The sequence below is a fragment of the Lycium barbarum genome, chromosome 9 (assembly GCF_019175385.1).
Source record: "Lycium barbarum isolate Lr01 chromosome 9, ASM1917538v2, whole genome shotgun sequence".
Taxonomy (NCBI): Eukaryota; Viridiplantae; Streptophyta; class Magnoliopsida; order Solanales; family Solanaceae; genus Lycium; species Lycium barbarum.
Genome location: NC_083345.1, coordinates 110195562 through 110251807, shown reverse-complemented (window position 1 = coordinate 110251807; position 56246 = coordinate 110195562). Strand labels below are relative to the sequence as shown.

The 56246-nt window shown below is 36.1% G+C and overlaps 1 protein-coding gene, 1 long non-coding RNA gene and 2 pseudogenes across 2 annotated transcripts; 1 reads left to right on the top strand and 3 right to left on the bottom strand.

Moving 5' to 3' along the window:
* Positions 1-8692: 8692 nt before the first annotated feature.
* LOC132609389 (receptor-like protein 9DC3) lies at positions 8693-14302 on the bottom strand. Its single transcript, XM_060323363.1, has one exon. The coding sequence runs from the start codon at positions 14257-14259 to the stop codon at positions 11983-11985; it is 2277 nt and encodes a 758-aa protein (XP_060179346.1). The 5' UTR covers positions 14260-14302; the 3' UTR covers positions 8693-11982.
* A 2708-nt stretch (positions 14303-17010) lies between these two features.
* Positions 17011-19684, bottom strand: LOC132609391 (uncharacterized). Its single transcript, XR_009570826.1, has 3 exons — positions 19423-19684; positions 18596-18649; positions 17011-17833 (listed from the first exon to the last, which is right to left on the bottom strand). It is a non-coding gene; the product is annotated as an uncharacterized LOC132609391 (long non-coding RNA).
* Positions 19685-22874: 3190 nt separating this feature from the next.
* LOC132612153 (uncharacterized) lies at positions 22875-23610 on the top strand (annotated as a pseudogene).
* Positions 23611-48985: 25375 nt separating this feature from the next.
* On the bottom strand, positions 48986-51230 carry LOC132612152 (receptor-like protein 9DC3; annotated as a pseudogene).
* Positions 51231-56246: the final 5016 nt, after the last annotated feature.

Below are 56246 nucleotides of genomic sequence, written 5' to 3'. Positions count from 1 at the left end.
AGCGTTTAAATAGATACTTTTAGTTTAAATACCCTATCAATTGCTTATATATTGTAATCTCTGTCCATGGACTTAAAAAACTCAGTACAATTAATAATTTTGATAACTTAGTTAATATTATCTTTCAAAGATGTCATATTTTCAGTACTATTATGTTCTCCGATAATAATAAATATTAAAATAGACTCATCATTCACCATTTTGATCTTGCTTTTTCCTCCTTCAAATTCAGTATAATTGACATTATTAGAAGGGTAAAATGGTGGTTCAATATTTGATGGGCAAATTGGTCTTTCAATATATATAGTAATTATAGGTACAAAAGTTTACATTGATATAATTTTTTTTTTTGGTAATTACTTAAGTATTTTATTACCAACTGAAAAGATTTACAGCTCAGAAAAAAAAAAAAAAACAGCAGTACACCGGACATAGTCCCAGGATCTGCTTAGGCTTCGAGTCTACATAACTACATCTTATCTAGCTAGGATAATAATTAAGGGATGCTATGGTTCTAGCTAGTTTAGCATCCTACTTGCTTGAAAAAATACTTCCTGCACCACAACTCTCAATATCGTATCAACACTTCTCCTTTTGCCTTGGAATATAACTTGGTTCCTTTCCTTCCATATGTGGTAAATGCAACCTGCAAGTGTCATGCGATTTATGACAAAGCTTGGGTTGTTATTACTGCGATGCATCTCCATCCATTCACATTCTTCTGGCCATTCACAACACTGCCTAGTAATGCCTTGCCACTGTAGCAACTTGCTCCATACTGCTGCAGCAACTGGACAGGTGAAAAACAGATGATTTATAGTCTCAGCAGCCCCTTTACATAGCTGGCAAAGTGGGTCCACATCCATACCCCAGTTGATCAGCCTGTCTTTGCTATAAACTCTACCATTTACCACCAAATATCCCAAGAATAGCCACTTTGGAGGACAAGGGTTGCTACAAATCAGTTTCTCCAATCAACTCTTGGCAGGGTTCCCATTAGTTTTAAGTACATTCATCGTATTGAGAATGGTTGCACTTTAATTTAATTTTCTACATTCAGTCCAGCTGCCTCCATTTATGGTGATGCCTTGAATATCTTCTTAATTATCCAGGAGGCCTGTGTGGTACTTGCTTCGTTAATAGTTCCTTCCTTTATATAATATAAGTGTACCCATTTCACCCACATTTTGTCTTTCTTGTTGCTCAGGTTCCATAGCAGTTTGCATAACACTACTTTGTTCCATAACTCTATGTTCAACAGATTCAGTCCACCAGAGCTCTTGGGAAAACACATCCTATCCCATGCTATCAAGGCCTTTTTTGACAGTTCTACATTTCCAGTCCAAAAAAAGGTTCGACATATCCTTATAATCTGCTCTACAACTTTCTTCGGCAGCAAGAAGACTTGGGACCAATAAGTTTGGATTGAAAAGAGTACACTGTGCAATAACTGCACTCTCCCAGCATAGGAGAGGAGTTTTGCAGTCCAAGACGTAACTCTTCCTAGCATTTTGTCTAGAAGAGGCTGACATTGTACCAAGGACAATCTCTTGGTACTTAGGGGTACACCTAAATACCTGAAGGGCAGAGTTCCTTTTGTCATTCCCAGTACCACAAGTATTTGCTGCTGGACCTCAGCTCTCACATCTCCAAAGTAGATTGAGGACTTCTGCAAATTAGCTTGGAGCCCCGAGGCACTTGAAAATTTGTGAAAAAGGCCATGTAGTTTCTGAACAGAACCCACATCTCCTTTACTTAACAACAAAAGGTCGTCCGTGAAGCCAAGTTGAATGACCTGGAGTTTAGCACACCTAGGATGGAATTTAAAGTATCTATCATGTTTTAACTGTTTGAGTAGCCTGCATAAGTACTCCATGGCAAGGACAAATAAGTAGGGCGATATTGGGTCACCCTGTCTAAGCCCTTTTTTTTGCTTGAACTAGGGCAGATGGCTTCCCATTTATTATTATTGAGTAGGCTACTGATGTTAGACATTTCATGATCCAATTTATGAATACTCCAGGGAAGTCTAAGCTTACCAGAATCTGCTCAATGTAAGCCCACTCTATAGAATCATAAGCCTTCATCATGTCCACCTTCAACATGCATCTTGGAGAGATATTCTTCCTCCCATATCCCTTCACAAGCTCGTGGCTGAGTACTATATTATCATAAATGAGTCTCCCTGGCATAAATGCAGCTTGTGTAGGGTCAATTAGTTCTTTCATCACTGGTTGTAGCCTGGCTGTGAGAATTTTGGATATGATCTTGTAGACCACTATGCAACAGGATATTGGTCGGAACTCTTTTATGGTTGAAGGATGTTTGACCTAAAGTATGACAGTAACAGTGGTATAGTTGATTGGAGGGTGTAATATACCATGGTTGAAAAAATCCATCATTGCTTCTACTATATCTTCTTCAATTATTGGCCAAGTATGCTTAAAGAACTTGGCGTTAAAGCCATTTATTCCTGGGGCCTTGCAATTTTCTATAGACTGCAGTGCCTTTAAAATTTCCTTTCTAGTGATAGGGGTAATAAGTTATAACTGCTGGTTCCTGCTCAGTGTATAGCCTGATCTCATGGCAGCCTCATCAATACATAGTAGAGTCTCAGCTGAAGTGCCAAGCAGTTTGTTGTAGAAATCAAATATTTCCCCCTCCACCTCAGCTTCGGATTCCACTATATTCCCTGTTGCAGTTTCCAGACTTATCATTTCTTCCATACCAGAGTCAATCATGAAGTCACATAAATCCTTTATTTCCGAGTCCTGCACTGGTGCACCATAGGTCCTATCATTTACATGCATGATGGCATTGAAGTCACCCATCACTAACCAGGGTGTTGACATCAACCCAGCTATGTTCGTCAAGTCCTCCTATAATGGTTTCCTATCTTGGATACTATGCAATCCATATATGACAGTTAAGTGAAATGCCATATTGTTAGCATGTATTTTTAGATATCCATGAATGAACTGGGGAGTAGACTGGATGACAGAGAAGTCACATAGCCTAGCATCCCACACCATCCATATTCTTCCTTTCCCACCAACCTGATAGTTGTGCTGCCATTTCCATCTAGGCACCACTTGCTTAACTACCCTAGCTGCATTTTTCTGATGTACCCTATGTTCCACAATTGCTAACAGTCCCACCTTGTTTCTTTGTACAAAAACCTGCAGTTCCTTCTGCTTATAGGCCTGGTTTAGGCCTCTAACATTCCATGTGACCACCCACATGTTTGAGGAATGGTTTTATTAAGGCAACCAACACCTATCAGATTACTACTTGCAGTATCCCTGCTCTGTGCTCGAGTTATCATCTCATGGCTAGCTTCTTCCACCAGTGGGTTAAAGGCATTGTTGGTACATTTTGCTTAATTGGTTGTACCTTGACAGGTGATCCACCCTTTGCTTGTTTCCATTCACTTCCAGTCTGTCCATCAGCAACTTGTGCTCTGTTAGTTCCATCATGAGCCTGAATATTCGGTTGCACCCCTGCAGAGCTTTGTGCCACCTCCTTTGCTCTACCCCCTTTATCCTTGTGCTGTGCTTCCTTGTTCCCCTCAGCCTTATTCCAAGCTTGTTTTCCTGGTTTCCTTATACCAACCTTTTTAGGAGCAGGTTCATCAAGACACACATGCCCAATTTGCAAGCATTCAGTGCAGAATTGCGGCTTCCAATCAAACTCTACAGCTTGCTCAAATATTGAACAATCAGGGTCCTCAACCTTGAGGCAATTCGGTAGTTTGTGGGTGACATCCACCTCTACTAGTAAGCGAGCATACGAAATACGATTTGTGGCAGTGGTGCATTCATCTGCAAAAATTGGCCTTCCAATTGTGCTGCCAATTCGACTCAGTGAGTCCTTACCGCAACAGCTCAAAGGAAGGTTAGGGAGACGGACCCATAGAGGAACGGTGCGCAGCACTTCATCATTAAAATTGAATCCTGGAGTCCACCCTTTCACAATCACCGGTTAGTTGTTCAGCATATATGGCCCAGAATATATAACCAATTCATGGTCCTCTTTGGTAGCAAATTTCACTAGGAAATAGCCATCATTGTGATAGTATATCTCCGGCTTAGCCATATTATTCCACTGCATTGCAATAAAATGCTGGATTGAGCCGATGGTTGGAGATTCACCCATCACATATAGTACTACAAAGGTCATCCACTTGTTAGTTTCGAACTCCACTTCTTCTTTGACAAGTTGAGCTACTTTACCCCCGTTCTTCATAGTTGGAGGCACATAGCATAAGTTCATACCCTTTGCTGCTAATCTATTGGTGTTAAACAATCCAGCCCAGTTCTGCCCTTCACCAGTTATTACTTGTGTCGGGGCTTTTGGCTTCGTGTGTTGCAGCGGAGGCGCCAACACTGGTTCTCTGATCCGCTTCTCCGCCGCAGCTCCATTTCCCTCAGAGTTCACCCCTCTAAGGTCGATGCCCTTTTTGCACCAGCCTCTACTGGGTTCCCACTCTTAGTTCCAACACTAGGGTTACTGGTTGTCGGCGTTCCTGGGTTACTTGTTCTAGGAACCACCAGCGATTTCACCATACCACTAGCAGCTGTCACCTGCAAATCCCCATGATTCAGGTCCTCACTTCCCTTTTGGTTTGCCGAAATGGGAGTAATTTTTCGTATTGCCGTCGCAACGGCTTCTCCCAAGTCCAGTTGTGTTGTCGAGTTCCTCCCCCTCCCTTTTCCACGGGCCATTCTGATAGGCGTATGTTAGTCGTAACATGCGCCGAGAGAAAACCTTAGAGAGAGAAAAAGCTACGGTCATATCCACAAGTTATTTTGCAAAAGTTTAAGTTCTTCACACTGCTACACTTTTTGGATTCATTGAATTTGAGGGTGTGAAGCATTTTATACACTAATATAAAGAAATAATTATTTAATTGCTGAACTTGTAATTCAATCTTTATGTAATTAAGATATTACTATTAATTAGATGATTTATTACATTTTAATTTATTATATGATGATGATATGATGATAGTGAATTTTATATATTATAGCCGCAGACCTCCCAATCTTTAGCTTGTCATCCTTGATCACTAAACGGCTAAAAAGTGTAGCGACAGAGTTTTCTTTAGCCTCAGAACTCCCCGTATGGAGGACATGAATCAGAGGTTCAATTGCATCAGCATTTGCAATCAAACAATTGTTGTTGTCATTAATTGATAAGTTGAGTAGTGCGGTAACTCCGTTTTCTTGTACTTGCATGTCTTCTGAATGAAGTAATTAAGTTAACCAACAAGTTTGCAATTACATATATCGTGTTTCCAATCAAGAGACTCTTCGACTTCAATATAATAAGCTTCAAACGATAATTTATGGAAAGAAATATGGCTTTGGTGGTGTCTAAATTCAGACCATACATAGCATCTTTTATAATCAGATGTTGATAAAAATATTTTTGCAGTTCTATACGAGGATTTTTTTTCCCAATCAATAATGCATAATGCAGTATTAATCATCTGCTGGAATATTAGTCATATATAAAGTTATGATCATCAAATGCATTAACTGGAGAGGGAAAATTATGGTCCAGATCTTACATAAAGACTCTAATCACTTGAAACCAAACTCGTTATTTTTCCTTGTTATTGCTCTTTCCTCTATTGCACGCTAAATATCATCCTCTGCCAATTCAGCTCTTTTCAATGCTATCTGTTAAATTGATGCAAAGCATGAGCATACGTTGAAGCAGCAGCGAGAAATCCAAGGACATCCAACATTGCCTTTAATTCTTTCTCGAGCTTAAATAGGGACAACAGATATCGCACTCTCCAACTTGTTCAAAGATTTATACATAATTAATTCCCTCTTAGATTCTTTGAAGTGAGAATTATTGGTCTATCAAACACTGTATTGATTTGTAAGTTATATATACAGTAAGTAGCTGGGAATCCAAGAAATGCATACACTTCATTCAATACTGAAGTAATATGTGATAACAATCAAAGAACCCTAATTGATACAAGATTAAAGAAGAAGAAGAAGAAGAAGAAGAAGAAGAAGAAGAAGAAGAAGAAGAAGAAGAAGAAGAAGAAGAAGAAGAAGAAGAAAATTGTAGAGAGAAGAAAGAAACATTATGTATATTTTTGTTGAATTGATATGAGTACAACTATGTCCTATTTATAGTTAGTTAGGAACTAGTCTGCTTACATAACTAACTAGTACGTAAAGACTAAAATACCCTTCTCACTTATTTACATTTTCTCCAATACTCCTCCTCAAGATAGGTGTCATAAAGATGTTTAAGAGACCTAGCTTGTATACACGATATTCATGTTGAACCCTTTTGGTGAAGATATCTGCAGGTTGCTCAGAGGTGTGTATATACTCAGTTTTGATCATGCCTTGCTGAATCTTCTCTCTTATGAAGTGGCAGTCAATCTCAATGTGTTTTGTTCTTTCACGAAACACAGGATTGACTGCTATTTGAATAGCTGCTTTGCTATCTGTATGAATGCAAACTGGTAAGTGTAGTTGTATTCCCAAGTCCTTTATCAGTCCAATTGGCCATGTCAGTTCTGCTACTATAATTGTAATGTTCCTATACTTAGTTTCTCCTGAGCTTCTTAAGATGGTGGTTTGCTTTTTTGACTTCCATGACACAAGAGAGTGTCCTAACTTGATTGCAAACCCAGTCACTGATTTCCTTGAGAAGTTACAAACAACCCAATTTGCATCACAAAATGCAGTCACTGTATCCTTTTTGTTGCTAGACAATAATATTCCTTGTCCAGGCCGTGCTTTAACGTATCTAACGATTCTCATTACAGCTTCCATATGTGATCTTTTTGGTTGTTGTAAAAATTGACTTAATTTCTGTACATTGTATGCTATATCTGGTCTTGTGACTGTTAGGTACAAGAGTTTCCCTATCAGTCTCTATTAAGCTGCTTGGTCTGCTATCAACTCATCTTCTGTGGTGGTCGTTTCTTTGACTTGTTGAGTGGTTGTTTCTTTGACATGTTAATCACACTCCTTAGTAGTTAATTTGTTGTTGGCATCCATAGGTGTGTTTGGTGGTGTAGCAGTACTCAATCCAGCTTCTGCAATTAACTCTAATGCATATTCTCTTTGATGTATTAGAATTCCTTTTTCTGATCTTGCAAATTCAATGTCAAGAACGTACTTGAGCTCTCCTAAATCTTTCATCTTGAAGGCTTCTTGTAAGGCATTCTTTGTCTCATTTATGGACTCTAGACTGTCACCAGTGATTAGTAAATCATCAACATACACCAATATTAATGTGATTCCCTTGCATGTCTTCTTTGAGTATGAAGAGTGATCATATTGACTCTGAATAAACTTGAATCTGAGTAAGGCTTCTTGTAGCTTTGCATTCCATTCCCTTGGGGCTTGTTTCAGTCCATACAAGGATTTAGTGAGTCTGCATACTTGCTTAGTGTCTCCCTGACTCTTAAATCCTTGTGGCAAGTCCATATGGATCTCATCATGTAGATCACCTTGAAGAAAGGCATTATACACATCCATTTGATGGATATGCCACTTCTTAGCTGCTGCTATAGCCAAAACAGTTCTAACTGTTACCATTTTCACCACAGGACTGAAAGTTTCCTGATAATCTATTCCTTCTTGTTGACTGTAACCCTTTGCTAATAGCCTTCCTTTGAATTTTTCTATCTCTCCACTGGTTTTGTACTTGATCTTGAAGATCCATTTGCAACCAATTGGTACTTTTCCATCAGGTAAGGACACCACTTGCCTAGTATTGTTTTGGTGCAGTGCATCCACCTCTGCTTGCATAGCTTCAACCCATCTTGGGTCTTTACTGCTTCTGCATAGTTATAAGGTTCAGTGGTACTTGAAACAACTGAAATAAAGGCTTTGTGACTGGAGGATAGATGATCATTAGTAAGGTATTTTGACATAGCATAAGGAATTTCATCATGACTATTTAGAGATACAAACTCTTTCATCCAAACTGGTGGATGTTTGGCTCTGGTGGATTGCCTAGTTGGTTGTGCTTTTTGGACTTGTTGACTTTGATTTTTTACACCATTTTGTACTTCCTCTGTGCAGTTGTGACCAAGGTTATCGGCTGTGTGTTCTTCCACCTCTGGTGTGAGTGTATGTACAGATTCCTCCTCAGCAGTTGTAGTGCTTATTTCACCGGTACTTCCCTTCCTCTTTGTACTGTATTTACATCAAGAAGAGTAGACACAGTTAATATAGGGACATTGCCATATACAAGTATAGGAGGTACACATAAAGTGGATGAGTTTGTTAGTTTTGAGAATGGAAATATTTCTTCTTTAAAGATCACATGTCTGTGCACAAAGAAACTTCTATTTTCCAAATCATATAATATATAACCTTTTTGTGTTTCTGAGTAGCCCATATGAACAACACTATTTTTATCTTGACTGCATTCTATCTGTTTGTTGAAGAGTCCTTGCAAAACATAGGCATCCTAACACTCTTAGGTGTTCCAAAGAAGGTTTTCTATTGTTCAGCTTCTCATATGGAGTACAGTTACCAATAACACTAGATGGTGGTAACCTATTAATGAGATATACTACAGCTTGGACACAATATTCCCAAAATTTAATAGGAGTATGACCCTGAAATCTTACAGCTCTTGTTATTTCAAGAATATGCTTATGTTTCCTTTCAGCTACCCTATTTTGTTGGGGAGTATAAGGACATGATTTTTGATGAATAATGCCTAGACTAGCAAACAAATCATGACATAAAGAATTCACAAACTCAATTCCATTATTAGTTCTAATCACGTTGACACTTATGTCATACTAGTTTTTTATTAGCAATAGAAAGTTTTTGATATGTAGCAATACATCATATTTTTGTCTTAACAAAAATATCCAAGTAAATCTTGTGAAATCATCTACAACAGTTATAAAGGATTTATAACCATCAACAGTAGCATTCTTATAGGGTCCCGAAACATCAATATGTACAATTTCAAATGATTTAGTGCTAACAGTTGCACTTTTAGGAAATGGCAATCTAGTTTGCCTTGCACAAGGGCACACTATTCAGTTATTTAAAAGATGAGTAATACTAGACAGTTTTAAGGGAAACCGTTTTTGTAGGACATTACCAGGAATGTGTCCCATTCTCTTATGCCATAAACCAGTCATAATATCACTAATAGTTTTACTAGTTGAAGACAGTCTACACCCAGTGATTTGTTCTTTTCTAATTCTGAGTTTGGACCTTGTGAGGTAGTACAAACCATCCTCTTCTTTACCAATCTCCTTCACTTTCCTAGTGAAGAGATCATGGAAAACACACAAATTAGGATAAAACTTAACTGAGCAATTAGGTTGTCTAGTTAATTTGGACACAAAAAATAAATTAAACTTAAAACTCTGCTATGTAGAACACATTATGGATACTATTTATACCTGAAAAGGCACTTGTTCCATTATGTTTAACATGTGTGACTTCACCATTTGGTAGAACTACTCTTTTCTCAGTTTCAGGTTTTTCTAAAGTAGTCTTATCTAACAGTTTTAAATCAGAAGTCATGTGATCTGTAGCACCTGAGTCAATGATCCATTCTTGTGAATTATTTGAGACTAGCAGGGAACTAGAGTTACCTATCATATTGGCAGCATAAGTTGCATTAGAAGTGTTGGATGCTTGAGCAGCTGTGTGACTTTGCTCCATCATCTTGTATATTTTTGCATATTGAGTAGGTGTAAGCTTTGGTCCTTCAGTTCTTTGAAATTGTGCTAGCTGTTGTTGAATGCTAGGATTACTAACTGATCCTGTTGTGTGGTAGTTGTGATAGCCAGGAGTGAGGCATCATCATTTCATTCACTTGATTCATGTCAGTTCCTAAACCTGGATGGTTGCCTTGATTCCATTGTTCAGTAATTACACCATGTGCATTATAGCTAGTTGGTCCTCCTCTTCTACCAAATCTTGTTCTGAACCTATTGTTAGACTGCTTATTCTGAAATCTAGTTTCACCTTGCTTAAACCAGTTATCACTTTGATTTGCCCTAGGATGGTCAGGTGGATACCCCACAAGCCTATAGCAATCCACTTTATAGTGTCCTTTAAGTTTACAGTGATCACAGAAGGCATTAGGATTGTAGTTGGAATATTACCTCTTTTTGAATTTCTGGTTTGGATTTCCAGCCCTAGAATACATTGCCAGTGCATCAACTTCACTTATTCCTTGTGATTTACTAGCATTGACCCAAACAACCCATAACTAGTTGAACTGCTCTTTTATTCTCATCACTAACTATCATAGAGTAAGCTTGATTAATACTTGGTAGAGGACTCAACAACATGATATGACTCCTTGCTTGTGAGTAAGATTCATTTAATCCTATTAGAAATTGGTACAACTTTTGTCTTTGAACATACATAACAAATTCCTTAGACTTATCACACTTGCATCTTGAAACTGGGACCATAGACTCAAATTCATTCCACAGTTCCTTCAACTTTGAGTAATACACAGCTACTGATTGAGTTCCTTGCGCAAATGTTGCAATTTTTTGATGAATATTGAATGACCTAGAGTCAACAATCTTTTCAAATCTTTCTTTCAAATCAACTCATAGAGATTGTGTATCAGTAGCATATTGTATATCTGTAGCACATACAATTCTACCTATTAGATTAATGTCTACTGAATTCATAAGCCAAGATAATACAATTGCATTCACATGCTCCCATTGATCCCACAAACTTTCAACATAGTTTTCTATCTTGCATTTTCCACTCATAAATAGTAATTTATTTCTTCCTAACAATGCTAGTTTCATTGATTTATTCCACACAATATAATTCTCGTTGCCTTTCAACTGGAAAGAGATTATAGAGATACCACTTACATCAATTGATTGAAGATATAGTGGATGATTATATTCAATTACTGGTGCTTGCGATTCAATCGATCCTATCAATGTACTTGTGTTTACTGGTTCAATTCCGGTTGTAATCACCATGGAAATTGTTCAGAAATTCTGAAATTTTCCCTAATTTGATCGGAACTTGATTTGAATTGAATTCCTTAATACGATTGAGATTTTTACAATCGAAGGTTATGCGGAATCGAAGCAGTAATTCATCCTACTCTGATAGCATGAAGTAATATGTGATAATAACCAAAGAACCCTAATTGATATAAGATTAAAGAAGGAAAGAAACGTTCTGTATATTTTTCTTGAACTGATATGAGTACAAATATGTCCTATTTATAGTTAGTTAGGAACTAATCTACTAACTTAACTAACTAGTATGTAAAGACTAAAATACCCTTCTCACTTATTTACATTTTCTCCAATAAATACACACAACATTCATGGAATCTTACATAAACTTGATATATCATCAAAATTCATGATATTACATTTTCCCAAGTTAATAAAAGGAAGTAAAAAAAGCTTACATACAAATACTAAAAGAAACTAAAACTCAAATATAGCATTATAAGATGCAACATCTGATATTGCATCTCTAATGTGTATTCCACCAAATGCTCCTCCAAACACCTACATGTTCGAATTTGTTTATTTACAGTCTGATTTTTATCTTTACACATAGAAAGTTAAGTTGTTTTATTTTACACTAAATAATAAAATAATAGTCGGACTTTTATCTTACAGAAAGAAAGTTAAGTCTGACGTTTATTTTACACTAAAATTAAATTATGTGTTGGTTTGCACAAACACTAGTTCCAACTAATTTTGCATATATTTGCATTTTTTTTTACATCATTCCGCCTCAGTCGCATATTATATTTAAACTTTTACTAGCTCAAAACATATTTTGAAAAAGCTAATCCATTGTAATTGCTTCTATTGAAAGGAAAAAAAAAAGGTTTGCAGAGCATTTGATTAGTTGCTAATATAACTAATATGAAAATGAGACACAGATAGTTGCGATAAACTGAAGATCAAACTAGAACTTAACTGTATACCTGAATGTTTTACTCTTCTAGATGCGATTATTTCTTCTTTTTATTTCTTCTTTTGTAGTGCCTTTGACTTTGTTTCTTCTTTCTCCGTCGCCTAATAATTTTGTTTTCCAACTCTTCAATGATTTTTGCAAGCCATTTTAGATTTCCAGTCGAAATCATGAAATATACTATGGATAATCCAATACATAGTCCACTTCCATAACCCATAAGAGCAGCTTTCCAAAATTCATTGAGAAATTCAGAAGTGCTTTCGTCATCATCAACCGCATAATCGGTATAATTTGTCTCTGGTATCAAAATATTTCCACAACCTTTTGAAACAGGGAATCCACGTAATCCATCATTACCATCATATGAATTTTTCTCAAATGTAGCAAATTGACGTCCTTGAGGGATGCATCCTTGGAGATGATTGTGAGAGAGACTTAAGAATGCAAGAGACGTAAGAGCAGCTAGCTGTTCTGGTATCTCTCCCGAAAGTTGGTTAAACGATAGATCCAATGATTCGACTACTGATAAACTTCCAAGTGATGGTGGTATATGACCTTGCAATACATTATGAGACAAATTCAGCACCCGAAGCGCAAAAAGATCTCCCATAATACTTGGAATTTGTCCTTCAAATCTGTTGCTTGAAAGATCAATAGCAGTGTAAATAGTCAAAAAATTTTCAAGTTCACGCTCCAGTCCCTTGGTTGCAACTGTCAAATGATCGTGGTAACGTCCTTCTCCAACATATATAGTAAGATATGTTGGTGCCTTTATTGTTTGATCAATTTTCCTCATGGCTTTGAAATGTTGAAGCAAACTCATTGGTAAGTTTCCTGTGAAGGCATTGTAAGAGAGATCAATGATTCGAAGCTCAGAAAACATGTTTCCATTCCTTGAAGTTCTAATAGGCCCGTGCAATTTATTCAATCTCAAGCTTAAAATTTGCAGCTTCGGAAGAGTATTCAACCACATCGGGAATGTGTCGACGAGGTAATTGTCTCCTAAATTAAGAACTTGCAACTCTTTGCAATTGGCCAAAGATACAGAGATTTTTCCCTCTAGTTCATTCTCTTGCAAGTTGATACTTTTGAGTTTACTTCCAATGCTAAAAGTTGTTGGAAGAGTCCCAGAAAGATTGTTGTGGTGTATACTCAAAACCTCAAGGGCACTCATGTTGCCAAAACATTCCAAAATTGCTCCCTTAAGATTGTTTCTACCCAATTCTAAAATCCGTAGTGATGTTAAATTGCAAAAAGATGAAGGAATATCTCCACTAAGATTATTATGTGACATCGTAAAAAGTTGGAGGCCATTGATATTACCCAAACATTGAGTAATTTTTCCTTTCAAGTTGTTTCCCGCGAGATACAACTGTTCTAGTGATGTCAAATTGCACATAGATGAAGGAATTTCCTCAGTGAGATTGTTATTATGGAGAATCAGACCTTGCATATTTCTCAAATTGCCAAAGGAAGCAGGAATAGAACCATTAAGAGAGTTACTCCACAAATGTAGCTCAGTAAGGGACTTTAGGTAACCTATTTCTTTAGGAATGGAGCCAGAAAGTTGATTCTTATGAAGAAACAAAAAACACAAGCTGGTCAAGTTCCCCAATGAAGTAGGAATAGAACCATTAAGAAAGTTAGTATCTAAAGATAGCTTTGTAAGAGACCTTAGGTTACCTATTTCTTTAGGAATGGAGCTAGAAAGTTGATTCTTATGAAGAAACAAAAAACACAAGCTGGTCAAGTTTCCCAATGAAGTAGGAATAGAACCATTAAGAAAGTTAGTACCTAAAGATAGCTTTGTAAGAGACCTTAGGTTACCTATTTCTCTTGGAATGGTACCACTTAAATGGTTTTCAAATAGGCGGAGGACCTGAAGCTTGGTTTGCAAGTCGATTTGTGGTGGTATTGTACCCGAAATCTGATTGTTGTGCACGGCAAGATAGACAAGATTAGTGAGTTTACCAATTTCAAGTGGGATGGTGCCGGAGAAATTGTTCATGCTAAGATCAAGATACTCAAGAAAAGGGAGAGATGAAAATGGAAAATCATAGAGCGTACCAATGACACTAGCATTTGTAATATTTAACATGTTTATCCTACCATTAAAGCATATAACTCCATACCAATCCTTGCATGCATTAGAACTTGGTCTCCGTGAAGCCATTAAGGAATTATTCTTGTTCTTGAAAGTTGCTTTCCATTTCAGGAGGACAGTTACTTCCTCAGTGGAAGCAAAAGTAACTGTAAAGACTAGATATAAAAGGGTGAAAAACTGAAACAAAAAAATTTTCTGGGGAACAATCATGTTTGTCAAAAGGATATAAAAAGTTTGTATTGGAGAAGATATCAAGAATGCTAAGCGCTCTGTTTTAGTTCCTAATTAAAGTCCTGGCAATTTATATAGGACGATTTTAAATAGGGGACTTCCTAAAGATCCGGCGAAATTTCTTGATGATTTAGAAAGAAAGATAAAGCAAGTTAAAAAGTTTACTTTGAAATATAATATAAAAAGAATAAGTCTATCCATTTTTTTTAATTGAATCAGACCCGATTCACCAAGAAAATAAAAATTATCTTGTGGCTTTAGAAAGATATGTCTACTAAAAAAAATTGGGTAGCCTTCTTTTTTAAAATCACGTGGCTTTTTTTTAAATTAAAAAATAAACTAAATGATTTTAAAAAAAAATCTGTCAGCAAAAAGGATATATTTACAACATTTTATAACGACAGGTGTATAGTTATACCACTTTTATAACGGAAGTATATCTATTCTAAATCGTAAAGTTGAGGGGTATATTTTCACCTTTTTCTCTTTAATAAATGCATCTCCTTTACTAGATTTTGTTTTTTTGATTATTTTCAAATCTTGAAAATCTCTGTTGAAATGTATGACAGCATCTTTTTGCTTAGATAGTTGTCCCACGGCATAATTAAGGCCTCTTTTGTCTATAGAAAGAAAAAAAAATCACTTTTTTTTTAGAATTTCAGAGTTGGAGTTGTGTTTGGCTATAATTTTTGAAATTGTAGTTTTTGGTGAAATGTAGTTGTAAAAGAGTGAAAAAAGTAAATTTTTTTGAAACATAATTTTTTGAATTTTTGATATTTTGGAATACAACTTCAAGTTGTATTCGAAATTCTTATGGTCAAACACTTAAAAGTGAAAAAAGTAAAAAAAAAAAATCGGAATAAGATGAATAATTCTTATGACTAAATGCCTACTAAGAATGTTTTTTTTTTTTTCCAACGAGATAAGATGTTAAAAGCACTCAAATCTTGAATTAAGCACTTAAGCACCATCCACATTTCATGAGTGGGATTTGTGTCACAATCTGTATGCACCACTTGGCAAATAAAAGTACTATTGCTCATCAAAAATATTAAAAGTATAATTTTACTTTTACTTTTTCGCTTTAGTAAATCAAGAAAAGAATGCATTTTCTTTTTTAATTTTACTTTTATCATTAAGTAATTAATGACTTTCAAACTATTTGGAGTACCATAAGGATAATTTGGTAATATTTACATTCAACTAATTTCTTTTAAGTGAAAATGTAACTGACAAGTAAAAGGGAATGAAGGGACTAATATTCTATTTGACCAAGCTTTCAAAACTTATTTATTTTGAAAGATACTTTTTGTTAGAAGTTCTTTTAGGAGATAATATTTTTGGAGAGAATTATAACGATTTAGGAGTCAATAAGTCAATGTTTCACTTTCCATGGAAAAGTAAAGACTAAGAATTCAAATGTGCTCGGTAATTACTAACCGGTCAAGTTTAAAGTTGTGGAAATCCTTCTATCCATGGAAAAGTAAAGTGGAAGGAAAAAGCAAGCACTTTCAGAGACAGTGTAAATAGGGGGCCATTTAGGATGGATTCAAAATAGCTAATAAGTATTTAGTGCTTAAAAATCACTTCTAGGTGCTAAAGCTGATATTTATAAAAGGGAAAAGATCTAAATATGCCACTGAGCTTTGGAAAATGGTCCAAGTATGTCATCCGTCAATAGTTGGGGTAAAACATGCACAATTTCACAAAGTCCAAGGGGCAGAATTTTGCAAAGTTTAAAAATTCTTTTCTCGAGTGAATAACTTAAAAGGCTATTAAACTATAGCGAATATCTCACTAAAGTCACTTATGTTTATTTTGTATCAAAAAGGTCATTCAAGTTAGACTAGTCTACCAATAAAATCATTATATTAAAAAAACTAAAGAAATAATTACATAAACCTCCCGCGAGTTTGATTTTATGTCACTTACTTTCTTTGTAGTTAAATTGCCTCGCTTATTTTATTTTTTAATGATAATTTTTTAACCTAATTATTATCAATAAAAATAATAATTTAACCAATTTGGCCTTTAAGATATTTTCTTTTGTGTTTTATGAATTCCGTAAGTCATAATTTGTTCTTTAATCAATTGTGAATTATAAAGAATCTTAACCCACCCCCACCCCCCACCCCCCACCCCTCCCTTTTTTTTTTTGTTTAAAGTGATGGAACATTATGAATTTGTGAAGAATTTAGGTTGTGGTAATTTTGGAGCACATAAGCTTGTAAGAGAAAATAAGGCAAAAAAGTTCTTTGCTGTGAACGTACATGTTGAACCATATGATAATATCTCTTAGAAATTTTGTTAATAAGCTTCAAAATATTAAATAACCAAAACAAAAGAAAAAAAATATAAGAAGTATTACACCTTTCTTTCCATGATTAATAAATAAATTCTAACAGGTTCCCAAAATTAATATAGTAATTTCTCTAAAGAATCAGTATATCCTCAATTAATTTAATTAACGAAGATTAACTTATAAGTTTCATATACGGAAGTCCTAATATTGCATGCCTTTATCCGTACCTTAAATTTGTATAAAATTCAATTTTTCAAAAAAAAAAAAAAAAGTTTACAAAGTTAATTTAAAAAAAATATCCTAAAGGACATTAAACTAAAATGTTTTTATTAATAATAATTAGGTTAAAAAATTTATCATAAAAAAATAAAATAAGAGAGGCAAGTAAACCACGAAGGAAGTAAGTGTTTCATAATCAATCAGTACATACTTTTTTAATTTGTACATACAATATTAACATATGTGGGTAAGGAGTAACTAAAATCAAAAGGGATAAAGTACAAGCTCAAATCGATGAATAATCAATGAATATCGAATGACTTGATTATTGATCACAAAATTATTAAATATCGTTTGAACCTGCAAAATTAAACAACTAAATTTAGCTATGGATTAGATCCAAATATACTATAGTTATAATGCAAAAGTACCTTTCTACTGTAATCTGAGTGAGATATATTTTGATTTTCTTTTAAAGAAGTGAGTAACTTCAACTGATAATAGGGCATAATTATAGTTCTTAATTGTCATGACCCAGCCCCGTGGGCCATGACTAGTGCCCGAGCTGGACACCCACATGTACCTGACAACTGATACTATAGGTCCTCAATCAATCATATTGAAATAACATCCGCAAACCGACGAGGCTGCCACTGTATATATATCATTATACTACGCAAGCCGACAAGGCTGCCACTACATATCAGTATATTACGCAAACCGACAAGGCTGCCATTACGAAACGATAACATATGCAAGCCGGCAAGGCTGCTACCACGACAGAACATCCGCAATAACCATATAGACACAGCTGATCAAACCTGTACACCACCCACATACATGTCTACAGACCTCTAAGAGTATCAACAGTAACATATGACGGGACAGGGCCCCGTCGTACCCCTGGGCAAAAACATATATATATGCATATCAGTAAGTCTGTACCAAAATCTAGGCTCCGGAACGACGGAGCTCCCAAGACAGCTGAGTGAAAGTCCTATGCTGAAGGATCGCCAAACCGACTATCTGTACCTGCGGGCATGAAACGCAACCCCCCGAAGAAAAGGGGTCAGTACGGAATATGTACTGAGTATATAAAGCATGAAATACAGTAAAGAGGATCATAACTGAAATAGAGATTACCAGAAACAAGTATGACTTTTAAAACATCAATACACTTGCCTTATGAAATGAGAATCATGCATATCAATATCATATATCATATATATAACGTGTCCCGGCCCTCTAGTGAGGGACTCGGTGAATAAGGTCGCCACATACCATCCTTGGCTCCATAATCACATCATCACACCATCACATCATCACACCATCATATCATCACATCATATATATATATATATATATATATATATAACGTGTCCCGGCCCTCTAGTGAGGTACTCAGTGAATAATGTAGTGAAACTGTGCACGAAAACGTGTCCTGGCCCGGGACTCAGTGAAAGATATATTGAGGCACGCACGAGCAGAGTAGTGAGCAACCATATGCAAATTAAATCATATCTGAGACTCAATGGAATAATCAAACGAACCATCATTTGCAAATCAAGACAATAGTCATATCAAATACCTTTCGAATGTCACTGTGAATTATATCAAAATAGAACTCTGGAACCATATGTACGTATCAAAACATAATAAAGTAAGTTCTGGGAATCAAGAACATTAGCCATCCTAGTGGCTCTAAGAATAGGAATTTCTTTGGAACCATATACACATCGTCTGTTCGTCTCATAAAGATCATGCCAAAAAGAAGGAAGGGTTAACTTTACATACCTTAAGTTGCCAATATAAAACCCAAATGAACTCATCGTAATGCTGATGCTAATCCTATGACAAGGAAATACATGTATGACTTTAGATGGCTTTCGTATATCGTGTATATCAATTGATAACTTGATCCTAAAACGAAACAGGTAGCATCTCCCTAATATCGCTAGTATCTCCGAATTTCATATATCACAATAACAGCCAAATGACAAAAATAGATCTCAACAACACATCATATATATCCACAATGACCTCATAATACTTTATAGTGATCGTCAAGCTTGAAGTAGGATCTGTACAACCCATGTCACCTTTTGCATGCTTCTTTCTTAACTTAATAACATTCTCAATAAGATAAAGAAGTCATTTACTACAAATTCTATTCTTATCTCATATGATTATAACAAAAAAGCAGCCCACAAACTCAACTCTTTCCAAGTGACGATTTTATTCTCAAGTTCGGGTTTATTTCATCAATTCCCACAATTTAGCCAAAACATCAATCATAATACCAATAATAATATTAACAAATACATATTCAAAATAGAATCAAATCCATTCCTAAGTCACTTCCAAAACAGCCCAATACAAATTCCTATACTGATGCTCGTATATACTTCTTTATTTCCGCATATACATAGTATAACAACAACAACTACAACCAATCCCACGATATTCCAGCACATCAAATAATTTATAATAACCACCAAACAGCCCACAATGCAATTATATCAACAAACTAGTTAATACATTTGTAGCACCATTTCCGCCATTTTAACTAGGGAATTCTTCCATAGCCAACTTAATTAGAAAGATACGGAGATAAAACATACCTTAATCTCTAGACCACCTTATTAGAATCCCAGCTCTATGCTTTCAAAACCAGCCATACAATAGGGTGACAACACTCCAAAACGTTTATGCCATCACTTAGCTATCAAGGAAGGAGAAGATGATATGAAAATTCAGCAACTACTTTTGTGTTCTTATATTTTTGTGTTGTTGAACACCTGAACGTTTTCTTAGAAATAATATGTAATGAACAACCTGCTTTCCTTGTTTCCAATTGCAAATGAAATGAAATAAGGTCTTAAGGACCATTTTCCACCTTTATACGTGTCATTTGGTACATAAATGTGCTAATGACTCGTGATATTTTAGCACCAATATGATGCCACCTATTGGCCTAGTTAGTGCCATGTATCAGCCACCATTTTAATTATCTAATGCCATGTGGCAACTTGCTAATAGTACTTATTTATTTAATCCCATTTAATACCATAATTAATTTCTTGATCTCAATTCATTTTAATATCAATTATTTTTAATACACTTCATATACCCATTTCCATGATTATGTGACGTAGCACTAGTCCATAGTCCCTTTTGGTACATACAAAATATTATTTTCAATCATCGTCGTCATGTTTTTTTTTTTTTTTTTTTTTTTTTTTGTCTTAAATCATTTTGGGACTTCATTCCTTGTATACACCGAGCTCTTGATTTTTATCCTTGGATATGATCGAATTCTCCGGGCTCGGGTAAATTTGCTCCTGTTGGACGATTCAATTTTCTAGTCCGAAAATACGAGATATTATAGCTTGGACCGTATTTCATCAAATTAATTTCGAACCTCGACAAAATTTATTTTCTTAGAATGGTTTAACTTTAAATTCTTACGATACATGTGTACCATCACTTTTACCACCAATACGCTTGGGGGAATAACTTCGTGTCCATTACTAATATCATTTAACTCGCACACTTTCCAATACATAAGAACACGGGATGTAACATTAATAATGTGAAATACTATAATTATAAGACGTAAGAACTGTTAATTTTTTATGATAGAGTAATCAGAGTAATATGTTAGAAGGCTAATACCACCAAATTTAGCCTCAATAGCAATGGTCAAACTAACCCATTCCAAAACATAAAGTGCAAAAAAGCAAATGAAGTTGATTTGAGGAAGAATGCCCTTTAGGATTCGTGTACGTTACTGTCTATGTACCCTTCGTTTTTTAATCATTTCAAAACGACTTGGATGCTTTTGATAAATTGGATACTTTTCTGCAGTTTGAACTATTCTTGATGTTATAGATATTCACTTATATTTATTCTAAGCCTAGAATTGTCTCAAGATACCTTATAGTATTTAATGTTATCTTCACCATTTAACTTAAGCATCCAAAAATCATAGAAACCCAAAACCAATAGGGATAGATTTGAAATCAAACCCACAAACATATAGTATGTGTTTCTGGATTTGATTTGAAAATTAATTTCAACAAAAGCATAATAAGGCATAAAAAAGATGTGTTAAAATTTATATGAAGCTCCTCTGTGATTGTATTTTGAGAAACAAAGTTGCTGCAAACTGTATCTTCAATTCTACTATCCCTTAGAAGGGAAAACCAAAAAAGAATTTTGTAACAAAAGGCAAAGGGTGGCCAGTAAAAGAAGCAAAACAATGTTTGATTAAAGGAAAACGAATTATTAATAATCTTGAATAAACAGGTATCTAGCGGAGTTAGTCGAGGTGAACGCAAGTTAGCCCGGACACCACAGTTAATTAAAAAAAAAATCTTGACTCAAATTTGTAGCAAAATTGAGAAGTCTCAACTAAAACGTGAGACTTGCAAGATGTGTCCCATATTTATTGTGTATGATAAAAATAACAAACAAGCTAGCATGTGATGAATAATTATTGTTAAATTGTAAGTATTACATTTACATGTTATTCCGGAATATACAAGCAACTATATATAATAGTTGGCAGTAAGCAAAAATTGAATTTGTATAACACGAAACAAAATAATTTAATTACATGTACATGACTGCATGCTAAGAGAGAAGATCAATAGAAGGTATTCATGGAAAGGAATTTTTTTAGCAGAAAGAATAAAAGGATAACAATGATGCAATGACTTGAGTCTACTTTTATGAAGTATAAAAAAGAATATAAAAAGACTATACATGAATATAGAATTTTAATGGTAGAAGCTCAGAAGATCAAATAAATGAAAGAAGTGTGAAACGGAGATATTTTAAAATTTTAAAACGTTTTGCACAACAACCGCCTACCATAATGAATGAAAGATGAAACAATTGTTTCCACTTACCCGGTTTTTCATTGGAGCTTTAATTATTCATTAGTAGAAGAAAATTTTATGAAGGGTAAAATGGTCCATTAATTTTTAATGGCCATTTTCGTAATCTGACTTTAGACTTAGAATCTTCCCACTTTTAATATAATATAATTTCTTTAGTTTTTGGTATAATTGGTATAATTTATAGGTACACTTGAATGACCTTTATGATACAAAACAAATATAAGTGACTTTAGTGAAACATTTACTATAGTTCAATGACCTTTTAAGTTATTCACTCTCTTTTCTCTTGTAAAAAAAGGTCACGTGTTGGAAAGTTTCCGTTATTAGTGTCAGGTAAAAAAAGTATTGAAAACTGATAAGCATTTTGTACCCTTCGTAAAAGTTCGTTAACTATAGGTGCATCTTAAGGTTTGAACAGCTCCGCTTAATTTTCATAAGTTGTGTGGAATGAACTTTTGAGTTATTTCTCAGTTGTGGATTTCTTATTTTAAGTATTTATACGTGTATATATAAGGTAATCGTGTTGTTGCTGGTGCTGGTGTGTTGGCTGGATATGAAAAGCTTCAGCTGATGGTTTTCAGAAAAAAGAATATGTTTCTGGTACAGTGGTGCCTAAATTCAGACCGTATATATCAGCCTTTAGCAGTGGCAGACCTAAAATTTAGAGGTTCCGGGTGCCGCGCTGTCCAAATAGAATAAACGGGTCGGTTTCTTCAATTTTGGGCTACGGTTCGGGTTATTTATCTTTATCGATTTGTATAGATAAATCGACCGAATATGTAGATTTGTTTAGTAATCTTCTCTTTTAGATATTCTGAGATTTAAGCTTCCTAACCAGTCCAAAAAAAAAAAAATTAGGAATAACAGGCCCTATTCTCTAAACTTTGAGAAAGAAAAAAGTTTTTGTTAGAATATTATGTAAATATTTAGTTACCATCTTTAATGACGTAAATATATTAGAAGAATATTTAGTTACCATTATGGTTAGGTGTATATTTAGTTACCTTCATTATAGCCTAGGATCTTTGTATATATACACATGTTGACAAAGATTAATGCAAGCAGATTATTACCTTCTTACATGGTATCAGACTAGGGCACGATTCTTCTCCTCTCTCTTCCTCCATCTCTGCGTCAACATCATCATCTTTCTCCTACAATCAGCCACCATGACTGATTCCTCCTCATCTGACTCCACCAAGTCCTTCTTCCACCCAGCTTTGGCTGTCTCCAACATCAAAAATCACATCTCCATTACTCTTGAGATGGAAAACGTCCAATATGGGACATGGGCGGAACTCTTCAAAATCCACGCCAAATCCCATAGAGTCCTCCACCATATCATTCCACCGGAGTCCGGGAAAGAAAAGGTGCCCAAAACCGATGCTGAAAAAGAGTTATGGTCAACTCTTGATGCCACGGTTCTTCAATGGATTTATGCTATCATCTCTACTGACCTATTGCATACTATCCTTGAACCCGACTCCACGGCCATGGAAGCTTGGAATAGGCTGCGTGACATATTCCAAGACAACAAAAATTCTCAAGCCGTCACTCTTGAGCATGAATTTTCTCACACTAATATGGAGGACTTCCCTAATGCTTCCGCGTATTGTCAACGACTCCAGATTCTATCCGATCAACTTAAGAACGTCGGTGCTCCAGTCTCCAATAACCGCCTCATCCTTCGAATGGTATCCGGACTCACTGACGCCTATAAGGGGGGTGGGTACACTCATCCGTCAAAGCAATCTTCTTCCTCTCTTCTATCAAGCCCGTTCCATGATCATTCTCGAAGAAACATGCTTCACCAAACAGCTTTCCACGGGATCCGCTAATGCCATGATTGCTCGGGATTACGGCGATAATCCCTCTTCTGGAAATAACTGTCATACCCTATTTTAACCGGGATTAAATTAGAAGTACGACATATTGGAGATTCCTGTTTTTGTTTACGTTAAGGAGTCGCCACCTAATTATTTATGGTGAATTAGGACACCTAAAGTTTATTAAAGTTATATTTAAAGTTTAACTCTGTTTAAGGTCTGCTGTAACACCTCGTAACTTCGGACGAAAAGTTTGACTCATAAGATGATAATATAATGGAACCAATATGAGGGTTATAGGAAGTGTTTTGAAAACCAATTAAGTCATAAGAAATGTCTTTGAGCAAAGAAAAGTTGGAAGCCACTCTACGGGGCATGTTTGCAAGTGAGTTTATGGAAGGTCTTACTTCCAACGACCATAACCCCTCTATTAATTTGGATTTTGGGAAAACTTCCTTGATGAAAGTTGTATCCCCTTGAAATATCTTTCCAACGGTATATTATGGGCCTCAAACGGACATCCGTGCAAAGAGTTATGCCCATTATACGACAGACTGTCCGAGCAGAGATTTTTGACGGACCATTTGACGGTCCGTATAACATTTTGACGGTCCGTAAAACATTTATATGGTCCGTCAAATGGTCACAGAGAATGATATTTTGAGGGTCAGTTTTACGGTTCAATTTTAAGGTCCGTAAAACAATTATACGGTCCGTAAAATTGACTCAAGCCAGCGTAAAATGGTCATAGAAAACCATATTTTGCTGGGCAATTTTACGGTCCGTAAAACAATTATACAGTCCGTAAAATTGACTCAGACCACCGTAAAATGAGCACAGAATGTCCAAATCACTGGAATGGTTTTACGGTAAGTTATACGGACCGTAAAACCATTATACGGGACGTAAAACCCACCGTAAAATGAGCACAGAATGTCCAAATCACTGAAATGGTTTTACGGTGAGTTATACGGTCCGTAAAACCATTATACGGAACGTAAAAATGGGCGTAGAATTGCCCGATGGGTCAGATTTTAAGATGTTAATAAGAGACCCAAACCCATTTTTTTCATTCCCATTTCTCCTACACGACTCAAGGGTTCTCTAGAGCCATCCAAACACTCCATATGCAAGAATCCAAGTGAAACAAAAGATCCACTTCATCAATCCACAAAACTAAGTGTGAGAAACACATCAAATCCATTCAAGTCAAGAAACTCCATAGAAGGTGGAACTAGGGTTTTGTTCAAGTGAAGTATTTCAACTCAAGGCTTATTCCTACAATAACCAAGGTATGTTTTATGATGTTTCATGATGATTAAAGTGTTGATAAGTTCTTGGGAGAATAGTAAATGGGTTTGATAAAGAGAATTATATAAACTATGCTAGGGTTTTTGGATTGTTGACTTGGGATTGTTGTATTCATATGGGTGATGAAGAATGATGTCAATTACATCTAATTGAGATTGTAGAATCAGCTAGAAGTAATAGAATGGGGATTGGGGGAAGAAAACACCATTAATGAAGGTTGTGGAGCTTCATGCCCACCAAGTGTTTGATAAAATGCTTAGATGAACAAAACATGGATATTGTTGCTAATATAGAGTCCCTATGACCTGTATTGCTATAGATTAAAGTTGAAGGGATTGAAGGACATTGTGATACACTCAAAAGCAGGAAGTCAAGGTATGTAGAACTTCCATCCACATGTGGGAATCTCTACGTTCTTCCCCATGATCCGTTTTCGTAAAATCTATGAAGTTCAAATCCTAGGGCATTAAACCCAACATATTGGTAGCCCGTAATTATGTATGTATGTACATGAATTTTGTATCTATGTTCGTCATTGTATTCCTAATCTTCCATTACGGATATTAGGAATCCTAGCTAAATCCATGAATCATGAATTTTTCCTCATGTGTTCTCATTATGTTTATATGAAACTTTATGATTTCATCCAGCAAGTTACAAGCATGTTTTCAAGACAAGTATATATATATGATTTCGAACTATTGTTATTACTCATGAACCAAAAACATGTTTTGCAAGACTATGACAAGTTATCTTATGAAACTATACACACAAGTTATGATTCATGAAAACCATGTACAAGCAAGTTATGATTCATGAACACTATGTACAAGCAAGTTATGATTCATGAACACTATGTACAAGCAAGTTATGATTCATGATATACCATGGGCAGAAAGTGCCACTATTTTACATGTTCATGTTTTGGGAGTTGCATTAATTACCGAGGAGGGCTTCAGATAGCCTGAAACTACGTAGCCACCGTAGGATGAGGATCGCTCCACCCATGTCCCGGACGATCTCTCATAATGACTGGATCCTTTCATATTTTAGCAAATCTCATGTTCCCTGGCAAGGACTGAGTGTCCTGCTGGCGGGACGCAAGCACCAGACCATGGATCGGTTATAAGTTATTGCTCTCCCTACTTATCATGTTTTTACTAATGTTATATATATACATATGTACTCATGCTCATGTTCATGTCCAAGTTTTTCAGTTTCAGCTCTTATCATGTTATTCCATGTCCCATGTTGTTTCTTTCGGTTGCTTTACATACCAGTACATTCAATGTGCTGACGTCCCATTTTATTGCTCGGGGGCCTGCATTTCACGATGCAGGTACTGATATACAGGACGACACATCTGCTCAGTAGGACAACATTCGTATCAACTTATTGGTGAGCCCCATCTCATTCGGGGTTTAGTCAACTTTTGTTTTATGATTAATTATGCATCTAAAGGTATGCTGGGGGCCTTGTCCCAGTAAGTATGTTTTTCAGTCAGACTCATGATAGAGGTTTCATAGACTAGACAAGTCAGTTATGTCATGTCAGACATTTGGAGTCGTATAGCCATTTTGGCTCACTCATGCTTAAACAAGTATTTTATTAAGTATTATGACTTACCATGTTTTATAAAGGCTCATTATGAATTCACGTTATATTCCGCATATGTTATGTATCATGATGATTCAGCAAGCCATGTGGTTCGCTCGGTCACATGCAGTCAGGCACCGAGTGCCGTGTTACGTCCAGGCCATGGTTCGGGGCGTGACAAAGCTTGGTATCAGAGCCTAGGTTCAAGGATCTTTAGGGAGTCTATGAAACCGTGTCCAGTGGGGTCTCTTTTATATGTGTGAGGGCCCCACACATATAAACAGTTGACCACCAAGACATTCAGGATTGTCTCATTTCTTTCATATTCTAGATCGTGCAGTTAGAGTAGTATTTTTAGGATGGCTTCCTAATTCGTGCGTGTACGTGTTTTCAGAAAATGCCTTACAAAAGAACTTACAAGAATAAAAAGACAGCCACCAGCCAAAGAGCTGCCGCTGGAGTAGCTCACGAAGAGACTGTTCCGACTCAAACAACAGTCCCCACTGCTCCTACGGCTACACCTCCTAACACTTCTGACATGGATATGAGAGGAGCCATCCAGCTGCTTACTCAGATTGTTGCCAACCAGGCGCAGCGACAAGAATCAACCCCTAGCTTAAGTGCTAGTAGTGGATCAAATAGTTCAAGAACTCAGGAATTCTTGCGAATGAAACCTCCAACTTTCACAGGGACTAAGGCTGAGGAGGATCCGCAAAATTTTATTGATGGCCTACAGAAAGTGTTTCGTGTTATGCATGTCACTGAGACTGAGGCAGCAGAGTTTGGTGCTTTTCAATTACAGGATGTTGCTCAAATTTGGTATGAGACATGGGAACAATCTCGAGGGGAGGAAGCATCTTCTGCTACTTGGGATGAGTTCGTTGACGCTTTCCTTGGCCATTTCATGCCTATCGAGGTCCGGGAAGCAAAGGCTATGGAATTTGAGAGGTTGAGGCAGGGTAGCTTAACCGTTCAAGAGTACTATCTCAAATTTATTTCGCTGTCCAGATATGCTCCTCATATGGTTCCCGACATGAGGGCAACGGTTTGGAGATTTGTACTGGGGTTGAAACCCGAATTGCATAGAGATGCCAAGACTGCTGCTCAGAATGATAAGATGACTATCTCTAAGATCTTGGCATTTGTGCAAGGTAATGAAGCTGAACTGAAGGAGGAGGAAGCTCTGCAGAAACAAAAGGATAGAGAATTCAACAAGAGGGCTAAATCTTCAAGTAACTTTAGTCAGGGAGGAGGTAGGCGGTTCTTTAAGAACAGGTCAGCAGGACCCGCTTCATCTGCAGCCAGTGCCCCAGTCCCTAATTTCAGAAATGACAAGAAGCAGAACTTTAGACCATCGAGTTCTCGTTCTCAGGCTAGTGTGGGTCAGTCAGTCTATACTATTCTAGCTTGTACCAAATGTACCAAGAGACACTTAGGTGAGTGTCGTATCGGTACAAATGTGTGCTATGGTTGCGGACAGAAGGGCCACATTCAGAGGAACTGTCCATCAGCCAGACAGGGAACCGGAGGTAATATGACGCAGTCCATAAATTCAGCGGCTCCTCGTCACAATCAGGCCCAGCAGGGGCGTGGAACGGCAAGGTCCGGCAATACAGGCGGAGGTCAGAACCGTTTGTATGCTTTGACAGGTCGTCAGGATACAGAGGCTAGAGCAGATGTTGTCACAGGTACCCTCACAGTTTTCACCTTTGAAGTATATGCCCTTATTGATCCAGGATCTACCCTATCTTATGTAACCCCTTTTGTTGCTAAGAAATTTGGTATTGAACCTGTAAAATTGTATGAACCCTTCGAGGTGTCCACCCCAGTTGGGGAGTCAATTATAGCTAGGCGTATTTACAGGGGTTGCCCGGTTTTAGTCTATCACCGCAGAACCATAGCTGATTTAGCGGAATTAGAAATGGTAGACTTCGATGTGATCATGGGTATGGATTGGTTAGCTTCATGTTATGCCACAGTATGTTGTAGAACTAAGGTGGTAAGATTCGAGTTTCCTAATGAGCCAGTCATAGAATGGAAGGGTAATTCAGTAGTACCCAGGGGTAGATTCATTTCTTACCTAAAAGCTAGAAAAATGATTTCCAAAGGCTATATCTACCACCTAGTTCGAGTCAAGGATTCAGATGCTCAGACTCCAACTCTTCAATCTGTACCAGTTGTAAATGAATTTCCAGAGGTCTTTCCCGAAGATCTTCCAGGAGTCCCTCCTGACAGGGAGATTGAGTTTGGAATTGATTTACTTCCCGATACTCAGCCGATATCTATTCCGCCATACAGAATGGCTCCAGCAGAGTTAAAAGAGTTAAAAGCCCAGTTGAAGGATCTTCTTGACAAGGGGTTTATTAGGCCCAGTGTTTCGCCTTGGGGCGCGCCAGTCTTATTTGTCCGAAAGAAGGATGGTTCTTTACGCATGTGTATAGACTACCGTCAGCTGAACAAGGTCACCATTAAGAACAGGTACCCTCTTCCTAGAATAGATGACTTATTTGACCAACTGCAGGGCGCCCAATGTTATTCCAAGATTGATCTCAGAACAGGCTATCATCAGTTAAGGGTTAAGGAAGTTGATATTCCGAAGACCGCTTTCAGAACCCGTTATGGCCATTTTGAATTTCTTGTTATGTCATTTGGGTTGACAAATGCGCCAGCTGCTTTCATGGATCTTATGAACAGGGTCTTCAAGCCTTATCTCGATTTATTCGTCATTGTCTTCATTGATGATATTTTGGTGTATTCCCGTAATGAGGCCGATCATGCAGAACACCTCAGAATAGTGTTGCAGACTCTTAAAGATCGCGAGCTTTTTGCAAAATTCTCAAAGTGTGAGTTTTGGCTTAAATCAGTGGCATTCTTAGGCCATGTGATCTCGGGTGAAGGTGTTAAAGTTGATTCTCAAAAGATTGACGCCGTAAAGAGTTGGCCCAGACCCACCTCAGTTTTTGATATAAGAAGTTTCTTGGGTCTGGCAGGCTATTATCGACGCTTCGTAGAAGGATTTTCTTCTATCTCTGCTCCGTTGACTAAGTTGACACAGAAGAAAGTTAAGTTCCAATGGTCAGATGCTTGTGAGCGAAGCTTTGAGGAGTTGAAGAAAAGATTGACTTCTGCTCCAGTTTTGAATTTGCCAGAGGGAACTGAAGGGTTCGTGGTTTATTGTGATGCTTCGGGAGTTGGTATCGGATGTGTCTTAATGCAGCATGATAAGGTTGTAGCTTATGCATCTCGTCAGCTCAAGGTTCACGAAAAGAATTATCCGACTCATGACTTAGAGTTGGCAGCTGTAATTTTTGCACTTAAGAAATGGCATCATTATTTGTATGGAGTGCATGTTGATATTTTCACAGATCATAAAAGCCTGCAGTATATCTTCAAGCAAAGGGAGCTAAATCTTAGACAGAGGAGATGGCTCGAATTGCTTAAGGATTATGATGTGGATATTCTCTATCATCCGGGGAAAGCGAATGTTGTAGCTGATGCTCTTAGTCGGCATTCCATGGGAAGTTTAGCCCATGTGGACGTGAATAAGAGAGTTATGACAAAAGAAGTTCACCGTTTGGCCAATCTTGGAGTTCGACTTTTGGACTCCGAGGATGGCGGTGTGGTTGTTCAGAATAGTGCTCTTTCCTCTTTAGTCGTTGAAGTCAAGGAGAAACAGTTTAATGATCCCTACTTGTTGCAGCTGAAAGAGGGGATTCACAAGCATAAGACGACGGCTTTTGAACAAGGGGGAGATGATGGTACCTTGAGGTACCAAGGCAGATTATGTGTCCCAGATGTAGATGGACTCAGAGAGCGAATCTTGTCAGAAGCTCACAATTCCAGGTATTCCATTCACCCAGGTTCCACTAAGATGTATCATGATCTCAAGGAGATTTACTGGTGGAACGATATGAAGAAGAATGTGGCAGATTTTGTAGCTAAGTGCCCGAATTGTCAGCAGGTGAAAGCCGAACACCAGAGGCCTGGTGGCTTGGCTCAGAATATTGATATTCCGGTTTGGAAATGGGAAATGATCAATATGGATTTTGTATCAGGTTTACCTCGTTCAGCTAGGAGACATGACTCTATTTGGGTGATCGTTGACCGGCTTACTAAGTCAGCACACTTTTTGCCAGTCAAGACCACATATTCGGCAGAAGATTATGCCAAGTTGTACGTTAATGAGATTGTCAGATTGCATGGGACACCAGTGTCCATTATTTCAGATCGTGGTGCTCAATTTACAGCAAACTTCTGGAAATCCTTTCAGAAAGGATTGGGTACCAAGGTGAACCTCAGCACAACTTTTCATCCTACAAACAGATGGCCAGGCAGAGCGTACTATTCAGACTCTGGAGGATATGTTGAGAGCATGCGTCTTGGATTTCAAAGGTAATTGGGATGATCACTTGCCTCTCATCGAGTTTTCTTATAATAACAGTTATCATGCTAGTATTGGGATGGCACCATTTGAAGCTCTGTATGGGCGAAAGTGTAGATCACCAATTGGTTGGTTTGAAGTTGGTGAAGCAGGGTTGTTAGGACCAGATTTGGTTTATCAGGCTATGGAGAAAGTCAAGTTAATACAGGAGCGTTTGAAAATAGCTCAGAGTCGCCAGAAGTCTTATACAGATGTGAGACGAAGGGATTTAGAATTTTCAGTTGATGATTGAGTGTTCCTTAAAGTCTCACCCATGAAAGGTGTTATGAGATTTGGCAAGAAAGGGAAGCTTAGTCCCAGATATATTGGACCTTATAGAATTCTACGAAAGGTTGGTCTGGTAGCTTATGAACTTGAGTTGCCACAAGAGTTAGCTGCTGTTCATCCAGTTTTTCATGTATCCATGTTGAAGAAGTGTGTGGGAGACCCTTCGTTGGTTGTTCCTGCTGATGCTATAACAGTTAAGGATGGCCTCACCTATGAGGAGATCCCTGTAGCCATTCTTGATCGTCAAGTTCGCAAGTTGAGAACTAAGGAAGTAGCCTCAGTGAAAGTCCTGTGGAGGAGTCAGAAAGTTGAGGAAGCTACATGGGAAGCCGAGGAGGATACGAAATCCAGGTACCAGCACTTGTTTCAGCCTGCAGAAGAGATTTATGATGAAGCACCAAGATTTTGAGGTATGTAAGCTTTCTTTTCATGCTATTGGTCGTGTGTGGCCAATTTATAATGCTATTGTGATGTAGCCCTGTGAGGCAATGATATTATGGGTTGTTGTGACAGGTTGGTAGTGCCTTATTACAGGGGAAACTCTGGCGAAATTTTTGTAGAATCCCGAATGGTTATCATTCGAGGATGAATGATCCCAAGGGGGAGATATTGTAACACCTCGTAACTTCGGACGAAAAGTTTGACTCATAAGATGATAATATAATGGAACCAATATGAGGGTTATAGGAAGTGTTTTGAAAACCAATTAAGTCATAAGAAATGTCTTTGAGCAAGGAAAAGTTGGAAGCCACTCTACGGGGCATGTTTGCAAGTGAGTTTATGGAAGGTCTTACTTCCAACGACCATAACCCCTCTATTAATTTGGATTTTGGGAAAACTTCCTTGATAATTGTTGTAGCCCCTTGAAATATATTTCCAACGGTATATTATGGGCCTCAAACGGACATCCGTGCAAAGAGTTATGCCCATTATACGACAGACTGTCCGAGCAGAGAATTTTGACGGACCATTTGACGGTCCGTATAACATTTTGACGGTCCGTAAAACATTTATACGGTCCGTCAAATGGTCACAGAGAATGATATTTTGAGGGTCAGTTTTACGGTTCAATTTTACGATCCGTAAAACAATTATACGGTCCGTAAAATTGACTCAAGCCAGCGTAAAATGGTCACAAAAAACCATATTTTGCTGGGCAATTTTACGGTTCAATTATACGGTCCGTAAAACAATTATACGGTCCGTAAAATTTACTCAGACCACCGTAAAATGAGCACAGAATGTCCAAATCACTGGAATGGTTTTACGGTAAGTTATACGGACCGTAAAACCATTATACGGGACGTAAAACCCACCGTAAAATGAGCACAGAATGTCCAAATCACTGAAATGGTTATACGGTGAGTTATACGGTCCGTAAAACCATTATACGGAACGTAAAAATGGGCGTAGAATTGCCCGATGGGTCAGATTTTAAGATGTTAATAAGAGACCCAAACCCATTTTTTTCATTCCCATTTCTCCTACACGACTCAAGGGTTCTCTAGAGCCATCCAAACACTCCATATGCAAGAATCCAAGTGAAACAAAAGATCCACTTCATCAATCCACAAAACTAAGTGTGAGAAACACATCAAATCCATTCAAGTCAAGAAACTCCATAGAAGGTGGAACTAGGGTTTTGTTCAAGTGAAGTATTTCAACTCAAGGCTTGTTCCTACAATAACCAAGGTAAGTTTTATGATGTTTCATGATGATTAAAGTGTTGATAAGTTCTTGGGAGAATAGTAAATGGGTTTGATAAAGAGAATTATATGAACTATGCTAGGGTTTTTGGATTGTTGACTTGAGATTGTTGTATTCATATGGGTGATGAAGAATGATGTCAATTACATCTAATTGAGATTGTAGAATCAGCTAGAAGTAATAGAATGGGGATTGGGGGAAGAAAACACCATTAATGAAGGTTGTGGAGCTTCATGCCCACCAAGTGTTTGATAAAATGCTTAGATGAACAAAACATGGATATTGTTGCTAATATAGAGTCCCTATGACCTGTATTGGTATAGATTAAAGTTGAAGGGATTGAAGGACATTGTGATACACTCAAAAGCAGGAAGTCAAGGTATGTAGAACTTCCATCCACATGTGGGAATCTCTACGTTCTTCCCCATGATCCGTTTTCGTAAAATCTATGAAGTTCAAATCCTAGGGCATTAAACCCAACATATTGGTAGCCCGTAATTATGTATGTATGTACATGAATTTTGTATCTATGTTCGTCATTGTATTCCTAATCTTCCATTACGGATATTAGGAATCCTAGCTAAATCCATGAATCATGAATTCTTCCTCATGTGTTCTCATTATGTTTATATGAAACTTTATGATTTCATCCAGCAAGTTACAAGCATGTTTTCAAGACAAGTATATATATATATGATTTCGAACTATTGTTATTACTCATGAACCAAAAACATGTTTTGCAAGACTATGACAAGTTATCTTATGAAACTATACAAACAAGTTATGATTCATGAAAACCATGTACAAGCAAGTTATGATTCATGAACACTATGTACAAGCAAGTTATGATTCATGAACACTATGTACAAGCAAGTTATGATTCATGATATATACCATGGGCAGAAAGTGCCACTATTTTACATGTTCATGTTTTGGGAGTTGCATTAATTACCGAGGAGGGCTTCAGATAGCCTGGTACTACGTAGCCACCGTAGGATGAGGATCGCTCCACCCATGTCCCGGACGATCTCTCATAATGACTGGATCCTTTCATATTTTAGCAAATCTCATGTTCCCTGGCAAGGACTGAGTGTCCTGCTGGCGGGACGCAAGCACCAGACCATGGATCGGTTATAAGTTATTGCTCTCCCTACTTATCATGTTTTTACTAATGTTATATATATACATATGTACTCATGCTCATGTTCATGTCCAAGTTTTTCAGTTTCAGCTCTTATCATGTTATTCCATGTCCCATGTTGTTTCTTTCGGTTGCTTTACATACCAGTACATTCAATGTGCTGACGTCCCATTTTATTGCTTGGGGGCCTGCATTTCACGATGCAGGTACTGATATACAGGACGAAACATCTGCTCAGTAGGGCAACCTTCGTATCAGCTTATTGGTGAGCCCCATCTCATTCGGGGTTTAGTCAACTTTTGTTTTATGATTAATTATGCATCTAAAGGTATGCTGGGGGCCTTGTCCCAGTAAGTATGTTTTTCAGTCAGACTCATGATAGAGGTTTCATAGACTAGACAAGTCAGTTATGTCATGTCAGACATTTGGAGTCGTATAGCCATTTTGGCTCACTCATGCTTAAACAAGTATTTTATTAAGTATTATGACTTACCATGTTTTATAAAGGCTCATTATGCATTCACGTTATATTCCGCATATGTTATGTATCATGATGATTCAGCAAGCCATGTGGTTCGCTCGGTCACATGCAGTCAGGCACCGAGTGCCGTGTTACGTCCAGGCCATGGTTCGGGGCGTGACATCTGCGAAACTTAAGATTCTAGGTAAGGGTTCAATTAGTCTAAAGGGAAGGTATTAGGCACCCTTTAAGACCCATTAACAATGGTTAACCGACCGGACTTACGATTAGTTAGGCTAAGTGTAAATATAGTATTATAGAAAAGAACATGGCTTTGTCAATATAACTAAAGTGGTAAATAGCCATGTAAGAATGCTATTTGAAATAAGACTTGTAGAAAATAATAATTTGTATAAAAGAGTACTGCTAATGCTATTTTGAAAAACGACTTACAAATATTGTTAAAGTTTTTAAATGAAAGTGTAATAGTGTTGTTTAAAATAATACTTGTAGAAAACATAATAATTTGTGTATAGTTAAAATAAACTAAAAGAAACGGAACATGTAATGTTTATATGTATTTGGGAAAAAGTGAGTTTATGCCGACTCACAAATAAAAAAAAAAAGAGTTATTGTGAGATTAATATTAAATAAAGCTTAAAGGTTTTATAGAAGGATTATTAGTTTAATGTATATTGTGCGAAAGTTGTTTTAAACAAATATGTATTTCAAGTGTTGGAAAGGAACTAAAGTGAAAAAGTTATCCGTTGAAACTGATTTGCCTTTTATTTCTTAGAATAAGCTAACGTTATGTAAAATTCGTGACGTTTTAAACTTCTAAAATAGTAAGCATAAATTATGATTCCTTTGGCTAAAAGATATAGTCACGCTATTTCGAAAGTCAATTACTCAAATAAATGTTATAGATACTATAAATAGTTTTAAAAATAGAAGTGAATGTAATTTGTGGAATTAACTACCCATTACTAAACTAAAACTCTTAATGTTACTAAAGTTTATCTTGATTAACAAGCACAAATATTAGTCATACGATACAAGTTAAATGCACACAGAAATAAGATAAAAAGTAAAATGATTTAAATGGGCTCGGCCCACTTTCTGTTTGCTGCCACTGTTATGGTTGTGCTGATATGGTGGTGATCATGTTGGGCTGTTGGCCCAACGCCAAATGTGGAAGGAGACAAGTCCGAGGGACTCGTATGTGATAGCTATGCATAAAAATGAAAGAAAAGGATTAGTATATAATCAATGAATAAGACTAGACATGTATAATGTAAATTCAAAGATAGGATGGATCGGTGAAATGGATCAGTGACATGTATAGCATAAATTCAAGGAAATACCCAGTCCAAAACAAAGCTTTAGCCGTAACTAATGTTTTTTGAGAAATAGATGAAATGAACAATAAGGTCCAAGTATCAGGCAAGCAGATACAGTGGGCGATGAAGTTATTAGAAACAACATTTTTTCGCACACGACTAGATACTTAACACTTGGGAAGCTCAATATAAAACATGACTGTAAACACAGCTTGAGACTGATTCTTTATATTTTAAGTCAAACAAAGTTGTACCGTGATCCATGTAGCTATCTCTGATAAAAACTTGATGCTAATCTTATCATAACTTGGTCACGGGTTAATGACGCATTAAATAAACAGAACTGAAACCAGATTATAACTCAAAGTTTAAGGAAAGAATTTGAACATACAACTCAGGATCCATTTTAGAATAGAGAAAGATTCAGTTTTTTATAACTGGGAAACAATAATCAGTCATGCTTTTATAAAGGAAATACACATCAAGACATGGTTTGGTAGTTCACTATCAATGCTAGTTAGAATTATTTTTTATGGCATGTGCTGCAATAGTTCAAATTAAGCAAGTTCACATTGGTTAATAGCCAAAATTGATCAGAGTGACTCAGCAACTGTCTATGCCTCTGAATTAAACAAATTTGTATTAGCACTAGTCCATATCAACCGAGGTAAACTTTCATGATTTAGACCTTCGCTACTGACATAGGATTCTATTAACAGCTAGCCACATTTAATCTAAACAACAATGGTGGTACAAACTCAAAATCAGACCCGGGGTTCATATGGCATCAGCCATATCCAGACTTAAAGCAGACAGTTACATCAGTGTAAGCTATTCAACATTTCACCAAGCGAGATGCGGGGGAAACAACGGGATAGGGAAACACCAGGCCGACATTAATGTAAAGCTTAATGCATAATATCATAAGGTTGCCACAAAATCCAGTTTTTAAACCACTGAAACTCCACAGATTCAACCCTTTATCCAGTCTTCAAACACACATATGTACTTAGGATTTGCAAAGTACCAAAACACCTTTAGAAGCATGTTTCATAGCTATGGAAGCCTAATATAATACTTAACAGTATGGACTTAACTCAATTCATGACTTTGAATTAAAATCAAGATCAGGTGAAGGAATGTTATTAAGAAAGTTTCAAAACAGATTTGAGAAAAATCATATTAGCAACAATTGTGTTATCGACCATTAAAACTGCCATTAGCTAAACATAAAAACATATACGAATCCTATCAAGATACTAACTAAGACTAGATTGACTAACCACGGAACACACACAATTGAACCGACTGAAATGACAGACATGTGTGAACATATAAGCATTTATAAAACTGAAATTAAAGCAAACCAAATTAAGACACAAACATGCAGGACTGTTAACTGCTAGACTGGAAAAACTAAACAAAGATGTGAACGTGTGGATGTTACTAAAAAAAACCGAAGCTAAACTAATTAAAACATGAATGTGCCTAATCCAAACTAATCAAAATATGCACAATCCTGCTGAGTTACTAAACTACAACCCGACCAACTGAGAATGGAACAAGGTTTAATACATGACTTATTAATGAAGCTAAACACAAAATTCGGATTTAAAACCAAACAGAATTCAACAACCAATATCGACATGTTGCATAATCATTCTATCATATCCAAATCTAAATAAATTAATTATATAACAGAATACATTATTCCAGACAAATAAGGCAAAAGAGGGACAGTGCTGACCTTCTTTAATCATATACATAATATACCCAAGATATATACACCATGGCACGTATATCAGATGTATATCGAATGTATATGCTCTTCTTACTTTGATAAACCACTGTATATCCTATGTATATTCGACTTTAAATAAGTTCTAAGTCTTGTAAATTTCATCTAATCATCCAAACTACAATAGACACCTTTCAAATTCAATTAGCGATTAATATCCAATCCTAACAGCACCCGAACATCAAGCGAATGACACTACGACAGAGAAAGATACCTAACTACTGAAAATATAGCAGAAGGGCTAGATTCTAACCAAAGCAGAAACTACAAATTATAAATAATAAATATATCGAGTTTACCTTTTTTGTGCGCAGTGAAGTGGGTGCCGACGTCGTCGAATCTACCCTCGAACTCGAAGAATCCGAATTTGTACCCGATTAAAGTAATTAGAGTTTTAAAACAAATAAAAGGAAAGGCAAATAGAGTTATTGTTGGCTGTTTTTGTTGATTAAAATTGATGCTTTTGTAGGGGATTTTTGGGTTCCAAAATCTTTGATCGATGTCTGTTTTCTTGTTGATTTGTCTAAGTTGATTGGATTTTTTTTGTTCCAGAAATCCCCCAGGAATACTGGAAATCCCCGAAAACGCTCAGTAAGAAAAAACCCCCCTAAAATGTTTAATGATTCTGTTCTTTATAGGGAAATATGAGGAGAGAGAGGAGCGTATGAGAGAGAAGAGCGGGGGACAGAGGTGAGTGGAGAGAGCGCAAATGGTGGGAGGTGGGAGCGGCGGTGAAAGGGAGAGAGGGAGAGAGGAGGGAGGCGGAAAAAGAAGAAGAGGAAAAGAAAGAGGCGGAAATGGGATTAGGGTTAAAAGGGGAGGGGAAATGGAGGGGCTGGACCGAGTCGGGTAATGGGCTGGCCAATAATTCGTTTGGGCCGGTCTATTAATTTAAATATGGGCTGATATAAATGTGGGTTGGGTATTAAAATGTGGGTTGTTTATTTGGGTAGGGAAATAATATTGCATTTGTATTTTAAGCCATTAATTGGTTGAAAATTGTTGACCGTTCCTCCGCTAAAATATTTTGGGATTCTAATTTAATAACTGGTATAATATATATTATGCAAAGACAATTAATATGTAGAAGAATAAAGATTTTGCAAAAATGTGGTCTTGTAATAAATTTAACGAGTCCAAACCCGAAAAAACGAAACGATGACTAACCGTTTAAAATCTTTGATAGAGTAATACTTATAATGTTGAAAAAATAAAAGTAGCGATATTAATAGTAGTGAAAATAAATTATTTAGCTCGTCAGCAAATTTAGAAGCCCGGGTAAATTAAATAGGAAAGGGACAAAATTGGGTGTCAACAATAACCACCCAAACCGTAAGAATAATAGTGGTAAAAGGCATCAAAACCGCAGCAACAATGGTGGAAAGAACCGTGGCAATAGGGGCAGCAAAAACCGAAACAGTGGTGGTTTCGGTGGTGGACGTGGCAGCTGGCAGCAGCACCACGACCAGGAGCAACAGTGGTAGTAGCCTTGGATGGGGAATGCACAGCAATGGCAGTGGCCCCTACATGCCGTGGCCTGTGCCTCCTTGTCCGTATCCAACTACTCTACGGCCACGGACCAACACTCAACAGAGGAAGGCTGGCATACTTGGGCCACGTCCACCACAAGCTTACTCTACCGACGTTCAGCCCACTCCAATTGACGTCGAGGCAGCGATGCACACACTTGGGCTCACTCCTCCGGATGCAAATTGGTATATTGATACTGCAGCCACTTCTCATATGACATCCGCGTAAGGTAACCTTTCATCTTATTTTTATTTGAGCAATAATCGTGGTATAATTGTCGGAAATGGTCATTCAATTCCAATTTGTGGTTATTGTCATACCAACTTAGCTCCCCAACCCACCTTTAGCCTTAAAAAATGTTCTTCATGCTCCTCATCTTATCAAGAACCTAGTCTCAGTTCGAAAATTCACCATAGATAACTCAGTTTCTGTTGAATTTGATCCTTTTGGTTTTTCTGTGAAGGATTATCGGACGGGGATGCGTCTAATGAGATGTGATAGTCGGGGTGAGCTTTATCCCATCACCACCACACCACCATCGTCTTTTGCAGCTTTAACTTCATCTATGTGGCATGATCGCTCGGGTCATCCGGGAGCACCTGTTTTCTACTCCCTTAGGCAAAATAAATTTATTAAATGTAATGGACCGATTAAGTCTCATGTTTGTCATTCCTGCACTCTTGGAAAACTGATTAAATTGCCATTTGTTGCATCTCATTCACAAACATGTATGCCATTTGATATTATCCATAGTTATCTTTGGACATCTCCCGTTTTGAGCTCTTCGGGCCACAAATATTATGTTTTGTTCTTAGATGATTACTCTAATTTTTTGTGGACATTTCCCTTATCAACTAAGCCTCAAACGTTACCCACTTTCTTAGTCTTTCGAAATTTCATTCGCACTCAATTTGAACGAGAAATAAAGAACATTCAATGTGATAATGGTAGGGAATTTGATAACGGTCCATTCTGGGAGTTTTGTAAATCTAATGGCTTATCTTTTCGCCTCTCCTATCCTCATCACAAAATGGAAAGGCCGAAAGAAAAATTCGAACAATAAACAACATGGTTCGTACTTTACTCACTCATGCGTTTTTACCTCCTTCGTTTTGGTATCATGCATTACAAATGGCCACCTACCTCCTCAACGTTCTTCCTCATAAAGGATTAGCCTATCAATCTCCTCTCAAAGTACTCTATCATAAAGACTCATCCTATTCTCATCTTTGGGTGTTCGGTTGCCTATGTTACCCCCTATTCCCATGTAATACTATGAAAAAGCTTCAAGCCCGTTCCACCCCATGTGTATTCTTAGGCTATCCATCCCATCATCGTGGTTACAAATGTTATGATTTATCATCCAAGAAAATCATCATAAGTCGTCATGTCGTGTTCGATGAAACCCAATTTCCTTTTGCTAAGCTACATACTCCCTTAGATCGTCACCATTATGATTTTCTGGATGATGGACCCTCTCCTTATGTAATCCACCATTTAGCCTCGCAGAACAGCCCACCTTCCAGCTACCATAGTCCGCTGCCCACTGGTCCTGGCAACCCACCAACCACGGCCACATCTGCCTCACCCTCAGCTGCTACCGCCAGCTCCACTGTCCAGCCCCCGTCCACCACAGTCCACTTTCCTCTCATAGTCTAAAAACCGATCACTAGGAGTCAACATGGTATTGTCAAGCCTAACCCAAAATACAGCTTCATCACTTATGCGTCCAAATTTCCCCTTCCTCGTAACCTCGTGTCTGCCTTACGTGACCCGAATTGAAAAATGGCTATGGAAGATGAATATAAGGCTCTTATTAAAAATAATACGTGGGAGTTAGTGCCTCACCCACCTAATGTGCATGTTATTCGGTCTATGTGGATTTTTAGACATAAAGAACAATCTGATGGTTCCTTTGAGAGGCATAAACGGTCTATGTGGATTTTTAGACATAAAGAACAATCTGATGGTTCCTTTGAGAGGCATAAAGCGCGACTTATAGGTGATGGAAAAACTCAACAAGTTGGCGTGGATTGTGGTGATACTTTTAGCCCAGTGGTGAAACTGGTGACCATCCGCACTGTTCTCAGCCTAGTTCTCTCTAATGCTTGGCCTATTCACCAAATTGATATGAAAAATGCATTCTTACATGGTGAACTTGAGGAAACTGTCTACGTGCATCAACCCGTGGGTTCCCGAGACCTTACACATCCTGACTATGTCTGCTTACTAAAGAAGTCCTTATATGGCCTCAAGCAAGCTCCCCAGGCCTGGCACAAACGATTTGCTGACTATGTTTCTATTATTGGTTTCACCCACAGCAAGTCTGATCATTCTCTGTTCATCTACCGAAAAGTTATTGATATGGCGTATCTTCTTTTGTATGTGGATGATATCATCTTAACTACCTCCTCTGATGATCTTTGCAAGTCTATCATGAATCTTCTCAACTCTGAATTTGCTTTGAAGGATTTGGGACCACTCAGTTATTTCTTGGGAATAGCAGTTACTCGTCATGCAGGTGGTTTATTTTTATCTCAAAAGAAGTACGCTGAAGAGATCATAGAACGAGCTAGCATATCGTCTTGTAGGCCAAGTGACATGCTAGTTGACACCAAACCGAAGTTAAGTGCCACCTCTACCTCACCGTTTAAGGATCCTTCACTTTATCGCAGCCTGGAAGGTGCACTGCAATATCTCACATTCAGGAGACCAGACATTTTGTATGCTGTGCAACAGATTTGTCTATTCAAGCATAACCCGATGGAGGTTTACATGAATGCTCTCAAACATATTGTGCGCTATATTAAGGGCACCCTTGATCATGGCTTGCATCTTTATCCATCTAAACTCACTACTCTCATTTCGTATACGGATGCAGATTGGGGTGGTTGTCCGGATACCAGGCGTTCGACTTCTGGTTATTGTGTCTTTCTTAGTGATAATCTCATTTTTTGGTCTGCCAAGCGGCAGGCCACCATGTCTCGATCTAGTATAGAGGCCGAATATCGAGGGGTAGCTAATGATGTTGCTGAGTCTTGTTGGCTACGCAATCTGCTTCTAGAACATCATTGTCCAATACGAAAGGCTACGTTGGTGTACTGTGATAATGTTAGTGCCATATATCTATCTGGCAATCCTGTTCAACATCAATGCACTAAGCATATCGAGATGGATATTCACTTCGTCCGTGAACAAGTTTCTCGTAGTCATGTACGTGTCCTACATTTTAATTTATTATATGATGATGATAGTGAATTTTATATATTATAGCCGCAGACCTCCCAATCTTTAACTTGTCATCCTTGATCACTGAACGACTAAAAAGCGTAGCGACAAAGTTTTCTTTAGCCTCAGAACTCCCCGTGTGGAGGACATGAATCAGAGGTTCGATTGCATCAGCATTTGCAATCAAACAATTGTTGTTGTCATTAATTAATAAGTTGAGTAGTGCGGTAACTCTGTTTTCTTGGACTTGCATGTCTTCTGAATGAAGTAATTAAGTTAACCAACAAGTTTTCAATTACATATATCGTGTTTCCAATTAAGAGACTCTTCGACTTCAATATAATAAGCTTCAAACGATAATTTATGGAAAGACATATGGCTTTGGTGGTGTCTAAATTCAGACCATACATAGCATCTTTTATAATCAGATGTTGATAAAAATATTTTTGCAGTTCTATGCGAGGATTCTTTTTCCCAATCAATAATGCATAATGCAGTATTAATCATCTGCTGGAATATTAGTCATAGATAAAGTTATGATCATCAAATGCATTAACCGGAGAGGGAAAATTATGGTCCAGATCTTACATAAAGACTCTAATCACTTGAAACCAAACTCGTTATTTTTCCTTGTTATTGCTCTTTCCTCTATTGCACGCTAAATATCATCCTCTGCCAATTCAGCTCTTTTCAATGCTATCTGTTAAATTGATGCAAAACCTGAGCATACGTTGAAGCAGCAGTGAGAAATCCAAGGACATCCAACATTGCCTTCAATTCTTTCTCGAGCTTAAATAGGGACAATAGATATCGCGCTCTCGAGCTTGTTCAAAGATTTATACATAATTAAGTCCCTCTTAGATTCTTTGAAGTGAGTATTATTGGTCTATCAAACACTGTATTGATTTGTAAGTTATATATATACAGTAAGTAGCTGGGAATCCAAGAAATGCATACACTTCATTCAATACTGAAGTAATATGTGATAACAATCAAAGAACCCTAATTGATACAAGATTAAAGAATGAGAAGAAGAAGAAGAAGAAGAAGAAGAAGAAGAAGAAGAAGAAGAAGAAGAAGAAGAAGAAGAAGAAGAAGAAGATTGTAGAGAGAAGAAAGAAAAATTATATATATTTTTGTTGAATTGATATGTGTACAAATATGTCCTATTTATAGTTAGTTAGGAACTAGTCTGCTTACATAACTAACTAGTATGTAAAGACTAAAATACCCTTCTCACTTATTTACATTTTCTCCAATACTCCTCCTTAAGATAGGTGTCATAAAGATATTTAAGAGACCTAGCTTGGATACATGATATTCATGTTGAACCCCTTTGGTGGAGATATCTGCAGATTGCTCAGAGGTGTGTATATACTCAGTTTTGATCATGCTTTGCTGAATCTTCTCTCTTATGAAGTGGCAGTCAATCTCAATGTGTTTTGTTCTTTCACGAAACACAGGATTGACTGCTATTTGAATAGCTGCTTCGCTATCTGTATGAATGCAAACTGGTAAGTGTAGTTGTATTCCCAAGTCTTTAATCAGTCCAATTGGCCATGTCAGTTCTGCTACTATAATTGTAATGTTCCTATACTTAGTTTCTCCTGAGCTTCTTAAGATGGTGGTTTGCTTTTTTGACTTCCATGACACAAGAGAGTGTCCTAACTTGATTGCAAACCCAGTCACTGATTTCCTTGAGAAGTTACAGACAACCCAATTTGCATCACAAAATGCAGTCACTGTATCCTTTTTGTTGCTAGACAATAATATTCCTTGTCCAGGCTGTGCTTTAATGTATCTAACGATTCTCATTACAGCTTCCATATGTGATCTTTTTGGTTGTTGTAAAAATTGACTTAATTTCTGTACATTGTATGCTATATCTGGTCTTGTGACTGTTAGGTACAAGAGTTTCCCTATCAGTCTCTATTAAGCTGCTTGGTCTGCTATCAACTCATCTTTTGTGGTGGTCGTTTCTTTGACTTGTTGAGTGGTTGTTTCTTTGACATGTTAATCACACTCCTTAGTAGTTAATTTGTTGTTGGCATCCATAGGTGTGTTTGGTGGTGTAGCAGTACTCAATCCAGCTTCAGCAATTAACTCTAATGCATATTCTCTTTGATGTATTAGAATTCCTTTTTCTGATCTTGCAAATTCAATGTCAAGAAAGTACTTGAGCTCTCCTAAATCTTTCATCTTGAAGGCTTCTTGTAAGGCATTCTTTGTCTCATTTATGGACTCTAGACTGTCACCAGTGATTAGCAAATCATCAACATACACCAATATTAATGTGATTCCCTTGTATGTCTTCTTTGAGTATGAAGAGTGATCATATTGACTCTGAATAAACTTGAACCTGAGTAAGGCTTCTTGTAGCTTTGCATTCCATTCCCTTAGGGCTTGTTTCAGTCCATACAAGGATTTAGTGAGTCTGCATACTTGCTTAGTGTCTCCCTGACTCTTAAATCCTTATGGCAAGTCCATATAGATCTCATCATGTAGATCACCTTGAAGAAAGGCATTATACACATCCATTTGATGGATATGCCACTTCTTAGCTGCTGCTATAGCCAAAACAGTTCTAACTGTTACCATTTTCACCACAGGACTGAAAGTTTCCTGATAATCTATTCCTTCTTGTTGACTGTAACCCTTTGCTAATAGCCTTCCATTGAATTTTTCTATCTCTCCACTGGTTTTGTGCTTGATCTTGAAGATCCATTTGCAACCAATTGGTACTTTTCCATCAGGTAAGGACACCACTTGCCTAGTATTGTTTTGTTGCAGTGCATCCACCTCTGCTTGCATAGCTTCAACCCATCTTGGGTCTTTACTGCTTCTGCATAGTTAGAAGGTTCAGTGGTACTTGAAACAGCTGAAATAAAGGCTTTGTGACTGGAGGATAGATGATCATTAGTAAGGTATTTTGACATAGCATAAGGAATTTCATCATGACTATTTAGAGATACAAACTCTTTCATTCAAACCGGTGGATGTTTGGCTCTGGTGGATTGCCTAGTTGGTTGTGCTTTTTGGACTTGTTGACTTTGAATTTTTACACCATTTTGTACTTCCTCTGTGCAGTTGTGCCCAAGGTTATCGGCGTGAGTGTATGTACAGACTCCTCCTCAGCAGTTGTAGTGCTTATTTCACCGGTACTTCCCTTCCTCTTTGTACTGTATTTACATCAAGAAGAGTAGACACAGTTAATATAGGGACATTGCCATATACAAGTATAGGAGGTACAAATAAAGTGGATGAGTTTGTTAGTTTTGAGAATGGAAATATTTCTTCTTTAAAGATCACATGTCTGTGCACAAAGAAACTTCTATTTTCCAAATCATATAATATATAACCTTTTTGTGTTTCTGAGTAGCCCATATGAACAACACTATTTTTATCTTGACTGCATTCTATCTGTTTGTTGAAGAGTCCTTGCAAAACATAGGCATCCTAACACTCTTAGGTGTTCCAAAGAAGGTTTTCTATTGTTCAACTTCTCATATGGAGAACAGTTACCAATAACACTAGATGGTAACCTAATAATGAGATATACTGCAACTTGGACACAATATCCCCAAAATTTAATAGGAATATGACCCTGAAATCTTACAGCTCTTGTTATTTCAAGAATATGCCTATGTTTCCTTTCAGCTACCCCATTTTGTTGGGGAGTATAAGGACATGATTTTTGATGAATAATGCCTAGACTAGCAAACAAATCATGACATAAAGAATTCACAAACTCTGTTCCATTATTAGTTCTAATCACTTTGACACTTATGTCATACTAGTTTTTGATTAGCAATAGAAAGTTTTGATATGTAGCAATACATCATATTTTTGTCTTAACAAAAATATCCAAGTAAATCTTGTGAAATCATCCACAACAGTTAAAAAAGATTTATAACCATCAACAGTAGCATTCTTATAGGGTCCCGAAACATCAATATGTACAATTTCAAATGATTTAGTGCTAACAGTTGCACTTTTAGGAAATGGCAATCTAGTTTGCCTTGCACAAGGGCACACTATTCAGTTATTTAAAAGATGAGTAATACTAGACAGTTTTAAGGGAAACCGTTTTTGTAGGACATTACCAGGAATGTGTCCCATTCTCTTATGCCATAAACCAGTCATAATATCACTAATATTTTTACTAGTTGAAGACAGTCTACACCCAGTGATTTGTTCTTTTCTAATTCTGAGTTTGGACCTTGTGAGGTAGTACAGACCATCCTCTTCTTTACCAATCTCCTTCACCTTCCTAGTGAAGAGATCATGGAAAACACACAAATTAGGATAAAACTTAACTGAGCAATTAGGTTGTCTAGTTAATTTGGACACAAAAAATAAATTAAACTTAAAACTCTGCTATGTAGAACACATTATGGATACTATTTATACCTGAAAAGGCACTTGTTCCATTATGTTTAACATGTGTGACTTCACCATTTGGTAGAACTACTCTTTTCTCAGTTTCAGGTTTTTCTAAAGTAGTCTTATCTAACAGTTTTAAATCAGAAGTCATGTGATCTGTAGAACCTGAGTCAATGATCCATTCTTGTGAATTATTTGAGACTAGCAGGGCACTAGAGTTACCTATCATATTGGCAGCATAAGTTGCATTAGAAGTGTTGGATGCTTGAGCAGCTGTGTGACTTTGCTCCATCATCTTGTAGATTTTTGCATATTGAGTAGGTGTAAGCTTTGGTCCTTCAGTTCTTTGAAATTGTGCTAGCTGTTGTTGAATGCTAGGATTACTAACTGATCATGTTGTGTGGTAGTTGTGATAGCCAAGAGTGAGGCATCATCATTTCATTCACTTGATTCATGTCAGTTCCTAAACCTGGACGGTTGCCTTGATTCCATTGTTCAGTAATTACACCATGTGCATTATAGCTAGTTGGTCCTCCTCCTCTACCAAATCTTGTTCTGAACCTATTGTTAGACTGCTTATTCTGAAATCTAGTTTCACCTTGCTTAAACTAGTTATTACTTTGATTTTCCCTAGGATGGTCAGGTGGATACCCCACAAGCCTATAGCAATCCATTTTATAGTGTTCTTTAAATTTACAGTGATCACAGAAGGCATTAGGATTGTAGTTGGAATATTACCTCTTTTTGAATTTCTGGTTTGGATTTCCAGCCCTAGAATACATTGCCAGTGCATCAACTTCACTTATTCCTTGTGATTTACTAGCATTGACCCAAACAACCCATAACTGGTTGAACTGCTCTTTGATTCTCATCACTAACTATCATAGAGTAAGCTTGATTAATACTTGGTAGAGGACTCAACAACAGGACATGGCTCCTTGCTTGTGAGTAAGATTCATTTAATCCCATTAGAAATTGGTACAACTTTTGTCTTTGAACATACATAACAAATTCCTTAGACTTATCTCACTTGCATCTTGGAACTGGACCATAGACTCAAATTCATTCCACAGTTCCTGTAACTTTGAGTAATACACAGATACTGATTGAGTTCCTTGCGCAAATGTTGCAATTTTTTGATGAATATTGAGTGACCTAGAGTCAACAATCTTTTCAAATCTTTCTTTCAAATCAACCCCTAGAGATTGTGTATCAGTAGCATATTGTGTATCAGTAGTATATACAATTCTACCTATCAGATTAATGTCTACTGAATTCATAAGCCAAGATAATACAATTGCATTCACAAGCTCCCATTGATCCCACAAACTTTCAACATAGTTTTCTTTCTTGCATTTTCCACTCATAAATATTAATTTATTTCTTCCTAACAATGCTAGTTTCATTGATTTATTCCACACAGTATAATTCTCGTTTCCTTTCAACTGGAAAGAGATTATAGAGATACCACTTACATCAATTGATTGAAGATATAGTGGATGATTATATTCAATTACTGGTGCTTGCGATTCAATTGATCCTATCAATGTACTTGTGTTTACTGGTTCAATTCCTGTTGTAATCACCATGGAAATTGTTCAGAAATTCTGAAATTTGCCCTAATTTGATCTGAACTTGATTTGAATTGAATTCTTTAATACGATTAAGATTTTAACAATCGAAGGTTATGCGGGATCGATGCAGTAATTCATCCTTCTCTGATAGCATGAAGTAATATGTGATAATAACCAAAGAACCCTAATTGATATAAGATTAAAGAAGGAAAGAAACGTTCTGTATATTTTTCTTGAACTGATATGAGTACAAATATGTCCTATTTATAGTTAGTTAGGAACTAATCTACTAACTTAACTTACTAGTATGTAAAGACTAAAATACCCTTCTCACTTATTTACATTTTCTCCAATAAATACACACAACATTCATCGAATCTTACATAAACTTGATATATCATCAAAATTCATGTTATTACATTTTCCCAAGTTAATAAAAGGAAGTAAAAAAAAGCTTACATACAATACTAAAAGAAACTAAAACTCAAATCTAGCATCATAAGCTGCAACATCTGATATTGCATCTCTAATGTGTATTCCACCAAATTCTCCTCCAAACACCTACATGTTCGAATTTGTTTATTTACAGTCTGATTTTTATCTTTACACATAGAAAGTTAAGTCATTTTATTTTACACTAAATAATAAAATTATAGTCGGACTTTTATCTTACAGAAAGAAAGTTAAGTCTGACGTTTATTTTACACTAAAATTAAATTATGTGTTGGTTTGCACAAACACTAGTTCCAACTAATTTTGCATATATTTGCATTTTTTTTTTACATCATTCCGCCTCAGTCGCATATTATATTTAAACTTTTACTAGATCAAAACATATTTTGAAAAAGCTAATCCATTGTAATTGCTTCTATTGAAAGGAAAAAAAAAAGGTTTGTAGAGCATTTGATTAGTTGCTAATATAACTAATATGAAAAATGAGACACAGATAGTTGCGATAAACTGAAGATCAAACTAGAACTTAACTGTATACCTGAATGTTTTACTCTTCTAGATGCGATTATTTCTTCTTTTGTAGTGCCTTTGACTTTGTTTCTTCTTTCTCCGTCGCCTAATAATTTTGTTTTCCAACTCTTCAATGATTCTTGCAAGCCATTTTAGATTTCCAGTCGAAATCATGAAATATACTATGGATAATCCAATACATAGTCCACTTCCATAACCCATAAGAGCAGCTTTCCAAAATTCATTGAGAAATTCAGAAGTGCTTTCGTCATCATCAACCGCATAATCGGTATAATTTGTCTCTGGTATCAAAATATTTCCACAACCTTTTGAAACAGGGAATCCACGTAATCCATCATTACCATCATATGAATTTTTCTCAAATGTAGCAAATTGACGTCCTTGAGGGATGCATCCTTGGAGATGATTGTGAGAGAGACTTAAGAATGCAAGAGACGTAAGGGCAGCTAGCTGTTCTGGTATCTCTCCCGAAAGTTGGTTAAACGAAAGATCCAATGATTCGACTACTGATAAACTTCCAAGTGATGGTGGTATATGACCTTGCAATACATTATGAGACAAATTCAGCACCCGAAGCGCAAAAAGATCTCCCATAATACTTGGAATTTGTCCTTCAAATCTGTTGCTTGAAAGATCAATAGCAGTGTAAATAGTCAAAAAGTTTTCAAGTTCACGCTCCAGTCCTTTGGTTGCAACTGTCAAAGGATCGTGGTAATGTCCTTCTCCAACATATATAGTAAGATATGTTGGTGCCTTTATTGTTTGATCAATTTTCCTCATGGCTTTGAAATGTTGAAACAAACTCATTGGTAAGTTTCCTGTGAAGGCATTGTAAGAGAGATCAATGATTCGAAGCTCAGAAAACATGTTTCCATTCCTTGAAGTTCTAATAGGCCCATGCAATTTATTCAATCTCAAGCTTAAAATTTGCAGCTTCGGAAGAGTATTCAACCACATCGGGAATGTGTCGACGAGGTAATTGTCTCCTAAATCAAGAACTTGCAACTCTTTGCAATTGGCCAAAGATACAGAGATTTTTCCCTCTAGTTCATTCTCTTGCAAGTTGATACTTTTGAGTTTACTTCCAATGCTAAAAGTTGTTGGAAGAGTCCCAGAAAGATTGTTGTGGTGTATACTCAAAACCTCAAGGGCACTCATGTTGCCAAAACATTCCAAAATTGCTCCCTTAAGATTGTTTCTACCCAATTCTAAAATCCGTAGTGATGTTAAATTGCAAAAAGATGAAGGAATATCTCCACTAAGATTATTATGTGACATCGTAAAAAGTTGGAGGCCATTGATATTACCCAAACATTGAGTAATTTTTCCTTTCAAGTTGTTTCCCGCGAGATACAACTGTTCTAGTGATGTCAAATTGCACATAGATGAAGGAATTTCCTCAGTGAGATTGTTATTATGGAGAAAAAGACCTTGCATATTTCTCAAATTGCCAAAGGAAGCAGGAATAGAACCATTAAGAGAGTTACTCCACAAATGTAGCTCAGTAAGGGACTTTAGGTAACCTATTTCTTTAGGAATGGAGCGAGAAAGTTGATTCTTATGAAGAAACAAAAAACACAAGCTGGTCAAGTTCCCCCAATGAAGTAGGAATAGAACCATTAAGAAAGTTAGTACCTAAAGATGGCTTTGTAAGAGACCTTAGGTTACCTATTTCTCTTGGAATGGTACCACTTAAATGGTTTTCAAATAGGCGGAGGACCTGAAGCTTGGTTTGTGAGCCGATTTGTGGTGGTATTGTGCCCGAAATCTGATTGTTGTGCAAGACAAGATAGACAAGATTAGTGAGTTTACCAATTTCAAGTGGGATGGTGCCAGAGAAATTGTTCATGCTAAGATCAAGATACTCAAGAAAAGGGAGAGATGAAAATGGAAAATCATAGAGCGTACCAATGGCACTAGCATTTGTAATATTTAACATGTTTTATATTATATTTGAAATATAATATAAAAAGAATAAGTCTACCCATTGTTTTAAACGAATCAGACCCGATTCACCAGGAAAATAAAAATTATCTTGTGGCTTTAGAAAAATATGTCTACTAAACAAATTGGGTAGCCTTCTTTTTTAAAATCACGTGGTATTTTTTTAAATTAAAAAGTAAACTAAATGATTTTAAAAAAAAATCTGTCAGCAAAAAGGGTATATTTACAACATTTTATAACGACAGGGGTATATTTATACCACTTTTATAATGGGAGTATATCTGCTCTAAATCGTAAAGTTGAGGGGTATATTTGATTTGCACCTTTTCTCTTTAATAAATGCATCTCCTTTACTAGATTTTGTTTTTTTTGATTGTTTTCAAATCTTGAAAATCTCTGTTGAAATGTATGACAGCATCTTTTTGCTTAGATAGTTGTCCCACGGCATAATTAAGGCCTCGTTTGTCTATAGAAATAAAAAGAAAATCACTTTTTTTTAGAATTTTGGAGTTGGAGTTGTGTTTGGCTATAGTTTTTGAAATCGTAGTTTTTGATGAAATGTAATTGTAAAAAAGTGAAAAAAGTGAATTTTTTTGAAAAATAATTTTTTGAGTTTTTGGTATTCTGGAATACAACTTCAAGTTGTATTCGGAATTGTTATGGCCAAACGCGAAAAAGTGAAAAATAAAATCAGAATAAAGTGAATAATTCTTATGACCAAATGCCTACTAAGAATGTTTTTTTTTTTTTTTCCAACGAGATAAGATGTGAAAAGCACTCAAATCTTGAATTAAGCACTTAAGCACCATCCACATTTCATGAGTGGGATTTGTGTCACAATTTGTATGCACCACTTGGCAAATAAAAGTACTATTGCTCATCAAAAATACTAAAACTACAATTTTACTTTTACTTTTCCGCTTTAGTAAATCAAGAAAAGAGTACATTTTCTTTTTTAATTTAACTCTTATCATTAAGTAATTAATGACTTTCAAACTATTTGGAGTACCATAAGGATAATTTGGTAATATTTACATTCAACTAATTTCTTTTAAGTGAAAATGTAACTGACAAGTAAAAGGGAATGAAGAGACTAATATTCTGTTTGACCAAGCTTTCAAAACTTATTTATTTTGAAAGATACTTTTTGTTAGAAGTTCTTTTAGGAGATAATATTTTTGGAGAGAATTATAACGATTTAGGAGTCAATAAGTCAATGTTTCACTTTCCATGGAAAAGTAAAGACTAAGAATTCAAATGTGCTCGGTAATTACTAACCGGTCAAGTTTAAAGTTGTGGAAATCCTTCTATCCATGGAAAAGTAAATGGAAGGAAAAAGCAAGCACTTTCAGAGACAGTGTAAATAGGGGGCCATTTAGGATGGATTCAAAATAGCTAATAAGTATTTAGTACTTAAAAATCACTTCTAGGTGCTAAAGCTGATATTTATAACAGGAAAAAGATCTAAAAATTCTTTTCTCGAGTGAATAACTTAAAAGGCCATTACACTATAGCGAATATCTCACTAAAGTCACTTATGTTTATTTTGTATCAAAAAGGTCATTCAGGTTAGACTAGTCTACCAATAAAATCATTATATTAAAAAAACTAAAGAAATAATTACATAAAACTCCCGCGAGTTTGATTTTATGTCACTTACTTTCTTTGTGGTTTATTTGCCTCGCTTATTTTATTTTTTTATGATAATTTTTTAACCTAATTATTATCAATAAAAATAATAATTTAACCAATTTGGCCTTTAAGATATTTTCTTTTGTGTTTTATGAATTCCGTAAGTCATAATTTGTTCTTTAATCAATTGTGAATTATAAAGAATCTTAACCCATCCACCCCCCCCCCCCCCCCCCCTTTTTGTTTTGTTTAAAGTGATGGAACATTATGAGTTTGTGAATAATTTAGGTTGTGGTAATTTTGGAGCACATAAGCTTGTAAGAGAAAATAAGGCAAAAAAGTTCTTTGCTGTGAACGTACATGTTGAACCATATGATAATATCTCTTAGAAATTTTGTTAATAAGCTTCAAAATATTAAATAACCAAAACAAAAGAAAAAAAAATAGAAGAAGTATTACACCTTTCTTTGCATGATTAATAAATAAATTCTAACAGGTTCCCAAAATTAATGTAGTAATTTCTCTAAAGAATCAGTATACCCTCAATTAATTTAATTAATGAAGATTAACTTGTAAGTTTCATATACGGAAGTCCTAATATTGCATGCCTTTATCTGTACCTTAAATTTGTATAAAATTCAATTTTTCAAAAAAAAAAAAAAAGTTTACAAAGTTAATTTAAAAAAAATATCCTAAAGGACATTAAACTAAAATGTTTTTATTAATAATAATTAGGTTAAAAAAATTATTATAAAAAAATAAAATAAGAGAGGCAAGTAAACCACGAAGGAAGTAAGTGTTTCATAATCAAACTTGGAGAGGTTTATGTAATTACTAGTTTCTGGATACGTGCGTTGCACGTATCTCCCATAGCAATCAGTACATACTTTTTTAATTTGTACGTACAATATTAACATATGTGGGTAATGAGTAACTAAAATCAAAAGGGGTAAAGTACAAGCTCAAATCGATGAATAATCAATGAATATCGAATGACTTGATTATTGATCACAAAATTATTAAATATCGTTTGAACTTGCAAAATTAAACAACTAAATTTAGCTATGGATTAGATCCAAATATACTATAGTTATAATGCAAAAGTACCTTTCTACTGTAATCTGAGTGAGATATATTTTGATAGAGTAAGAACTGTTAATTATTATGATAGAGTAATCAGAGTAATATGTTAGAAGGCTAATACCACCAAATTTAGCCTCAATAGCAATGGTCAAACTAACACATTCCAAAAAATAAAGTGCAAAAAAGCAAATGAAGTTGATTTGAGGAAGAATGCCCTTTAGGATTCGTGTACGTTACTGTCTATGTACCCTCCGTTTTTTAATCATTTCAAAACGACTTGGATGCTTTTGATAAATTGGATACTTTTCTGCAATTTGAACTATTCTTGATGTTATAGATATTCACTTATATTTATTCTAAGCCTAGAATTGTCTCAAGATACCTTATAGTATTTAATGTTATCTTCACCATTTAACTTAAGCATCCAAAAATCATAGAAACCCAAAACCAATAGGGATAGATTTGAAATCAAACCCACAAACATATAGTATGTGTTTCTGGATTTGATTTGAAAATTAATTTCAACAAAAGCATAATAAGGCATAAAAAAGATGTGTTAAAATTTATATGAAGCTCCTCTGTGATTGTATTTTGAGAAACAAAGTTGCTGCAAACTGTATCTCCAATTCTACTATCCCTTAGAAGGGAAAACAAAAAAAGAATTTTGTAACAAAAGGCAAAGGGTGGCCAGTAAAAGAAGCAAAACAATGTTTGATTAAAGGAAAACGAATTATTAATAATCTTGAATAAACAGGTATCTAGCGGAGTTAGTCGAGGTGAACGCAAGCTAGCTCGGACACCACAGTTAATTAAAAAAAAATCTTGACTCAAATTTATAGCAAAATTGAGAAGTCTCAACTAAAACGTGAGACTTGCAAGATGTGTCCCATATTTATTGTGTATGATAAAAATAACAAACAAGCTAGCATATGATGAATAATTATTGTTAAATTGTAAGTATTACATTTACATGTTATTCCGGAATATACAAGCAACTATATATAATAGTTGGCAGTAAGCAAAAATTGAATATAACACGAAACAAAATAATTTAATTACATGTACATGACTGCATGCTAAGAGAGAAGATCAATAGAAGGTCTTCATGGAAAGGAATTTTTTTAGCAGAAAGAATAAAAGGATAACAATGATGCAATGACTTGACTCTACTTTTATAAAGTATAAAAAAGAATATAAAAAGACTATACATGAATATAGAATTTTAATGGTGGAAGCTCAGAAGATCAAATAAATGAAAGAAGTGTGAAACGGAGATATTTTAAAATTTTAAAACGTTTTGCACAACAACCGCCTACCATAATGAATGGAAGATGAAACAATTGTTTCTACTTACCCGGTTTTTCATTGGAGCTTTAATTATTCATTAGTAGAAGAAAATTTTATGAAGGGTAAAATGGTCCATTAATTTTTAATGGCCATTTTCGTAATCTGACTTTAGACTTAGAATCATCCCACTTTTGATATAATATGATTTCTTTAGTTTTTGGTATAATTGGTATAATTGGTATAATTTATAGGTACACTTGAATGACCTTTATGATACAAAACAAATATAAGTGACTTTAGTGAAACATTTACTATAGTTCAATGACCTTTTAAGTTATTCACTCTCTTTTCTCTAGGAAAAAAAGGTCGCGTGTTGGAAAGTTTCCATTATTAGTGTCAGGTAAAAAAAGTATTAAAAACTGATAAGCATTTTGTACCCTTCGTAAAAGTTCGTTAACTATAGGTGCATCTTAAGGTTTGAATAGCTCCGCTTAATTTTCATAAGTTGCGTGGAATGAACTTTTGAGTTATTTCTCAGTTGTGGATTTCTTATTTTAAGTATTTATACGTGTATATATATGGTAATCGCTTGCTGCCAACATCCTTCGTGTTGTTGCTGGTGATGGCACTACAAGAATTATGATATTTAGCTACGAAAATACTAGCTACGGCAAAAAATTCGTCACTAAATGTTCACTATTCGTGACAAAAGTTTCATTTCGTCCTTAAATACATGAGGCATATATTTTTAGTGACGAAACACAAAAATTCGTAGCAAAGTTTTGTCCCCTAAAGTTTCCTTCCAAAAAAAGCGTTGGCGCCATTTATTGAGTACTATTAGCCACGAATTTAAAGTTATTAGTGACAGATTATTTTGTCATTAATGATGTACCCAATTTGTGACAAACTAATTTTCATCCTAAAATAAGTTAAATTTTTTAGACAAAAAACTTTTGTCACAAAAACTATGTTGATACATTAGTGACAAATTAAAATATGTAGTTAACCA

What these genes read in the sequence shown, in the direction of transcription:
- LOC132609389 (XM_060323363.1), bottom strand. Translation starts at nt 14,259, where the DNA reads ATGATTGTTCCCCAGAAAATTTTTTTGTTTCAGTTTTTCACCCTTTTA.